Source organism: Cyprinodon tularosa, unplaced genomic scaffold (genome assembly GCF_016077235.1).
Source record: "Cyprinodon tularosa strain WSP-4 unplaced genomic scaffold, ASM1607723v1 ctg191, whole genome shotgun sequence".
In the NCBI taxonomy this organism is placed as follows: domain Eukaryota; kingdom Metazoa; phylum Chordata; class Actinopteri; order Cyprinodontiformes; family Cyprinodontidae; genus Cyprinodon; species Cyprinodon tularosa.
Genome location: NW_024038682.1, coordinates 86,312 through 158,063, shown reverse-complemented (window position 1 = coordinate 158,063; position 71,752 = coordinate 86,312). Strand labels below are relative to the sequence as shown.

Genomic DNA, 71,752 nt, shown 5'->3' with positions numbered 1-71,752 from the left:
AGGGGGGGAAATGGTCTATGCGCACACGCGGCACCGCGATTGCGCAGCTTCGGGTTTGTCTTTAATGGCCAGAACAACTGTTCAGACCATAGATGTTGGCCTGCCTCGTCCAATACATGGGAAATATTAACAAGAAGAAGAAAACAACACTGCAACGGGGAGGCTGATTCCAGAGCAGCCGCAATGCCATCCACAGAGATGGAACTCGGTGCGTCATTGCGCACGGAAACAAAAAGAAATGGATTAATCCAAAGAAGAAAAATAGGACTCAGATGACTGACTCAGACCAGGGAAAATCAAATACAGCTTATTTATCTATTAACCCAGTATGACGTGAGGTGCTCTACTGAGCATCACAGCCATCATGAGGAACAGAGAGATGAACTTTACCTGAGCTAGAAGCTTTGTTTGTGATGGTAAACAATAAATCCTCTCTGGGAGCTTCTAGCTGGATTTACATCAATCCTGCAAAACAATATATGTCCCTTAATTCAATCAAAATCAAACTATTTACTCTTAATGCAGAAAGTTAAAAGGTTTTTTTAGATCATCACATGGCAACAATCAGTAAAGTTATACATTCAGACACAATAAATGTTGTTTTATACACTGAGAGAATTTAACATATCTGCTGGTGTCATATTTTTGTACTGATTCTCAACATTGCTTAAGGTGTAAAGAAATAAGTAGCCTAATTAATTAATCAGTTCTTTCATATGTTTATTGTTTTATTTTTCTGAACAATAACTGTAATATGTAAAATGATAAACTAAAGTAATTAAACAAAGATAAAGTTTTGCATACATTATTACTGCTTTTTTTTTTAGGAAAAAAAAAAAGATAAGGAGTCCAGAAAATGTCCAGGATGAGGCAACTTTATATTTAAGCCCCAAAGATGAACTTTTTTCTCTATAGAAAGTATTGTATAGATGCTCTGATGAAAGTTAATCAAATGTTTGGCAATCTCGGATAGAATAATCAAATGTGTTTTTAGGATCTGACCATTTAAGATTCAAAAAGTTAAAATCAGTTTGTGAGCTTTTCTGAGTTTAAATACTTTTATTCATTAGATGATCAAAAAATTTCAGATAAAGGTTTTTGCTAATTAACTCCAAAGCTTGATGATCTTGAGTAAAATGTTTTGTTTTTTTATCTTTTATTTCCCTTTAAAAATATATATATATATATAACTTTTTTGTATGCTTTCTTGTTCAATTTACATCAATCTTTTGATAAAACGATTTTATTTTCCTCTATCATTTTTCCACATAACAAATATGCATGTTTTCCTCAAAGAGAGGAGATAGAGGGAAAGTTCACCTTCATTCCCTCCTTGAGGGAGCTAAAAGCCACGCCTCCTATAAAGAGCTGCAGAGTTGCTGATTTAGACACATCACCTATTTTGTATTGAGCACCAAGGTGCATGCCCATTGAATGACAGCTCCCTCCAAACCAACATGCATGATGTTATTGAGCGCTGTAGGATCTCAGCATCTAATTATTCAGCTGTGGAGGCCAGGAGAGGGACTACAGCTTCTATGCTCACTGGTTCACAGTATTGCATTATGAACACTGATCTCAGACTCTGACGCACTCATGGAGGACTGATTATGCCATATATAATAAATGCTCGATAAATAAATGAGCATACAATTAATTGCCACCAAAAATACAATAAACAAATAAATGAAGTAGAAATTAAATTATACAGTGGCCGACTTGGAGTAGCCCCCCCCCACCCCCCACCCCTGGCTGAACTTCACCTGGGACCCAAAAATCTCTAAGTCCGCCACTGGCTACTTATAAAGCAATTCATCTTAAAAATGTGCTTGTCTGTTTCCATTAGCTATATGCTTATTCCAAAATACTAAAACATTTTTTCTCCAAATATTACATCTCTGCACTGAGAGAAAGGTGTAACCAGCACCAAATTATGTGATTATGTGTGCAAACCTTTAACATTATTAAAGAAAATGTAATAATTTTGATACCAACTAACAATATTATTGTCTAATTCTAAAAAACAAACAAACAAAAAAAAAGCTTGTCCCCAAAAAACCCCCTCAAAAATCCAATTTTTTTTTATTCTGTCTGGCATAAATCCGTTTAATGTGGGAAAAGTGGATTTATTTCTGCTTCAAAACTGGTTTACAAACCAAACGAATTAAGGGAAAGAATGCAGAATATTCTAAGCTGTGATATTCCAGGTAATTTAGTGTAACATTTTCCCCAACATTCAGCATCAGAAAATCTCTCAGCTTTAAATTTTGTCTTGAAGGATGTTTGAACTCCTTGCAGACTACAATGGGAAGCACAGTTTGTTTTTTGTTTTTTATTTGGCTGATGAAAAATCATGCAAATGAATATGACCTCATTTAGCTCCTTGTCATCAGTTTGACAAAGGGCCCCTTTGACACAGAACAAATATCCCAGCTAATTGATAAGGCTCCAGAGCGATGTATGGAGGTCATCGATTCCCTGCGTCCTCTAATTTAATCCAAATCCAGCCGTCATGTTGATTAAAAAATCCCCGCGTGCTGATAATGCTGTCAGATTTCTCCACAGCCTCCTGACCAAAGTGCTGACGGCTCCATCACTTCTTTCATTTTTGAACCAATAATGCATAGTGAGTGTGCGTCTTGCCATAAAAGCGTTTCACGGTCTAATCACTCAAGTCACCTCTGAGATGTCAGAGCGCTTACCAGAAACCCCCATTTTCACGGTTACACAAATAAATTGGCGTCTTTTTGCTTTGTTGGATTATAAATCAAGGGGCCCCTTAACATATTTACACCCCCGCGGTTTAATCAATCAGCAAAACGTCGAGCTCATTACGTAAATATGAACAGATTGTGCGATCTTTTACCGTAATCACACGCATTGCTGCTGCTTTCTCAGGGCCCTGTCACTTAACTAATGGACACCTACAGCGGCGCACAATAAATCCACATCTGTCCGACTTAAAACGCTGTTCTAAAGTAGAAAAATTTTGCATTTTTTTTATTATTCATTTATTTATTTATTTTTTAGCATCCAAGTGAAGTTTATTGAAGAGGCGTCAACGAGGATATATTTTCGGGCGTCATTTATTGTTGCTGGAAATATGCCTTACAGGTGTTCCAGCTATTATAATGAGAATGGTGCCAATCTGGGTGTCAGTGTAACCTTCAGCGCGCGATGATTTGCAGAAATATTTCACATTCGTCAAGAAGAGGAGAAAATAGCAATTAGTCTGGCTACTTTATCCTTTTGGCCTATCATTGGAGGAATTATGAGTTAAGATTCGGCTGGAGTTAAATTTCAAAGTTTTAAATATGTAAAAAGACAAAATAGACAAAAGAGCCATAGGATTGATGATATATTGCGATAACTAAAATATGCAAAAACAAACAGGAATGATTGGTGATGTGGAACCTTCATTTTACATGGCGTCCATTGCTCGTGTCTGCCCTCTGGTGGAGAAATCCTAGAAGACGCCCGTAAATTATCAGACATCCTCATTTTCATTATAGGCCTGCTGCTTCTTTTAAAACGTTGATGTGAGATTTAAATTACACATGGATTTACTTATTCGCTTTTAATGAAGTCGAAATATTCGTGGCTTTATTTCTTTTTTTTTGTTTTGTTTAATGATGGAGTTTTATTAACTGATGATTATATGAATTTGTGTTTATGAAAATGCCTATAGTTAAAGGGAAAATTGGCCACATACATGTGAAAGGGAGATATTTAGATAGCTTATTCATTTTAATGTCTGTAAATTTCCGAAAATACTTTAACTTGGAGATCTGCTTTTCTACACATATTATTAAAGACTCCCAAGACAAATGATTGGGTAAAATAATTTGAAAATGTCTTTATTGTATGTAGAGAGTGTTATCACAACAAACGAGGGAGTGTTTAACATATCATAATAAGAGTTCTCTGAAATTATGTAACAACTTTTAAGATGTAACATTATCAGCAATCTTTATGAGATGCTTGAGGTCTGTTCCCTGAAGGTTCTCTAAAACTTAAATACACTTTTCCATCTTGTAATGATTAGGAAATCTGTAGATGGTTCAATTTAATTCAATTAAAAAAGTATGTGTTTCAAACATAAGAGTAAAAAAGAAATTACAGACATATTTAAATATTTTAGGACAGAGAAGCTAAGATACACATATGTTGTAGTAATGGTAGTCCTGATATGTTCCAAAAGGAACAAAAAAAAAATATTGTTTTCAGATGGACCTATATTATCAGGCATCACAAAATAATTACACTTATTACACTCATTGTCAAAGATATTTCTATAAACATTAAAGCTTAAAAGCATCTGCTCATAAATCTAAGGGACCTCTATATAAATCCAAATTAAGATGAATAAATTTTGAATATAAAAAATAACTACTTTTTTTTTTTTTTTACCATCAATAGGATCTTTTTATTATTTTTCTAAATTTTGACTTTTTTGAGCTCCTTATTGAGCTTCTTGTCATAAATATATTCTTAGTCCTTAATAGTAAATATATATTAAACTATAACTCTCCCTTCTTTTTAAAAGAAAATTAAAAAAAATATGAATATGTTCAGATAACAATCTATTTGCTGCCTTTATTATGATTTGAGAAAGTGTGAATTGATCATGACATTTCCGAATTTTAGATTTTAACAACAGTGTGCATAAATGTTCATATAAGCTTACATTATGGATTCTGATAGCTGCTTTGTGTAGAGTAATCAATGGTTTTAGAGAGCTTTTGTTATTAATTCCCCACACCTATGAGTAATACAATAATTAGGGCAGAATCAGTGAGTTATAAAGAAGATAAAGTAATTTACTTTTCAAAATATATTTGGTCTTGGCCAGAAATGAGATGCCTCTAAATAATTTGTAAACATTTACTATTCAGTTTCCGAATGATTTTTATTTATGTTTTAACCATAATTAATAAAAGGAATGTATAATTGTTTGCACTTTCCAGAGTACTCGGATTTGTGCATTTTGTTTTTAATTTCCAAAAAAATAAAACTTTTTTTTGTCTTGTTCAAGTTTAATGATAGTTTATTATTATCAAACCATTTCAGTGATTTACTAACTACAGTCTCTAGATGGTCAGATTAAATATCTCCCATTTTCACAAACTGTCCATTTCTAATGAAATGGCTCCTTTTCCAGTTTAAGGCAAGCCCCATCGATTTCATTAACATTCTACATTTTAATCAAGATATCATGAATTATTGTATCAAAAGATTTCTTTAAATCTATACTCCTATAGTTAATTTCTTACTATCTGTGATATTGATCATGAGGTAAGTTACAACTGGTGATGTTGATCAGTTTGCATTAAATCCATATTGACTGATATTGAGTAATATGTTTTTATCTATGAATTTTCACTTTCCATATTTTATAAGATTGTAAGCATCCATTAGAGTTACCAGCTTGAATAACCTTCATCTTTGGGAAGCTTTAAAAAAAATTAAAGTATTTCCTCTGTCTTTGCAATTTTCCTTGAGGGAAAAAAGAAAAATATTCTCTAAAGGTTCCCTGAGAGTGAGTTGAGTTGCACTAATGTTAACGTGATGATAACTTCAGAAATGCTTTTTGTTTTTTTTCTGAGAGGGAGCAGCAGCTTTTATCATGTGACTTTGAAGGAACCTTATATGTTTTTGTGATATAAAGCCAAATTAAACATTTAAGGCTTTTAAAGAATCCATAAACAAATGCAGTGTATTTTATCCACATTGTCTTTTTGCAAGTTTTAAGAAAAGTTACCTAAAATTTCCCTGAAACAAACACCTATTCTTTTATGAAGATGCTACTTTAAGATGTTAACTTTTTATAACCTTTTAGAGAGGAATTATTAAATTCTATCAAAAAAGTCATTGTGGAGGTTTATCTTAAGGCTTATGTAAAAGTTAGAATTAATAAAGAAGTATGAAGTTGATATAAAGCAAAGCAATAAGAACCTTTGGAGAAAACTTTCTGCAACCTCCATAGTGTTTTTTGGTTGGAATTCTAAAGGAACATTACACAAGGGTCCATGCCATTACATGTAAAAACTAATTAAATATGCATTTGTATAAAAGCTTCAAAGCTTAATTTTAGCTTTGTTGTTTAACATCAAAGAACCATTAAGTAAATGTCCAACTCACTTCATTTAATCTAAATAGCACCAACCTACAACACGTCACTTTAAGGCAATTTAGAAAAACAAATTGCTTGAAACTTAAAGTATTAACGTAAAGTGTTCTATCTAAGGAATCCTAGAAAATGTTATTGAGTCATTGACTTTGCAGCAATATCTCACCCAGAGTCAGCATGCTGCAACAGGGAAAAGGAAAAGGTCCTTTTAAACAGAAAGTAACTTGCAGCAGAGGTCAGTGTGAGCCTTGTTCTACCGAGCCTGACTGGGAGTTTAAGAGGAGAGAGGCAAACACACAAAAGGAACAACAAGGCACTAATCCTAAAATACTTTGTATATGTCAGAGAAGGCAATAAATTAGCGCCATAGGTGGCTCTGTTGTAGAATGAACCAGGAAACAGATGAGCTCTGGGACAGTTTTCAAGTCAAAAGGATGAAAGAGAGTACATACATTATATATATTATGCAATTAAAGCAGAGCCAGTAGCTATAGAAGAGAAACAGGACCAAACACAGAAAAACAGGCCCAAACGCAGTCTTCTATAATGTAGGTTTTTGATGGCAGCAGCCCAGTTGAAGCCTCCCTCCAGGATAGTGTCACAGTTAAACAGAGCACCAGACCAGATGAGTTTAAAGCTAACAAATATAGCAAAATTGGAGAATAGAGATAGAAAGAAACAGAATAATGAAAAGTGGTGCTTGCGTCCTCCAGAAGCCTAAGCCTATAGCAGCATAAATAAGGATCCCTGAGCCAAAGAAGAAAGTTTTAACTCTAGCTCTAAAGTAGACAGGGTGTCTGCAAAATTGACTTAAACTGACAGGAGAGGAGCCTGATAATCAACTGTTGGAAACGTTTTCGATAAGGTTCCTTCCTCAATGGTTCAGCTGAACTTAAGCTTTTGACGATATTTTACATTATATCCTCAAAAGGTTCTCCAGAAATTTCAAAACTTCACATTTAAGAAGGCTTTAGGGAACTCTATCCCAGATATTTCCTGTAATAAAACTAATTTATATCTCTTCGAGACTCTTCATAAGATGACCGCTTTAGTTCTATCTATGTAACCTTCAGGAAGCCTTTAGCAAAATCGTTCATCTTCAAAAATTTAATATAACCATATTTTTGATGCACTTTGCGTTAAGATGCGCATTCTATGCGCATTCCCCATGGTTTTGGTGGAAGCGCTCGATATGCGGGGCGGGACAGCTGGAGCTGAGAGGGGCGGATCCCTGCAGTGAGGAAGCGCATGATAAAACTGGGGGAAAAGTTTGCAGCTTTGCAGCTTTTGCTCTTAGGCTCTTCCTGAAAGTGAAACACCTTCCACAGCAGCCGACATTGCTCTCTGACACCGTAACTCTGAACATGGCCTCCACAGAGCTCGGTAAGTTTCTATTTTTTCTGCTTGTTTCATTGAACTTTCTGTGCCACATGCGCCAGCTAGCTAAGCTGCTAGCATCGCCTCGCATGGAGTAATTTCTTTCCTTCACAAGAGCTTAAAATGAAGTTTCTTCTCTGTCATTGCAGCTCTTTTAAGTGTATCAGATAAAACCGGGCTGGTGGAGTTCGCCAGACGGCTGGTGGATGCGGGGCTTTCCCTGGTGGCCTCAGGAGGCACATCCAAAGCGCTGCGTAATGCAGGGCTGGCTGTCAGGTTGGAAAGCTGTCCTCAGATTGCATCTGGTTCCTGTGTGCCTCTCTAAGCTGTGTTTGTCTCTGCTGTGTGTCAGGGATGTGTCTGAGCTGACTGGACACCCGGAGATGCTGGGAGGCAGAGTGAAGACTCTGCATCCTGCTGTTCATGGAGGCATCCTGGCCAGAAAAAGCGTCTCTGACGCTGCAGACATGGAGAAGCTGGGATACAGCCTGGTCAGGTAAGGATGGAACATCTCCAGCATCTAAACACGCATTCTCTCATTATTATAGGTATTTTTATTAGCTAGAGCTTTAACATTGCAGGGGTGACTTTATCAGAGACACCTCTGGCTGGAAAGCTCATCAGTTCCAGAGCAGAATATGCATCTACTATGAGTGAGCACGTGCTTTGTATTAAGCATTGGATAACTGATGACTGCTGATCATCTTGTGACTCCTGTTTGCTCAGGACCCAAGGAACTGATTCAATCACATCCAGTCCTCCTCTGTGCTGACTGCTGATTGATTTACCAGAGAACAAATGCATTCCTGAACTTCTGCAAAGACTTTGATTAAATGAAGACTAATCATGAAACTGAAAACTACTACTGGCATTGCAGAGAATTATCTATTTGATCAAAACATTATTTAAGAGTAATAGAAAACTTTAATTTCAGGATTATTATGAAACATTATTAAGTCCATAAGTTCTTATTACTGTGTAGAAAGCACAGAAAGGAACTGCTCCCATGACCTCATTAACTTTAATATCTAGGTCCACAAGACCTTAAATTGAAACTGATCTAAATATTTAAATTAAATAAAACACTTTTTTTTTTTCATTTATAATTTTTTTCAGTCATAGCCAGTAATCCAAATAAGACCATTTTCATAGCTCCAATGATGTGACATGTCCATAGCTACCCTGAATGTGGATTTTAATTCATACAGCAATAGCTGGTAAATAATTTTTTTGTAAGTTGTTAAACTTATTTTCTGTATTTTTTAGAGTGGTGGTTTGCAACCTTTACCCCTTTGTGAAGACTGTCTCAAGCCCTGATGTTACTGTGGAGGATGCTGTTGAGCAGATTGACATCGGTACGTTGACCTTAAAAGAAAGTCTCTTAAAAATTATATATATATATATATATATATATACTAATATTAATTTTCAAATAATATCCAAAAAAAACATTAGATGACGAATTCCTCATTCTTGGCGTTTCTTTAGGTGGTGTAACTCTGCTGCGAGCCGCAGCTAAGAACCATGCCCGGGTCACCATTGTGTGCGATCCTGCTGACTATTCCCAAGTTGCCAAGGAGATTGAAACCTCAGAAGACAAAGATACGAGCTTGGAAACTCGCCGAACTTTGGCCCTTAAAGTGAGGCTTTTCTTTTCCTTTTCCTTCAGTATTTTATTTTGCTGTATTTAACATGGAGGACTGGGACTTATTCATCGGATCTCACTGAAAGAATGTGTTAAGTTCCTATCATATATTATCTAGCCTGTACTTCACTACACAGGTTTTGTAATTACAGCAGAGATCCACACAGCTTCCTACTCTTGTAGAAAGTAAAACTGCTCATTTATGTTTATATTAAGGCTGCAACTAACCATTATTTGCTAATCGATTCATCTGTCCATTATTTTTTTCGATTAATCAGATACCAAACAGTTCCTTTAAAAAAGTATTTGATACAATCTAAACTACATTGTTGGTATAATTGCAGCTCCAAGTGAGTCTCTTGGTCATCTCAAGGCATGTTTTAGAGTCTTTATACTCCAGGTTATGATTAATCGATTACTAGATTAGCTGAAGATTATCAAAATAAAAGATTAATTATTTTAGCGCTGCTTTTAACAACAATAGTGGTTAAAAGAGCAAAGCTCATCCTTTTTTCTTTTTTTTTGACGAAACAACTAATTGTTTAAACTGTAGCTGTTCATGCAGCCTTGGTTGCAGCCATGCATGTTCATCTAAGGCTGAAAAAAGCAGTTTTTTTGTTTTTCAAAGGCTTTGCATGATTCATAACATTTTTGTTGCAGATTATTTAATAATTGCAATAATTCAGTAAAAATAATAATTTTTCAAAGATTGTCTATTTGACCGTTTTGGTTTCCATTAATTGTTTAAGGGTTTATGAACCGTTCGGTTTGGTTAGCAGTGGTCTTTCCTCAGATTAGCTAATTCAGTTGGGAAACATAATCTGGTTTTCTGTGAGTATTTGTAAGAGGCGATGTTCAAAGCAGGACAAAGTCCAAAGTAAAACATTTTTATCTCTTGTTGAAATGACTTGCAGCTTTAGGACTTCAGGCCCCATGAACTTTAACCTTTACTGGTTACCCTATTTTTATGTTGTTGTTTTTTTTTTTAACAAATTCTTGTACTTGTGAGTTATAGGTTATGTTCACAAAGCAGCCTGAAGTGACCCAAAAGTTTTTGTTTTTTTTTTCCCATGTGCGACCTGTATCTGATCTTTTCATGGCAGTCTAAACAACACAGATCTGATTTCACTATATGGTTCTGAATCCGATCTGATCTTTTTAAATGTTACCTATGTCTAAACAGCCAGTTTGCATTCAGCAGACCTGTACGCCATTAATACTCGATAAAGGTCACTTTTTTGGATCGTGTTATGCAGGAGCAGGGAAAACTCTAATCAAATCACAAATCAAGACCCTGCATCACACTGATAACCTCATGCTTGCACTAAATTGTGAATCTTTAAAATAGAACTCAACTCAGTGTTTCTAGTGCATTTTGCACCACATCTATTTATTTTTGCACTGCCCTGAACCTTCCATATCACAATAACATTTGTTTAAGTCTAAGAAAAAAACGACAACCAGAAGATAATGCGGAGAACAGACTTTATTTTCAACCTTCTTGAAAAGCCTGTAGATGCTCTGGCTAAAGTTGAGGAAGAAATGAAAGATCGCAAGTTTCCCTCTAGCACTACATCCATGTTTACCTCCGTAAACACAGAGCATGCTCTCCTCTGACGTCATTGCATCCTCTACTGTACATGCAGAACACTTATGTTGTGTAAATGCATTTCACACAGGAGATCACATACAAGTCGCATATGTTTGGAAATGTGAACGACGCAACATTATCTGAATCCACAAAATAAATCTGAATTGAGCATCAAGGCCTGCAGTGTGAACTTAGCCAAACTAATTCTGTATGCTTTTGTTTCTGTGAAATTCCTCTTCAGGCCTTTACACATACGGCGCAGTACGACGAGGCCATATCGGACTACTTCCGTGGGCAGTACAGCCGCGGGGTGTCCCAGCTGCCCCTCCGCTATGGCATGAACCCCCACCAAGCACCCGCCCAGATCTACACACTGCGCTCTGAGCTCCCACTCAAGGGTACAAAAGCCTCAGCAAACTAAAATAGCTTAATTAGCTCTTTAAAATTTGAATTACAGGAACACCTAGATTTATTTAAGCAATTATTTACCATTGTTGAGATTTTCTTTCTATAAGTTCAAGAGAGGACTAATTTATTTGTTAAACATGGAAACTATGAAGAAAGTATGCTGCTTTCATCTGGGAATAAATTTTAAAATGAGGATATAAGAGAGTAAGGTCATAAGAATCATTCATATTTATCTCTAGCTTTCCTGTTCCTTTCAGACAATTTTTAACAGGAATTTAATTTTGATGACTATTATATAAACATACAAATGTTTGCAAAATACACAATTGTTTCTGTGATTGGGAAGAGGTTGAGAACAGATATAAAGCTTTTTGTATTCATTTACTTTTTTTTTTACAAAACTGAAAAAAATCTAGGTTCTGGTGTTTGTTGCCTAAAGATGGACTAAGTCCAAAGCTTTAATGCTTTGAAAGAACTGGGGGACAAATCAAATTAAGCCATTTTAATCAATTAATGTATCTCTAAATAATATTTTAATACTATTATTGTTGTTATGATAGAATGATTACTTAAATAGCTGCATCATTTACAGGTATAGTTCACCGTCTGCAGATTTTGCCTGAATGACAAATGTTGAATTTTACCAGCATATTTCTCCCAACTGAAGGTGATAATGTTTTGCAGTGGCCCTGTCACTCAGGACTTTAATCCCATAATCTGTTCAGGGAAATGAGGATTAGGGTGTTATTGAGGATTTTTGGCTTCAAATATGTAGTACTCATTATTAAAGATATTGAATTATTAGAGGAAACGGGTAAAAACTGTGCTGCCAATATGATAGTTTGCTATCAGAAACAAAACTTTGATCTTGACTTTATAATTTCAGTGGTGAACGGCTCTCCAGGCTTCATCAACCTGTGTGACGCTCTGAACGCCTGGCAGCTGGTCAGAGAGCTGAAGGGAGCCCTTGGCATGGCTGCTGCCACCTCCTTCAAGCACGTCAGCCCTGCTGGTAAGTTGACATTACTAGGGCTGAAACAATTAGATTAATCATGATTAATCAATTATTTAAATAATCACCAATTAATTTGGTAATCGTTTAATTGTTAAAAGGGGTATAGAGATTCTAAAACATGCCTTTAGCTGACAGGGACCAACCTTGATCAGCAATTATAGAAAAATTGGGGGGAAAAAAGTAAAGATTTTGCATTTAAGATAAAAAATCTTTTACTTCTGTCAATATGCTCTATCTAGAACTGCTTAAGGAGAAACGTTTCAGTTCCACCTGGTTTAATTTCATAAAAAGTCCTTCTTAAGGAAATCTGGCTATCCGATCATTATTAATCGATTTATCGAAAAAATATTCAAAAGATTAATCGATTTTTGCATAATAATCATTAGTTGCAGTCCTAGACGTCACCTTCTGTCTCCTTATCTGTTAGATGAGGGATTTGTGCCGTTTTATCTGAATGTTTTTCTGCTTCTTCGCTGCAGGAGCTGCAGTTGGAGTTCCTCTGAGTGAGGAGATGGCCAAAGTGTGCATGGTCCATGACATGCTGAAGGATCTCACCCCTCTGGCCACGGCATACGCACGAGCAAGAGGTTAAACTGAGTTTATTAATCATTTTTATGCCTGAAATGTGTTGATATTGACAGGAATAAACTCCTTGTGCATCTCCAGGCTCAGACAGAATGTCCTCTTTTGGGGATTTTATTGCTCTGTCAGATGTTTGTGACGTTCCAACAGCCAAGATTATATCCAGAGAGGTAAATTAAAATTTTAAACACGAGAAATTATTTTGAATAGAGTGTTGGTTTTAGAACTGATGTTTATTTTTTTTTTCCAGGTGTCTGATGGAATCATAGCACCCGGTTATGAGGAGGAGGCGCTCAAAATTCTATCGAAGAAGAAGAACGGCAACTACTGCGTGCTTCGGGTAAACCTTAGCGATTTTCACTGAAGTGGAGGATGCTCCAGTTTAGTGAATCTTTCCACATTTTTTATGGGATCTCTTTGTCAAACAACTTAAGAAAAATTTTTCCTCTTAAAAGTTTTTTCTTTCTTCCAGATGGATCCGGATTACGAGCCGGATGATGCTGAGGTGAGAGTGCTGTTTGGTCTCTACCTCAAACAGAAGAGGAACGGAGCTCTCATCAATAAGGAGTTCTTCAAGAATGTTGTTTCCAAGGGCTCGGTGAGTCGCAGCCTGAGACGCTCCATACCTGCGCAGCCTGAAATATCAAAGCTAAGCTTTTTGTTATTTTAACATTTAGCTTTCTGAGGAAGCTGTGAGGGACCTCATTGTGGCCACCGTCGCTGTCAAGTACACCCAGTCCAACTCGGTTTGCTACGCCAAAGATGGACAGGTGAGTCCAGGCCGAACTAATGAGGAGAAAATGGACTGAACTGATCAGTCTGAATTTTCCTCTTCTCTTTTTTGAGTGCAGGTTATTGGCATTGGCGCCGGTCAGCAGTCTCGTATCCACTGCACGCGGCTGGCGGGCGACAAGGCGGACAACTGGTGGCTCAGACACCACCCACGTGTCCTCGACATGAAGTTCCGCAGCGGTGTGAAGCGAGCTGACATGGCCAACGCCGTCGACCAGTATGTCAGTGACACCATTGGAGAGGTGAGGAGACTGCCACAATGATTCTAGTCTTAAAATAAGAGTATTTACCCTTAATTTAAGTAGGTAAATAAGATGTTCTGCCAGTGGAATGAGTTATTTTACCCTAAAAATAAGGTAATGAGACATTATGCACTTGAAATAAGGAACTGCAGTCATTTTTTTATCTTAAACATAAATTGTCTTATTCCATTAGAAATGTGTCTCCCTTATCTGCTCCATTCCAGAAAAATGGACTTGCTTAGATTTCTTTTATTTTTTTTTGCATTGTTTTAACTATGCTTGCATTTCCTTTGAGGTGTCTGGGTCTGCAGGCAGAGCAGCTTCCAGGAGTTCTAGAAGTCAAAGGGGTCAAATTAAGTAGACATTCAGCTTCTTTAAGGTTGTACTTATATTTTGTGCTTGCAGGGCCCAGATTTGGCTGTTTGGAAGTCCATGTACGATGAGGTCCCGGAGCCTCTGTCACTTACTGAAAAGAAGAACTGGATCAGCACCCTGCAGGCCGTGGCCATCAGCTCTGATGCATTCTTTCCCTTCAGAGACAACATAGATCGAGCTAAACGGGTAAAATGCACAAACATGCACTGAATAACCAGCTGCCTTTTTTTATCTGTGCACGTATGAATTTCTGCAGTTTGCTGGCCAGCAACCTCACGTGATTCTTCTCTTGTCTGTATGTAGAGTGGAGCTGAGTACATCGCTGCTCCAGCGGGCTCTGCTGCTGATGAGATTGTAATTAATGCCTGCAATGAGCTGGGAATCACTCTGGTGCACACCAACCTGCGACTTTTCCATCACTGAGCAGCACTACAAGTAACATCTCTGATTCTGAGACATTCCTTTTGTTACAATTAAAGAACTGTAGAAATCACTACTGGTTTGTTTTAGAAGTGGGTGAGCCATAAAGTAGCTGTGAATGTTAAATGTAGGTCATTGAAATGCAAATAAACTGCTGAATAGTTCTGTTTTTCCTTCTTGTCGTCTGTTATGTTAGTAAAATAGTTGGTTTTGAAGGCTGGGTCCGTTTTAATGTTGGCTATTATTTTAATTGGCCCATTTTTTTTCTAATGTTTATATACTTGAAATTTTAGTAGGACTTAAGGAGTGGTGATTGTAATCACTACAAACAAAAATGCTAAATACAGTGTATCAGAGTTCAGCTTTGATTGGTTTTCTGTGAAGCATTTGAGAGGCCTATTGCTCCAGCCTGGCAAACTCCAAAAAAATGCTTGGCCACTATAGCATGTTAACAAAGTGTGGTTATTTTTATCTGTAAACGATAAAACCTTTAGCTGCATTTAGTCCGGTTAACTGTATGTTTTTCAAATACACTATACTATTGTTTAGGAGCAGGATTTCAGGCATGGAAGGAATGCTCTTCTATGGCAAATTTAAAAGGAATTTGTAGATGTTTATCCAAAAGATTTGGACAGTCCCAAATCATATGCACGGTTGTCCTCTAGGGGTCTCCAAGAAGCTACTGAAAGTCAGTTTAACCACTCATTAAAGGGTCTGAGAACAAAAGCCCAATGAAACAGTTACCCCTCTTGTTTTTCTATGCAGGATTTATTTTTGTTTTATTTTGTTTTTGCAGAATTAAATTATGTCCCTTTTTGGATCAGAATTCTCTAATAACTTCATCTGTTCATAAATGTGATGGACTTTATTTGTACAAGCTGCATTAAGCAAAGACTAGTTTGTCAGTAGGTTAAAAACCTTCATGAGTTGTTTTGTTCCCGTTTTTCTTTGCTCAAAATAATGAGTCTTTGAAACTAAATGAGTACCTCTGGTCACTCTCAAATTTATGCTATTTTACCATTTAAGCCAGAAACTTTGGAGTGAATAAACATTAAGCTATTGCCTGCAGGCTGGTAAGCTATTAGCTTGTTGTGCATTTGCTCTGCAATACATCAAAATTTCAGGTGTTTTGGAAGGTCATTGTTTATTTGCATTAAAGTTCTGTTTTTGTAACAGTAGGAAAATGCACTGCTCAAAAAAAATGTAAGAAACACTTTGTAATCAGAATATAGCAATAAGTTAATGAAACTTCTGCGATATTGATTTGGTCAGGTAAGTAGCAGTGGGGGTTGTTAATCAGTTTCAGCTGCATCCCTCCAGGAAGGCACATCAATACGTGGCATTGCCAGAAGGTTTGCTTTGTCTCCCAGCACAATCTCAAGAACATGGAGATTCCAGGAGACAGGCAGTTACAGGTGCTGGTCATAAAATTAGAATATCATGAAAAAGTAGATTGATTTCAGTAATTCCATTTAAAAAGTGAAACTTGTATATTATATTCATACATTACATACAAACTCATATATTTCAGATGTTTATTTTGTTTAATTTTGATGATTACAAATGAAAATCTCAAATTCATCATATCAGAAAATTAGAATATTACTGAAGACCAATAAAAACAAAGGATTTATAGAAATGTTGGCCAACTGAAAAGTATGAACATGAAAAGTATGAGCATGTACAGCACTCAGTATTTAGTTGGGCCTCCTTTGGCCTGTATTACTGCAGCAATGCGGCGTGGCATGGAGTCGATCAGTCTGTGGCACTGCTCAGGTGTTATGATAGCCCAGGTTGCTCTAATAGTGGCTTTTAGCTCTTCTGAATTGTTGGGTCTGGTGTATTGCATCTTCTTCTTCACAATACCCCATAGATTTTCTATGGGGTTAAGGTCAGGAGAGTTTGCTGGCCAATTAAGAACAGGGATACCATGGTCCTTCAACCAGGTACTGGTAGCTTTGGCACTGTGTGCAGGTGCCAAGTCCTGTTGGAAAATGAAATCTGCATCTCCAAAAAGTTGGTCAGCTGCAGGAAGCATGAAGTGCTCTAAAACTTCCTGGTATGTGGCTGCGTTGACCCTGGACCTCAGAAAACACAATGGACCAACACCAGCAGATGACATGGCACCCCAAACCATCACTGACTGTGGAAACTTTACACTGGACTTCAAGCAACGTGGATGAAGTGCCTCTCTTCTTTTCCTCCAGACTCTGGGACCTTGATTTCCAAAGGAAATGCAAAATTTACTTTCATCAGAGAACATGACTTTGGACCACTCACCAGCAGTCCAGTCCTGTTTCTCTTTAGCCCAGGCAAGACGCTTCTGACGCTGTCTGTGGTTCAAGAGTGGCTTGACACAAGGAATGCGACAGCAGAAACCCATGTCTTTCATACGTCTGTGTGTGGTGGTTCTTGAAGCACTCACTCCAGCTGCAGTCCACTCTTTGGGCCGGATTTATCAAAGGTTTGCGTGTATTAAAACGTGAGCTATTTCACTGCGCACGCTAAAAAATGTACAAACTGATCTATCAACAGTGCGCTAAAAGGATTTGGTCTTTAAAACGTGCTAAATAGCGCCTCTTATCCATTTAGTACTTTTTCTGCAATGAATATGCAATATGGGGCGTTTACACGCTAAAGTGCGTCTTGTGGGAGGAGAACATGTAAATATATTAATTTAGCACTCGCAAAGTGATTTATTAAACCTGAAAGCAATTTTGCTAACGGTATCTGACTCTATATTTAACACGTTTCAAAAGAAGGTGCAAATGGTCTGTATGCGTAATTGCGCACACATGGCAGCGGTTATTGTCGCAAGAAGGAGACATCGAAATGAAGCAAGGAGACGCAGAGAACGCATTTTTTCACTCCGTGTGAATATTTTTGGAATGAACGAGGAAACGATCATCAAAACATATCGTTTATCCAGCATTGCCATTTTGGTGCTGTTGGGGGAACTCCGAATGGATTTGGAGCCAGCCACAAGGAGGACCCACGCAATACCAGATATCACAAAACTCCTTGCAACATTCCACTTTTTTGCATCTGGGATCTCCCAATCTCGTTTTTCAGAAGTGCTGTCCGACGTTCTAAATGCCATGTCGCCCTGACGCCCTACCGGAGAACCCCGACACCCTGCGCCTGTGGAGCAACATGCCAATGCAGTCATCTTATCCACAGTCACTTCTTGTGAGCCATTTGGTATGTGCATTTTTCTACAGGCCGATAAAAAACACCTGTTTTTTTTGTGTTTGTGTGTTTTTTTCTTACTGCGGTGAAGTAGAAATTCAGCCACATACCAGGGAATAAAGGTTGCCAAAGTTTATATATATATATATATTTCTTTTTTTGGAGGGGGTGGTGTCACTGTAAGATTAAAATTTCTTAATGCACTAGTTTGCACAAACTACAAACTACTTTGCCGCAAACCACAAAACGCGCAAAACCATCATTTAAATAGGGCGTCTCCAACAGTTTTGCGCCTGCCACCAGTTACGCAATCGCTCTTGTTAAATCACCCGCAAACCATGGTTCAGCCCCTCGCGCAAAATTCCACTTTGCGAGCGCAAATTACTGCACGCAAAATTGGATCTTGATAAATCCGGCCCTTTGTGAATCTCCCCCACATTTTTGAATGGGTTTTGTTTCACAATCCTCTCCAGGGTGCGGTTATCTCTCTTGCTTGTACACTTTTTTCGACCACATCTTTTCCTTCCCTTCGCCTCTCTATTAATGTGCTTGGACACTGAGCTCTGTGAACAGCCAGCCTCTTTAGCGATGACCTTTTGTGTCTTGCCCTCCTTGTGCAAGGTGTCGATGGTCGTCTTTTGGACAACTGTCAAGTCAGCAGTCTTCGCCATGATTGTGTAGCCTATAGAACTAGACTGAAAGACCATTTAAAGGCTTTTGCAGGTGGTTTGAGTTAATTAGCTGATTAGAGTGTGGCACCAGGGGCCATCAATTTTGAACCTTTTCACAATATTCTAATTTTCTGATATGATGAATTTGAGATTTTCATTTGTTGTCATTTGTAATCATCAAAATTAAACAAAATAAACATCTGAAATATATGAGTTTGTATGTAATGTATGAATATAATATACAAGTTTCACTTTTTAAATGGAATTACTGAAATCAATCTACTTTTTCATGATATTCTAATTTTATGACCAGCACCTGTACTCCAGGAGAGCAGGACAGGGCTGTAGAAAGTCTACAACCTATCAGCAGGATCGGTATCTGCTCCTTTGTGCAAGGAGGAGCAGGAGGAGCACTGCCAGAGCCCTACAAAATGACCTCCAGCAGGCCACTGGTGTGAATGTCTCTGACCAAACAATCAGAAACAGACTTCACAAGGGTGGCCTGAGGGCCCGACGTCCTCTAGTGGGCCCTGTGCTCACTGCCCGGCACTGTGGAGCTCGAGAACACCAAAATTGGCAGGTCCGCCACTGGCGCCCTGTGCTTTTCACAGATGAGAACCAGTTCACCCCGAGCACATGTGACAGACGTGAAAGGGTCTGGAGAACCGTGGAGAACGTTATGCTGCCTGTAACATCATTCAGCATGAGTGCTTTGGTGGTGGGTCAATGATTGTTTGGGAAGGAATATCTATGGAGGGACACACAGACCTATGCAGGCTAGAAAACAGCGCCCTGACTGCCATTAGGTATCGGGATGAAATCCTTGCACCCACTGTCAGACCCTATGCTGGTGCAGTGGGTCCTGGGTTCCTCCTGGTGCACGACAATGCCTGGCCTCATGTAGCGAGAGTATGCAGGCAGTTCCTGGAGGATGAAGGAATTGATACTATTGATTGGCCCCCACGCTCTCCTGACCTAAATCCAATAGGACACCTCTGGGACATTATGTTTCGATCCATCCGACGGCGCCAGGTTGCACCTCAGACTGTCCAGGAACTCAGTGATGCCCTGGTCCAGATCTGGGTGGAGATACCCCAGGACGCCATCCGTCCTCTCATTAGGAGCATGACCCGATGTTTTCAGGCAAGCATACACGCAAGTTGGGGCCATACAAATGACTGAATACTATTTTGAGTTGCTGCAATGAAATTTCAGCAAAATGGACTAGCCTGCCGCATAATTTTTTTTCACTGTAATTTTTGGGGTGTTTTTGAATTCAGCCATCTGTAGGTTGATAATTTTCATTTCTATCAAATAATGTGGCATCCTTTTGTTCCTAACACATCACCCAGTCCATAACAGTATAAATAAACAGCATGATTTTTTTTTCCCCCATTGAGATCTGGTGGGTTTTCAAAGTGTTTAATTTTTTTTGAGCAGCATATTTTAAAAAACTTGTTTAAACCTTGATTATTGTTTGGTGATTGGGGAAAAAAATCTAACCAGTGTTCCTACTGTATAGGTTTCAGAGTTCAGTTAAAAAAAATAAACTGCAGTATATTCACAATTTAGAATCTCTTCAGCTTTATTAAAATAAGGTCATTCTTTTGTCAAAGGCAAAAACAACATTGGTTCTGACGAAAAGGTACAAAAATAGAACAGTTCACATTCACATACTAGTCTTAACATTCCTAAATCTTGATTAATAGACGTTTTCAGCGTTTGTCAATCTCACAGTGCAACCTTATGGCCTTAGAGGAAGGGCTACAACCAGATGTTCATGGGTAAAAAACAAAAAGCATTAAATTGAGTTCTTGGACACAGTACTTATTTTCTGACGTTTTATAAGGAACTGACTCAAAAAATCTCATAGAAAGACAAGTAGCCACTATAACCTATTCATTTGGCCTGTATTTGGTATTAAGGAACATTCAGTTGAGTCTAATCATAGTATATTAAAGGATGCATTAATCGGGTGTTTTTAACAGTGAACCGACTGGTTTGAAAAAGAGATCTGGATAGACCAGACTGCAGGGCTGTAAATTATAAGAACAGAGGAGAAAAAAAAAGTGATAATGCAGTCACACTAAAAGCATGGCTTCTACAAGGTGAGACAGTGCAGGAACCGAGGCGGTGAGGGAGCGAAAGTAGGACGAGACAACCGATCAAGCAGTTATTTCTGAGAATTTTGAGGAGCAATTCCATCCGCTAGCAGCTCAGGTCGGAGGCACTCAATGGGGCAATGGATGTTCTGGAAAATAAAGAGTAACAGCATTTAAATGCAAAGAGTCCATCAACACCAAGGTGATAAGTTTGATCAAGAAAAACAAAAACAAAAAAAGCCGTCTACTCACTTTTCGGAGTGTGTTTTCTCCATATCCAACAGACTGAAACAACCTGGTATCAACATCAGAAACTGGTTTGCGGCAATTTTCACACCTCCATCCCTGTGAGAAACAAACTCAGTTAACCATTGAGTAGGACTATTGAGCTTTAATGTGAAAAAATAAAGGTCAGTTTGATATCTAACCTTTTGTCCCCCGTAGCAAGTACAGGTGCAAATGGCACCTAAGTATTCCCTCTGCCACTGGTTGCCCACCTGGTAAGATTTGCCCTCATCGTAGCACATAGATGAATCTGTGAAGGTCCATGCACGTTAAAATTTGCTGCATTTCACAAAACACCCCAAAAAATTTCCCTGGTGTGAAACAAGCCTTACGTGGTTCACATTTGAACTCTCCTTTGCTGTTTCCCAGGCAGGTGCAGCTCATCAGTTGTCCATTCTCAGACTGACGGTCCCACTGTTCTCCAATGCGGTAGTTGACACCGTTGTCATGACACCACTCTATAAGAAAACACCCCAAAAAAATATTTAAAAAAGCAAGTAATAATAAACATGTGGTTACATTTAAGCATGAGTGTCCAGAAAACCTACTGGAGGAATCACATCTGAAGTGGCCGCCACCCAGGCACCTGCACCACAGCTTGAATCCAGTCTCTGACATGCGCTCCCATTCACCACCAATGTCATGGTAGGTGGCGGTGAAGGAGTCGTAACATGGGTCTTCTCTGGTACTTGGAACCCCAGTTGATACTAATAGAAGATTAGGATTACATTTATGAGGTTAAGAATTCACAAGTCAATATTAAATCTGTTAGCTGATCAAAACGTTTTTTTCAAAATTTTGAAACTGAATATTCAAGCAAGCAACCAAAAATGTGAAATCTACAGTTTAATCTTCTTTCATTTTTTTCCAGTGCAGATGTGCTGCTTGAAAATGGCTTCATTTTAAAAAATAATAACGAAACTAATAAAACAAAAGTATATTTCTGTTTCATTTCTAAAACTAGTGATTCCCCTAATTGTGACTAAATGAGCAGCACAGACAAGATGGGTTACACAGTTTATAGTCCTATTGAAACCTTTCATGGATTTAACATTTTTGGTTAAATACAGAGGTGTCAAATGTATTCATGTATATTACCCAAGTAGAAGAACAAATCCTACTGTTTAAAAACACTTTTGTAGAAGTTAGAGTATGGATGTAAGCTTTCTGCTCAAGTTAAAGTTTAAAAGTGCCATTTTAAAACTAAATAAAGTATAAAAGCAATGCAGGAAAAGTTTAAAAGATGGATGCTTTAAACTGTATACTGGTTACTGCACTAACCTGTTAAAGAAACATTTTTCTACAACTGTGGATGTTACCTAACTTATACTTAATTTTCCTAATTTTATAGCTAATGGGAACAGTGTCAAATTTAACTTTATATCATCTTGAAAAACTACTTATTTTGGTATGTGGTGAACAACAAGTTGGTGCAGTACCGAGTCCAACCACAAAGAAATTAGTCTGAAATTAATTACTTTGACAGTTTTTATTTTTTTAATGAGAGAAAACTAAGAAGTCTGTTAAAAAAGAAATGTAAGGAGTAGAAGTAAAAAAATGTATAAACAATAGTCCCTCCAGTAAAGAATAGATAGCAAAGATTTCTACTTAAGTAAGGTAATGAAGTATTTGTGCTCTTTTTACTTGACACCTCAGGTTAAATAAAACCTAAAGGTGAACATCTTAAACAGAGAGACTCCGTGTTGATGTCCTGAAACTTTAGCTGGCAAATAAAATAAATTATATAACTTATTAGATGCAAAATTCCAGCTAAACATCAGGAGCTGAAGAGTTTTAATTTATCAGAACTTGTGAGGAAAAAAAAATTACCGTTACATTTTTTAAATGCTCAATCATCTGTTTCTGTTGCTTATCTTTTCTAAACTAATGACCGATAATGTACCTAAAAAGTTTCTTTTTTAAATTTCTGTGTAAGTTTTATCTTTAAAGTGTTCATGCTGTGATGAATGAGGTCCATAACATTTGCTATGGTTTTATGTCTTAATTCATTATGTGTAACTGTATATATCTACCTTTGTTGCCGGGGGTGATGACCTGCTCCAGGACCTTATGCTTGAGTGCTCCTAGCAGTGCCTCCACCAATACATTGTAGTCTTCTCCTGGGGTGAGTCCTATCAGGGTGGCAGTGGTGGCTGTGCCTGGCAGCCGGACCTTTAAATTGGAAAACATTTAAAATTAGTTATTGCTCCTGCAATACACAGCTTTAACTAAAGCTTTGGGTGTCTCTTCTTACCTGGAACATCTCATTTCTATTGGTGAGGGGATTACAGGACAGCAGGTAGGCATTGCTCTGCCTGTAAGGCTTCCAGGAGATGCTGGTTTCAGTCTGGGCTTCCTCAGGGAACCCTGTCTTGTTAAAAAGCGAGGCTCCGATTGGAAATGTGAGTTTCAGAACAGGCTTTCTACGGCCCTCTGCATCAGGGAGGGGGACAAAGACCAGGGGCTCACGGTATTGCTCATTGGGAGACTGTGGGTTGCCTCCATTATTAAACTCTGTGTACTCAATATGCTGGCTTTGACCCCCAACCACATCCTGGTCGGGTCCTGTCAAATGGACTCTGTTGTCATCAATTTCAGGCACATCCAGATTGCCAAGAACCCCGGGGCCGTAGGGCTGCGGCAGAGGCTGGGGAAGCAGCGAGTCTGGCTCTGGGCAGGAGAGACCGGGTTAGGGCAAGCAGGTTAGAGGAGGCTGGGCTGCAGCAAAAGTTCTCTAAGCTTTCTCTAAGTTTATCTCAGCTACACTGGAAGCAGCACATACACAGCTTTGCACTAAAACTCAAACTAAATGTGTCACAATGTACTATTACAAACACATGCAGATATTTTGAATGACATTTATGAAGACATTCAAAATCTAAAAAAAGGCTTTATGGTTTTAGGAGCCAACAGCTACTTAATCAAAGGCTTTCTAGAGCAAAAAAAATGCATTTGAGGAACTGAAAGCAGCGGCTCAGATTACACATTTTAAAACACATTCACCTGCAACCGTTTTAAAATTTATGTCCAAATTTCTAATTACTTACGAGTCCTAATCCTTCCCACTAAAGGTTGGCTTTGCTGCGTGTTTTGCATGGCGATGATCTTGATGATGTACTCTGTGGCTGGCCTCAGACCTGAACCGAGGAAAAACATCAATCATTAAGAAGTCATTCATTAGTGTATGATTACATGAGAAGAAAAGGTATTCAAATAAAGGGTGAATATTTTAAAAAGTTTTTGATAATTGTATTATTCAAAGAGGAGAGGTTAGACATACCAACTATGGTGGCGTAATTTTGGCCAGCATGAGGTTGTGGGATGAGCTCCTTTGGGGCTCTTCCATTCTCTTCGTAGGTGACGTAGTAACCTGTGATTTGTGTGGGAGGTGGCTGCCAGGTGAAGGAGATGGTGTTGGGGGTTAAAGATGTAAACTGGAGGTCGGTGGGAGCCTGAACTGCAGGCATAGCTGTGAAAAAAATAAATAATTTTGTTTGAATTCTCCTTAATATAGATACATATACCATTTAAATGTCTTGAAGCAACAATTTAATTTAGTGGAAATGAGACCCAGCATACAGGTGGGTTTAAATCACATTCAAGCCCCAAACAACATGAAATATACTTGTTTTGTACCTGTTTCGGCCCTGAGAGAATACTTAGGGCTTCTTGTGTTTCCATTCAGGGTTTAAATCACATTCAAGCCCCAAACAACATGAAATATACTTGTTTTGTACCTGTTTCGGCCCTGAGAGAATACTTAGGGCTTCTTGTGTTTCCATTCAGTGCGTACATGTTGATGAAGTAAGTAGTTCCTGGCTGCAGACCTGAAAAACACATAAATGCACACTGTGAAGCAAGAACTGTACACATAGATGACCTCAGAGGAAAAGCCTAAACCAGTCCAGTTGTTTAAGGGTTGACGTCTACCAGTAAAAGTGTAGCTGGTTCTGTCTCCAGGGATGGTCCTTGTGATGGTGTCACGAGAACCACTCATGGGCGTAGCTTCAAGGAGGAAGCCAGTGATTGTCTCCATCTTCGTGCGCCACGTCAGAGTGAAAGAGGTATCTGTCACATCAGAGATGCGTACACGGCGAGGAGCACTAACCTCTGCAATAATCAAAGAACAAGCAGATCAGTGAGCTGATAGGTTTCTGACAGTGGAGGACATGTTCTTGAGCCAAAGAAGTCAAATATACAAGATATTTGACCTGGAGCTCTAATGGGCTCTATGCCCAACTCCACTACTGTACTTCCTCAATGTCAGCCGGCTCCTTTGTTTCCTGTCTTTCATTACAGGAAAGGTTGATTAATCCAGGTGTGTCTGACCTTAGTAACCATGATGATAATGGCCAGATGCATCTGGATTAATCAGTCTTCCAGTAATGAAAGACAAGAAACAAAGGTGCCGGCTGAAGTTAAGGAAGTAGTGGAGTTGGGCAGAGAGCCCATTCAGAACAAGTCATTTCAAGATACTTTTTTTTTTTAAATAGCTTAATATTCAAATCAGATAAATCTAGATTTAGTACAAATTATGTAATTAATTTAATACAATTAAATTATCAGATTCAGATCGAATAACTCATTGTAAAACAGTGGAGCTTAGTCCAGTCATTTAAAGCTAGAAAAAGTAATATCTATCTAACATGACTGATATGTGAACTTCGTACTAGTCTCTCTTCCTGAGCAGGAATATTAAATCAAATCAATTGAACTTTATTGATCTCACATGGGAGAAATTTACCTATGCATTTAACCCATCCCCTTGGGGAGCAGTACGTTGCCACTGTGCGGCGCCAGGGGTGCATTCTGGGATTTACGGATATTGCTCAGGATGTGGGGATCAAATGTGGGGATCAAATAGGGTGCTTACAACCTTATATATATATATATATATATATATATATATATATATATATATATATATATATATATATATATATATATATATATATATATTTTTTTTTTTTTTTTTTTTTTTCCATTGTGCTTTGCCTGAGGAGCAGTCTGGGGTTAAGGGTCTGGCTCAAGGAGCCTGCATGACAACCTGTGGGGTTCAAACTCAGAACCTCATGATTCCAAGCTAAACGCGCTAACCACTATGCCACCACCTCCCCAAATAACAGTGTATATAGTTACAGTGGGTAGGAACCACTCATTTCTAACCGTTAGAAACTTGCTGTGCTTGAATCTGGGGTATGAGAGCTCGGTTAAAAACACACTAGACTAACATCTTGTAAGAAGATGAAAATGTGGATGGATGGTGGCAGGAGTTTCTCTACCAGTAGATCCATTCAAGGCCTAAGATCATAAGGATAAGGGGACAACGCCAAGAAAAAAAAAAAAGAAATTGATGGCTCTTTTAAAATCCCAAATGGCACAGATAAAATGAAATAAAATTATTTCAAAGAAGTAGACATAATGTGGCAAGCACATTATGTCTACATGTTTGGTAGCTAAGACGGCACAGACCTTCCAGTGTGGTTGCTTCTCCTTCTAATGGTCTGCTTGTGACAGCGTTCTTCAAGGCATAGACTTGTATCTGATAGGTCGTTGCAACCTAGATCAAGGAGACATAATACTGATATTTACCTACTGAATAAAATATATTTATTTAAGTATTTATATATTTGTGGGATGATCGTTTACCATAAGCCCTGGTACAACTACACGGGTGGTATCTGGGTTCAGGGTCATTTCTTTTTGGGGGGTGTTAATGTTCTTGGGACGGATGACCACTCGATAGCCGGTCAAGCCAGCATTTGGAGCCTGCCATGAAACCGTGAAGAAAGATGGGCCCACCTCTGAGACCTCCATGTTGGTTGGTGTGGGGATTGCTAAAAGAGTCACCATTAGCAAACATTAAATCCACATCTAAACGAGTTGTCAATAAACCTATGTTTTCTACATTTCTACCTGTCTCTTGGGTTCCCATTAACGGTGTGCTGGGAGTCCGGCCATTAAAAGCGATGACTTTTATGGTGTACTCAGTCCCTGGACGTAGACCTCTCAGTACAGCGCTGTCCTGGTCAGCTCTGGGGGCGGGACGCAGTTCTCTCTCACCCTCCTCTGAACTGGAGTACAGGACGCGGTAAGATGTTACCGTGCCACCAGGGCTTTCCCATGTGATGCGCATAGTGTTGTCGCTGATGTCAGAGAATGTTAGACCCTTGGGACCGTCCACAGCTGCAATAAAGGAGGACATATTCCTTTCAGCTGTCAAAAGGCTTGTAAGTGCATCATCATTTCTAGACCATAAGGAGATCTCACAGCAAAGCTTTAGGCTTTAACTCAGTTTATTCTTTTTTTATAAGAAGTGGAAGCTTTCATGAAGACATGAACACCACGGCTCCACTGTCTTCCAAAACAGTTTTAAATACTTTTAAAAATACAGTTTTCCTAATTAGTCTTTCAAAAAGTATGCATTCATTTATCTTTACACAGACTGCATCCCTGAGAAATGCTGTTTTATTATATTACTGTAGTGAATAAAAATAGCAAGTCTTTTTTTTTTCTTGGTCTCTACTTGTGTAAAGAAATTATAAATATTATCATTGATAGAATTATTCTGAAGGAATATTTTCAAATGTCTAAAAAGGTCCAGTCTATCAAGTTTCTTTCTCAATTATCTTTTTGTTTGCATCACTCACATATAGGTGCATCTATTGCATATAGATATCATTGCAGAGAAGTTATCATACTTGTAATGTTCACAAAAATTTAACAAATAAAGGCTAAAAATAACAAAAACCTTTGGATAATCGTTTGAGGCCTAAAATGCTTTTAACTCATTACTCTATGGTTGTTTTTATTAATTTCTTTTTACATGTGGCTGATTACAGACATGGCAGGAATACTTGAGAAACTGATCAGTTTGGTAACCATAGTGAAGCAAGTAACTCTGTTTTGTTATATATTTGGAGAAACTAACCAGTCCTAGTATTCTCCACCACAGGGGGAGAGGGTTGTCCATCACTGCCCAAGGCATAAACACTAACGACATACTCAACAGTGGGGTTGAGACCATTGAATGTCTTTTCTGTTGTTTCTGCAATGGAAAACAAGAATGTCAGTGTTTAAGGAAGAAAACAAACAAACCCTAAAATATTTATGTTGAACATAAAAGCCTAGCATAGCTTACGGGGAGCCACTACTTCAGAGTAGGAAGGTCCAAAACCATTCTTAGGGACAACAGTGACCCTGTAGCCTCTGACTGAGCCCTGAGCGGGAGACCAGCGCACTTTAATGCCATTGTCGGTTACATCTGTGATCCTCATATTGTTGGGGGCCTCAGTATCTAAAGAAGGCGGGAAATTACGGCAACTTTTAGATCGATTCCAACAACCAGATAGCAATCTCTTCACAAAGTGTTATTATTTTTTTATACCAGTCTTGTGTGTTATGTAGACCGGTCTGTTGGAGGCGGGGCTGTCCCCTCGTCCAGTAACAGCATAAACTGTGATGGTGTATTCGGTGCCAGGCTGCAGTCCAGTGATGGTGGCATGGGTCTCGGTGCCTGGTATTGTAATCTCTTGGGGATATTCACCACCTAGAAGCAGATAAATCAAATGTGTGAAAAATTTAACTTTGGTGAAGCCTGGAAAAAAATTTGTGACATCCTGACTACACACTTGTGCCTCTGTAGGTGATCCTGTAGTTCTTTACTTCAATAGAGGGGGCATCCCAGCGGATGGTGATGCTGGTAGGTGTAGAAGACGTTACCTGAAGGTCTGTAGGTGCATCTGAGACTGAAAATCATAAAACACAAAAACAAGTGAAGGAATGACACCAATTATAATTCAGGTTTAATGGGTCAAGCCTCAGATTCTCACTGAATGGAAAGAGATGAAATAAGAGACTGGTGCAGGAACTCACAGGTAGCTTGTGTTCCAGTCAGAGGCTGGCTCTCCTTATTGTCGCTGACAGCATACACATAAATCATGTACTCGGCCTCAGGTTCGAGTCCGGTAAGAGTGAAATGGTTTCTGGTTGGGGGGAGCCGCTCATCCTTGGCTCGTCCACCGCTTGTCTTTTGGTAGTGGATTCTGTAACCAGTGATAGGGGATTTTGGAGCCTGCCAGTGAACAGTGAAGGAGTTGGTCCGAATGTTGGTAAACTGCAGATCAGTGGGCGAGTCCAGAGCTGGAAAAAGTTTTTTATTTAAATTTTTTAATAAGCGAAAAACTCACAATTTAAAAACCAACATAAAAATATGGAAGGAAATTGAAAACATTAAAAGTATATCATAAAAACATGTGCTGATAAACTAGAATTTAACAATGTTTTATCGCCTGATTACTCTACTTGTTAACACAACTGCTTATTGGTTGCAATATTTAATGCTTCTATCCATCAATCTTCTGCTGCTTGTGTGCCAGGGTCATGGGGGGTTAGTGCCTATCTCCAGCAGGATATACCCTAGACAGGTCACCAATCCAACACAACACACACTGCATGAAAAGTGGGATTTTCGTCAATATGCGGCACTGTAGATTGTCGTGGAACTTCAGGTTAGCGGCAGTTTACGACAATTTGCAGGCTTCGCCGAAAACTCCCGTAAATTGTCAGAAATTGATGTGGACTTTCTTAGGCAGTGTTCCCCCCATGATTCCCCCCCATGGAATTCTAGGGGAGGCTTTAACATGTAAATGAACATGCTGTGAGCTATACAAATGCAAACCAGGGTTGCAGGGGGGGTTTTACTCCAAGTGACATTTTTCTAAAAGGTAAGAAAATCTCTGATACAAAGAGATCAGGCTCAGTATAGCCTCTTACATTTTAGCTTCAATTGATTTATTTAATTAAAGTATAGAGACCAAAACAGATCTTTAGCTGACAGAGCAATACATTTAGAGCAGTAATTATAAAAAAAAAAAATTGCATTTAAGATAAAAAATAAAATGTCTGTCAATATGCTCAATTCACAATAACTTAAGTGGAAAAGTTTCAAGAAACGAGTCTGAGATGATTCACTTTATAACATGGCGCATTATCCTGTTGGAAGTAGCCATCAGAAGATTGGTACACTGTGGTCATAAGGTCCGGCCAGGTCAAGATCCGCAATTGCAATCGCACCAAACAGGAAAAAGAACATCGACAAATTCCGGTTCGTCAAATTAAAATATAGCAGCAACAGATCGGTGACTAGAAATTATAGCACAATTCTTATATAAAAAAAAAAAAAAAAAACTAACACCGTTTATTTAAATGATTGGATCCAAACTATTGGTTATTCACCAACGAGGAAGCAGATTTCTCATCTCCATCAAAATATTTATTTTATACCGAGGGACTTAAACTTTAATCAAATCCATTCAAAAGAAACTTCTTATTACAGGAATGAAAAGAGATGCTGAGTTTGGGAGAAGAGAACAAGTTCATTCAAAAAAAGCAGTTTTGAATTATCCTTATCCCCGTTACAAAAATCTACAAAAATATAAATATATATTTGGGCAGAAACTGAACATATGCTGGATGATGGTGGGATTTTTTTAATATGTCATATTAAATTAAGCGCTCACAGGGTTCATACAGGAATGAGTGACTCTAATTTAATGCTATTTAAATGCTATTAGAAATGATTTTAATGCCATCAACAAGAACCATGTACACAAGTAATTAGTGTACATGAAATATGAAGGAGCCTAAGCACAGTTCCATGACTCCTGTATGTATGTTAACACACACACACACATATATACGTATATATATATCCTCTAGCTTTTTCTACGCCTGGAGCGATATAATATATCTGACGAAATTGTTTTTATAAGCATTTTTTATTAAAGAATTATAAATACTTCGATAAACATATTTAAATAATTTTAGTGCCAATTAAGGCCTTGATTTAAAAAAAATGAATGATTTTTTAATTATTTTTATTGATCCGCGGAAACCCTGGTTCATCTCGCGCATGTGCTCTACGATCTCCAAGAAACTCGGTGTGCAGCCACAGTGGAGGATGTATGCTTTGCTTTGTGCAGGCGGTCTGGAGCGTCTGGATTTCGGGGTAAAACTCCTCTTGGACGCGATGGCGACTCTGCATCGAACAAGACGAACTCAAAGAAGAGATGCTAGCGGTATATATATGTTCGATAACAGTAGCCTTGCAAGAACAAGCTTTATTAAAGTGTATTTTTTGTGATTCACAGGAAGCAGTACGCCGTCTTCACAACTCGGAGACTAATTGCAGGCGCTATGAACCGGAGCAAGGGTAAGATTTAAAGAATATGCTTTCATTCTGCGGTAAAAGGCAATGGATACGGATAGATACCGATCATAGCATAGCATCATTTTGTTTTCACAGACTACTGTCGCCTCACAATGAGGCGGTGACCTCCTATTTGCTCGGAGCCATATCAGCAAGTCCAGATTTGCACGATGTTGATAAAGACGACATTGTGTGTAAGTGACTTGTTTTAATGTTTTCTCCTTCCTTGTTACTGTGACTTGCGTTTGATTTTTTATTCATACCACTCTCATTTAATTGTTTTCCAGCTGCCTGTAAGACGTATTTTCAGACGGTACGCAGGAGCTTCAGATATACGCAGCAAGCCAACACGCTGCGTGCGGAGGCAATCTGCTCGGAGTCGGGCCAGAAGAAAGAGGGTAAGACTTTATTTGGTGACTATTATTCAGGTGCATTAATAGATGTGTTGTGTCCATACGCAGTGCGCTGATTCATTGTTTTTTTTTTCAGCTGCTGAAAGCGAGGCAGAATGTGCTAGCAGATGAGGAAGTGGAACTCTGGATGGATTGTACGGTCACCGCCATTTCGTAGGCCGGATCTCACTGAACTCTGTGTTAAGCTGCAGTCCCCGTTAGAAGCGATGACGAAGTACAGAGCCACGCACAGTAGGCGTCTGCACATCGGACCTGCCTCGGAGGGAATGCTGCCAGTTACCTCCAACCCCGAGGAAGCAAACGGACCGTTCACGGACTTTTAATTTTTAGAAACGCAAGTGTTTGGATACGCGTTGTATATAGTTGTGTGTGTTTTAATAAAGCTTTTTCTTTGCATAAACAGCTTCCTGGCAAATGTTCATTTCCTGTATAAATTCATTCATGTCCTTGATGGTAGCATAATAATTGTGTAGTAGTGTAGGATAACATAAATACACACCATATGAATGAATAAATATATGAATAAATATATATATATATATATATATATATATATATATATATATATATATATATATATATATATATATATATATATATATATATATATATATACACTATATTGCCAAAAGTATTTGCTCACCCATCCAAATTATTGGAATCAGGTGTTCCAATCACTTCCATGGCCACAGGTGTATAAATTCAAGCACCTAGGCATGCAGACTGTTTTTACAAACATTTGTGAAAGAATGGGTCGCTCTCAGGAGCTCAGTGAATTCCAGCGTGGAACTGTGATAGGATGCCACCTGTGCAACAAATCCAGTCGTGAAATTTCCTCGCTCCTAAATATTCCACAGTCAACTGTCAGCTGTATTATAAGAAAATGGAAGTGTTTGGGAACGACAGCAACTCAGCCACGAAGTGGTAGGCCACGTAAACTGACGGAGCGGGGTCAGCGGATGCTGACGCGCATAGTGCGAAGAGGTCGCCAACTTTCTGCAGAGTCAATCACTACAGACCTCCAAACTTCATGTAGCTCAAGAACAGTGCGCAGAGAGCTTCATGGAATGGGTTTCCATGGGCGAGCAGCTGCATCCAAGCCATACATCACCAAGTGCAATGCAAAGCGTCGGATGCGGTGGTGTAAAGCACGCCGCCACTGGACTCTAGAGCAGTGGAGACGCGTTCTCTGGAGTGACGAATCGCGCTTCTCCATCTGGCAATCTGATGGACGGGTCTGGGTTTGGCGGTTGCCAGGAGAACGGTACTTGTCTGACTGCATTGTGCCAAGTGTAAAGTTTGGTGGAGGGGGGATTATGGTGTGGGGTTGTTTTTCAGGAGCTGGGCTTGGCCCCTTAGTTCCAGTGAAAGGAACTCTGAATGCTTCAGCATACCAAGACATTTTGGACAATTCCATGCTCCCAACTTTGTGGGAACAGTTTGGAGCTGGCCCCTTCCTCTTCCAACATGACTGTGCACCAGTGCACAAAGCAAGGTCCATAAAGACATGGATGACAGAGTCTGGTGTGGATGAACTTGACTGGCCTGCACAGAGTCCTGACCTCAACCCGATAGAACACCTTTGGGATGAATTAGAGCGGAGACTGAGAGCCAGGCCTTCTCGTCCAACATCAGTGTGCGACCTCACAAATGCGCTTCTGGAAGAATGGTCAAAAATTCCCATAAACACACTCCTAAACCTTGTGGACAGCCTTCCCAGAAGAGTTGAAGCTGTTCTAGCTGCAAAGGGTGGACCGACGTCATATTGAACCCTATGGATTAGGAACGGGATGTCACTTAAGCTCATATGTGAGTCAAGGCAGGTGAGCAAATACTTTTGGCAATATAGTGTATATATATATATATATATATATATATATATATATATATATATATATATATATATGAATAAATATATATATGTAAATTTATATGTAAATATATATATATGCCAACCAATCACGAGCGACTTTACTTGTTTAAAAAGAAGTGGTTCCGTCCAATACTCAGTAAGAAAATTAAAGCCTGGCGTGGCCATGTGTGGTTTTGCTGCCAATCACGAGCGATTTCATTTGTTTGAGAATAGTGGTTTCAGCCAATACTGAGAAGGTTATTCAAGCCAGACCTGGCCAGCCGCGCGGGTTTGCTGCATTCATATGCTAATTAGGGCCATTAGTACAGCTGATCGCTCTCCACATATGTCAGAGATTTGTGGCACGACAAACGCAGACAAGCACGGGTTGCAAATTGTCGGAAACTGACGAAAATCAGGCAGATCTGCGGGAGTTTACGGGGGTTTACGGCGACGAAAATCTCACTTTTCATGCAGTGACAGAGAGGTACAGCCATACACCTCACAGCTTAATTTAGTCAATTTAGAGTCACCAATTCAACACATGCATGAAAAAATTGAACCCAGTGTCATGATCTTGGCGCTGATGTTTGGTCTGATTATTAATTTCATTCACCGGCTTATCTCCAACCAGTTCTCATTATCACTCATTTTATCCACTTGCTTCAGCCTCTGTTTAACCAGCCTTAAGACCAGTCATCAGTGCCATATTATTCGAGGCAGTGGTGAGAGTTCTTAAGTGTTAATGACTGCCTGATCCTGACCTGTTCTGCCTCTGGATCTCTGAGCCTGCCTTATCCCATCCTGATCTGTTTGCCTGAGCTGTTATCAGACTCCTGCCAGATTTCTACCTGTCTGTTAACCAAACCTGGAACTGTTTCCTGACTCTGTGCTAGATTTCCATTCGGGACCTCTTCAGACCTCTGATCTCCTGGCAGTGACTCCTAAGCGCATCCTCGACATCTGCTTTGGCTTTGCCCTCTGAATTATACTGCCTTCCTTCATCTGCTTGGTTGTGATCATCTGTCTGTCTTCCGACCTCAAAGACATCAGCGTCTGTTGGCAGCTGACTGGATAAAACCAACCTCATCCTTTGGGCTCGGACCAAACTTTAAGGCCAGAGGTTCCTGCCTTAGAAGCCCACGCTTTTTATCAAAGTTCTGTTTCTAATAAACATTTTGAAAAATCGACCTGTCTGTCCGCCTCAAATACTGGGTCCTATTGTTAGAAGCAACTCAGGAATTTTTTGTTATAAGGCAAGAGTACTATAAACTGAGTTACCAATTTAATCCTGTTGTTTGTTGTTTGTTGTTTCTTGACAATTCTAATCTATTTATAAAGTATTTTTAATACAACAAATTAATTTATAATCTTCTGCATTGGGTTTAAAACCTCTGAGGCTCTTTCAAAGTTTTCCTTTGGACTTAGCTTTAAACTATGAACAAAATGTGAACAACAAAGGAGAAAAGACAATATTTGAAAGGTTTTGTGTAAAGGGGGAAATAAAATCCCACCACAATATCTATATAATCCTTCAGCTAAAGGCAACGTTTAAGTAGTAAAGGTAAACATACATTTTCTGAAACACTGGAGAACTAATGATTGTGACCACTAATACCACTGACAGCACTACAAGTGCTAATCTACAAAAAAAACACAGGGAAGAGTTTAAGCTTGACCTTTGACCTCGTTCTCCAACCTTTACTGATAAGATCAGCATGCTACTCACTTGTTTTCTGAGTCCCTGTAGCAGGTTCACTTTCCCGTTCACCGTAGACGCAGACAACAATGACACGATACTCTGTGTTGGGCTGCAGGTCTATATAGAAAAGATGCAATATCAGAGTTGCTTTATGCTGAAAAGGGATACATGTGTAATTTGGCCTCGCTAACAGATGTTTTAACGTCTCGCTTACTTTGCAACAAGTAGGTATTGGTGGCACCACCAACATTAACTTCCTTGATATCATTGTCAGTGTCCACGGGGTGGTAGCGAATTACGAAGCGAGATATTTCACTGGGAGTGGCGATGTTGGGGATGGTCCATGTGACACGGATGTAGTCGGGACCCGCACTTCCAAACTGTAAGTTTGTTGGAGCTGGCACAGCTGAAATAATCATAGATTGAAAGTAAAAAATGTTTTAGCTAGTTATCAGTATATATGCCAAGAAATTTACACACAAATAAAAAAAATGATAAGTATGATAAATCAACACCCCAGCCCTCCTCTCTGATTGAGTGGAAAAAATAAAATCACCAGCTTGTGTTTGCTTTGTGTATGTGGTCGGCTTGCTCTCGCCCCTCTTTGTAACAGCGATAATACTGATGTCATAGTCCACGCCGGGCTCCAAACCTTGAATCGTGTAATAACCTGCAGATGCCTCCACCATATCTTCAAAGATGGGCAAGCTCTCGCCTGAGGCTACTACCATTATTCGGTAAGCTACGATGTTGGTAATGTTTAGAGGGATCCAGCGGAGGCCAATGGTGGTGTCAGTAATGTCCACAAAGTCAATATGAGTTGGGGTGGGGTTTTCTGAAAAGGGGTTGCACCAATTTACACAGGCAGAATTAGAAAGAAAGGAAAAAATAACTAGCAAATTGTCATTCCAATTAAAGCATTCCAAGAAGTATGGTGAAACATAAGCCATGCCAGAAGACATTACAAAATAAAAATAAAAGGACTAAAAAAAAGAATTGCAGGCAATTAATAAAGTTATCGGCCATGCCAGTAGGTTTAAGCCAATTACTGTTATCTTCTTGCACTTTACAGCTAAATGTGTGATCATGTTAGTAACAGATTGGTATAGGAGTTACACTCACTAAGGGTTTCATCAGAAATATGTGCTTCAATGCTATACATCTAATGTCATATGGTAAATTATGATTAAAGCATGTCACATAACTGTTTTTTATTGCCTTTGTCGCATGTAGATTAAAGCCCTCTTTAGGAAATCCATATCAGGATAAATTAACCTGCATGTTTTGATCAACTAATTCTCTGTATGGAACAGAAACCAATCAATATACACATGGCACATATAACATGGCACAAGATAACAATTTTTGATTAATTTTGCATTTGCACTTTTAATTTGTCTTGTTTTTCATAGATTAACAAAAAAAAATTACTTTGTGTTTACCTACTTAACACTTCTGGATAAAGGTTGGTGTACATGCAAGGTAACTGAATAGAAAATGATTTAAAAGCAACTAGATACCAACAAATACTTTGGAAAACCTAAATATAGTCTAAAACTCATAAAGAACTTAGGGCTCCACAATCCACCACAGACGGGTTAAAAAAAAAAACCGTAAAAAGGACTCAATACGCCTCCTTGAACAGAACATATAGCTTTTAAATAATTGTTAACTGGGAAGCTGAATTTTCTTCTCCCTCCAACCTCAATTCAATTCAATCTATTTATATGGCGCCAGTTCACAACACGTCATCTCAAGGCACATTACAATTCAACCAGATCATAGAGTCAAATTGATTCAAAGTTTTCTATCTAAGGAAAACCAGTCGATTGCATCGAGTCATTGACTCAAATCCAATCTTAAACCTCGGTTTAAGTGTAAGATTATTTTCCTCAGATGTTCTTCTTTAAATCCTTTCCACCAGCTTTGTTTTGTTCTTAACCTGTAGTGCTTTCAAATACTTTTTAAAGAGTTGATTTGAAACCTTTGCACAAAGATAAACCAATTAAGCTTTGGTTCCTTTAAAAACCAGATCTCGACCAGCTAACAACTAGCCAGACACCTCCATCTGGCACCTACCTGGGGTAACAATGGTGGACGCCGGTACGCTCTCCACTTCTCCCTTGACTGTGAACACACTGACGTTGTACTCCACACCCATATTGAGGTTTTCTAGAAGGCAGGTATTCTTGTCTGGACTGACAACCTCTTCTAAAAAGTTCCCTCTTTGTCCACTGGTGGGCGTGCTTGTCACTCTGTAGCCGGAGATCCCTGCAGAGGGTACAGGAGTAACAGATGGGTTTTAAAAGTTTGAAGGTAGACCTAAACCAAGGTCTAGACTTAGCTTTAGATTTAGCCCCCAGGTTGGCAGTGGGTGAGGTGCACAGTCAATATTTACCTTGTCTCCTGGAGGCTACCCAGTAGACGGTTAAACCTCCTGTGTCTGGGTTGGACACTACTCTGAGATCGGTTGGAGGAGACAAAGCTGCACAAGAGAAAAGAAGACGATGACGTTAATTTTATGCAGCTGTTAGGTCTTGTAAAAACTCCTGCCAAATTGTTTATATAGTGCTCCGCTTGCTCATATAAGCATTACATCACTCTGGTTATAAACACTTAGACAGAGATTAATCTTAAGGAGTCCTGATTTGAATTATTTCCCTCCAAACAAATGTAACCTAGACCCACTAGTGACAACGTTGCGGGTGATGGGGTTTCCACGGTTACGTCCATTGAAAATGGGCTGAACACTGTAGGTGTACTGATTTCCTGGGATCAGACCGCTGATGTCAATACGCCCAGAGTCAGAGGTCTCCTCTCTAGGAGACTCGCCTTCCTCACTCGGGAGAACAGAAAGCTAAAGGAAGCAAAGAAGAAAAGAATGCACTGTGATCAGTAGATAATTTTAAAACAGATTACACTTCTTTGGTTATCTGGGCAAAATGGTGATAAACTACCTTGTAGCTGAATCTGCGGACAGGTATCCAGGCGATAATGATGGAGGTGTCTGTGACCTCTGTGCTAAAAGGAGGAGCATTTCCCATTCTAGGAGCTGAAACAAAAAGCAAGGTTGGATTTAAAACCTCTGCAAATAAAAAAAAACACATTCTAGCAAATAAATGCATTTCTGCTGACCTGTAGTGAAATATTTAGTGATGCCCTCGCTGAGCACAGCGTTCTGCTCAGAGAACAGCTCTGCTGTGTATTGTGTGTCCGGGCGCAGATTCTTCAAAAGGTACTGCGTGACACTTCCTGGGATCCTCTTCTCAACAGGGCTGGAACCATCGATGCTCAGCAGGAGGCGAAAGCCAGTAACGACGGCACGGGGAGCCTCCCAGATGACCAATGCGCTATCGTGTCCAATGTCGGTGAAACGTAAATCTGTGGGAGCATCAGGTTCTACAAGAGGATAGATTATATAAACAGCATGAGATGATCGATAGTTATTTGATAATCTGTAGGATTTCCTAAGGTCTGAATTTAGAATATTCCTTTTTTTAAGCACCACCTACTGGTCGATTTTTCTCCCACAAGAGGCTCGCTCTCAGTATCACCTCTGATGGCATACACGTAGAAGCGATACAATGTGCCGGGCTGCAGGTGGTTGATTTCGATGTATGCGTTGGGGAAAAGCGGCACCTGAAGGCGCTGCAGCTCAGTGCCATCCTGGCCCATCGGTGAGAAGACCACCCTGTAACCGGTGACCTCAGTGGGCGGACCTTCCCAAGTGAGACTGATCCTGGTGTCTGCAACCTCACTGAACTGTAGGTCAGTCGGAGCTTGGACCTTCTCTGTAAAGAGCAAAAGATTTGAGCATTAAAGGTTGCATAAAGGAAGAATCCTCCATTAATGGTGTAATTGACTGAGTTGGCAGCTGGTGATCTTGGACCCAAATTAGTTGTCCTTTGTTTTTTATGAGTACACCTTTTGTTTTAGGGAAAACAGGGATTGGTTAAAAAAAACAAAAAACAACAACAACAACACAAAAAAAAACCTGTTTATAAAATGAAAATGAAACCTACGCAAAACTTGTTTTCAAAATTTCAAACGTCAAAGATATGTCCAATAAAAGCTTTAGCAATACTCAAGTAGAATATTTGCAAATGTTGGCTTGGATAAGATGGAAAATACAAAGTAAATACCAAAGTAGAAGGAGGAAATAAAGTAATATTAACTTCCTAAAACATCTGCTTTTCATTTTTCTAAAATATTTTAACTGTTAGATTTCCCCAGCCCAGCCAAAAGAAAGTAGACAAATTGTGATCTTCTATAAACCATGCACTTTAGATTTATGAGGCGTCTGTGCTTTAGGGTCTTGGCTCCACAAGCATTTTTTCCTTCAAGTGTTTAGACTTTATCTCAGAATGTTTCGCAGCTCCCCCATAAATTACATGCTGGTCAGGTTACGTATTTAAGAAAAATATGTAGCTTATCCTAGATGTTATATCGTATAAATGATCCTATAATAGGCTGTCTTAATAACCTTATAAGAATTGTTTGTATAAATCTAATCTGTTAATCTATGACTTAAAATCAAAAATTAATCAAAGCTCAAGTTTGTTATCTTGCAACTTATTGCAAGGCATCCACATATTTTTGGTTACCTCGTCTTGGAGATCCGGCAGTGTTAACCCGGACAAAAACAGGCTCACTCTCCAGGTTATCCTCCACAGCATAGATGCTGATGTTGTAGAGGACACCAGGGCTGAGGTCCTCCAGCGTTACTGAAGTCTCTGAGTCAGGGAGGATGAGCTCGGTGCTGCTGCCTTCCTCTGATGGAATGTAAACTAAACGGTAACCTGTAAGCACACACATTGAGGTGTCTTGACTGAGATCCATGTTCCAGATGTTTAAGTAAAAGCAAATGTACCCTGACAGAATGTTGGTTCTTACCAGTAATAGGAGCCTGGGGTCTGCTCCAGCTGATGCGGATGGAAGTTTCTGTGACGTCATTCACAGGATGCAGAGTGGGGGCATCAGGAGCTGACCGAAGAAAGAAAAGAAAATTACCTCAATTATGCAACTTTTTTTCTCATTTAAAGTTTATATTTATTCAAAGAGCAGGAGATTTGTTTCCAACCAGTGGTCTGTGAGGTGGTCAGGATGAGGTTTGGCTCTCTGTTTCCTTCAGGCACCTCATACACACTGACGTTATATCTACGACCAGGCTCAAGATCGGTGAGGGTGACAGACGTGGTGGTGCGGGGAATATCTGAAGAAGAAAAAGCTAAGTTCAACTAAACACCTTATTAGTAACGATACAGAATGTGTAGAATTTACTGCAATGTTATTTTATTTCACATCAGAAAAACTTTCACCAGCAGTGATTTCTCCACATTAATTGTAATGTTTACTTGATGCATCTTTATGAACACAGCAAACAAAAATATTTTCAATCTTCTATACCATAATCTCTCATTATGAAGTAGTCAAACTTCAAACAGTCTCACCAAGGTACTTTGGTTTAGCCCCGTCCTCAATGAGCTCATACTCTAACTTGAAGCCAGAGATGGTAGAAGAAGCCGAGGTCCATGATACCACAAAGCTGTTGGAGGTGATCTCTGTTATTGACTCAGACATGTCCACCACCGGCGGAGGCTGGGTGGTCTCTCCTTCCCATGTCTGCACTGTTTGAGTTAAGATGAGTAAAAAGAAAAAACATTATTTGACTGATTGCTCTTGATCTTTGTTTGGCATTTAAAGAATATTGAACCCCATGTTACTTACAGGAGTCAGAGGCAGTTGTGAAATCAAAGCGTGTGACCTCTTGCTGTCCAAAGTGCAAAATGCTGATGAGTTGACCCTCGTAGGTCACACCTGGACGCAGCCCACTGATGGTGTAGGAGGTGAGGTGGCCGGGAATGTTGACCTCGTTCCAAGGTTTTTGACTGTTTTTCTTCAAGATGGAGTAAAGAGACAAAGAGTTTGAGGCTTTTATGTCTGTTTATGATAGGGGATATTCAGGTTCGGACTGTTGAAAGTCTTTCAATGAGCAGAGAAGTAAGGATAAACTCTTTAAATTAAGCTTTCTATCACTATGTGAGCCCTTCAAACTATATGAAACATTAAATAAATCCTCAAAAGGGGACTCGCATTATGTTGATTTCAGATTCACAGGACAAACACACATGCAAAGGGAAAAGATGCATGCTGGAACAATGTATTCGGTCTGTCACTGAGAGTTCATGGACTCTCTTGCTCAAACCTTGGACTAAACCAACACAGAGTTCCCATCCCATTTACAACCGTTAGCCAACAAAGAAAGTAAAATAATATAATTACTGGGAAAACCTCCTTGACACTTACAAGTCTCCATTTTAGGATGTATCCAGCAATGTGCGTAGACGATGGAACATTCCACTGAATGGGGTGGGAGTCTGGATGGTTCCCTGCTTCTGTTATACGGACCTGGACGGGTCTAGAACCACCTGAGGAGAAAGGGTAGCACATGGTTGAAGAAACATGATAGAAAGCCCAAAATAAAAATGTGGTTTAGCATAAGAAGAAATCTTGAGAATAACATGACAGTGTGACCTGCAGGGAGGGTAAGTGGAGAGCAGAGGACTTTTTGATGAGTTATAACTAAACGATTCAGCATTTTGAAACAGAATCAAACCACCAGACTATGCTAAACCGGCTCAACACCTACTGACATCTAACATTCTGACATGACACCTTTGTGCTATATTCATCACATTTCTTTGGCTCCCGTTTTCTTTCAAACCCATTGCACCAGCCCAAAGTTTGTCCACTCAGCACAAATTGTCCTCTATTAAGGTCAACATTTGCTCCTCAACTCAGTTCAAGGTACCAAATTAGGCAACTTCTGCGTAAACAGGCTCAGGAAGTGACAGGCGCCAATTTTTCCCAGCTTGCCCAGTTAAAAAAAAATCACTTTCCATCAGTAGGATAGCAAACATTACTTAGCAACAGGTGGAAGAGGAAAAATCCTAAACTATAATTTTAAGGGGGAGGTAATGTGAAAGAGTAAAACTTTTTGTTCAACAATATCTAAAACAAAATGAAAACTTTAGACCCAGCATTTATGCACTCGGTTTTATAATTAATGGGGCCAGTTGCATAATGTGGAAGATGTGATTGTGTCGTAAATCATGATGTCATGCTGTTTTGTGGAACAGCATGACATCAAGAATTCTGCAAGACTAGAATTCCTAAGAAATCTTTTTCTTAAAACTGTTGGGGAATAATATAATAATAATAATAACGAATACAGCTTTAAGGCCTTAGGTTACATTTGTACATTTTGGCAAGTTCTCAACATAGGAAACCCACATTCAACCTAAGGATTTACATATATGACATCTAGTGGTTAATTTACAAATTTCAAAAACAGGCTGCACTGTTTATTGTTTTATGCAGGAAAAATGTATCAAAGTTACGGATAGAAATTTCTGTCAGTATTCAACCAGACAAAAATAAAGTAAAACCCATTATCATTTTCTATGCATTAATTGTCCTTTCAAATAATATATTTAGCTGTGTGCTAATATTTGTTGTATGAATTGGGATTCATGCACAATGCATAACTGGATATCCCAAGACTTTTCTTTTTTATTTATTTATTGGACTTTCTTTAGACAATAAAGCTACCAAAAAACAATCCAGCTATGTTCCAAAATACATTACATATCCCTATGTTTTATGACAAAAATTAATAAAATTAAGGGCTGGAGGCTATCTGATGGTTATTCTCTTACCTGGGTAGGACTGCAGAGGTTCACAACCCATTTCTCTTCTTCCATTACCATAGCAAGTGCATCTGTAGTGGTAGCCACTGATTAATTTGTCCCACTGCTCTCCGATCTGATAGATGGTGTTGCTTTGTGGATCCTTACACTGATCTAGAGAAAAACAAGTTGTGACAAAGTCAAGCCAGTAGAACAGAAAAAGTTGAATGTTGGAAAGGTAGTGAGCCACAAACTAACCTATAGCATCGCACTTCCAGTAACCACGTCCCTGTCCAAAGCAGGTGCAATTCATCATGTGCCCCTCGTCATGGCGCTTAGAGAACTGCTGGTTGACCTCATAGGTCAAGCCATCAACAATGCAGTTATCTAAAAATCAGAAACAGAAGCAATACACCTGTTCACACACTAAACTGGAAACTGGAATATATTATCTTCTGAAGATGACTTTGAAGCATCTTTGTTTTTAAGTCTAAATGGTGCCATTTGTCTCACCTCGCAGCTGTGAATGGGGAATGCAGTTCCACTCCCCGCGGCCATTTCCGAGGCAAGTGCATTCCAACATGTGACCCAGGGTATCATGGCGTTTGTCCCACTTGTCTCCAACACGGTGCATCACTCCATCATTGGTGGTGCATACCTCCTCATGGGCTAATTAGGCAAAGACAGGAGTATTATAAAAAAAAATCATCAGTGTTTTCCCCCTTGCAATTACACTTCAAACTGATTCCTGATTTCAGTTAAGAGCCAAGTTAGAGTTGTGGAACCAATTCTTGGATTATCTCTGATGGAGTCTTTATCTGTAAATGGTGCTGAAATCGCTGTTTTCTAACACTTCCTTAAAGGGCAAATATTTTCTGAAACAATTTAATATATATTCATAGAACAAGAGAATAATCTCTTAGATTTTTTCCCGTTAAGCCTATCTACTTTACTGTAATCACATCTGAGGTGCAGTAAACTCTACGCACTAACCAGCCATGGGGCAAAATCCAAAACGCTGGTCCGCATCATAGTTGTAGGTGGTACCGCACCACCTCATTCCATCTCGGCGACCATCTGTGGTGCAGTCTGTGTAGTTTCGACCACTGTACAGGTACGGAAAGTGGCAGAGGGCACCATTGGAGTTCCCACCTTGTGTGACTACAATAGCTGCAATTTTGACACAATCAATTTGGTTATGTCTTAGCTCTGATTTGATTACCAATAACAGATAAAAATTAACACAATGATAAAGTTATAGTTGAGTTAACAACTTTTTTTTTTTGTCTCACCAATTTGTTCTGTACAGAATGAATACTGCCCATCTCTCTCATAATCTGATGTTGTGGAACACCACAGCTGCCCATCAGAGCGTCCATCTGACGTGCAAGAGTAGTACGTCTTTCCCATGAAGACAAACGGGAAGACACATGGCTGTCCATTAGAATTACCGCCATATGCCTGTTTCTTCACCTCTACACGATGAGTAGAAAGGATTTGTTAAGACACAGATGTAAAATGACCAATATCAAACTTGAATTTGCTTAAAAATGTCGTTTCTGAAATTCCATTTTCTATTTTACGATAATAAATGTACTTGACAGATTTTTTCTGCACTCACCCCACTCCTGACAGCTGACTCCATTGCCCAGACATGTACACAACATCTGTTTGCTTCCCTGGGTCGTGATCCAGCGATGTCCATCCAGGTATGAGTGACCAGAGTTTGTGCGGCAATTTCCCACAGAGGTTGGTACATGATGATGCAGGAGAGTCTGGGTAACAACATCACCACTGCCTGTTAACAGTCCGAAAAAAGAATAAATATCAGGGATTGAAGCTTTTTGTGTTTAGGAGACTATTTAGACAGAACTCACCTCGGCCTACACTTTGTGCTTGGCAACTTGATTCTCCCCTCCCGTTTCCTAAACACATGCACTGCATGGGGTTTCCTCTGCTGTCAGTCTTTGTCCAGGTGTCTCCAATGCGATAGGACCTCTTGGTCTTAGGGTCGTTGCAACGATCTAGTTGTGAAATAAGTGAAATGAGCAGCCACCGAAAATCTAGCCGTGTCTTTGTTTGTGGATATTTATACTTACTTCTTGAGGTACAGCTGATACGTCCATTTCCTTCTCCTAAGCAGGTGCAGTCCAGCATCATCCAGCCTTGGTATGGCCTCTCCCAGGTCTCTCCGACCAGGAAAGATGAAGAAGCATAGCCATCGTAGCATCTTTCAGCTGCCAAGTTAAAAAGCAAAGCAGTGGTTAAACACAGATGCGGATCAAAACGTGTAAAACATTTCATCTTTCCAGGAGCAACACTCACCAACAGGTTTGCACGTCCATTCTCCCTTGTTGTTGCCAAGGCAAACACACTCTAGCATATATTCGCCATTCTCATGAGGCTTCTGCCAAGTTTCTCCAATTCTATAAGACCTCCCACTATCATGGCAACGATCTGTCAATAACAAAATTAATCAGATCACTGGATTTAAACATCAGAACAAATATTGTATCATTGAAATAATACATTTGAATTTGAATACATATCAGTTTGAGATGTAACACAGTCTTAAGCAACAACAATAAGCAAGAGACATGCATCGATTAACAAACCTTTTAGTAATTTTTGCCAGATTAATTAAACATTTTTGGCATTGACATGTAAGATGGAAGCACATCAATGCAAGCATAACCTACATGCAATAGTGCAGCTGATTTTGCCAGAGCCAATGCAGGTGCAGTCCCACATCAACCCGTCCTTTGGTCTCTCGTAGCTGTCTCCAACTCGGTATGTCCGGGCATTGTCCTTATCATAACAGGTCTCTTGTGCTAAGATGAAAAGAGTTAAACAGAATAAAGGTCAAGAGTCATTGTGAGACCTCATTCACATGCAGAATAGACTGCTTAGATCTAAAATCTTAAACTGTTTATCATGGTCTCTTTTCTTATCATTGTTTTCAAAAAATGAAAATGTTAATGCTGGCTTACAGACATGCACTAAGGATTATGACTGACCATCTGGCTTTGTTTTACACTCAACGCCTGCTGCTTCTTTGCAGGTGCAAACCAATATACTTCCAAGGTAGGGTTTCTCCCACTGTTGGTTTAGCCTGTAGGATTGACCATTGTCCTCACAACGGGCTAAAAAGTAATAAAGCCCAGAGAAAGATAATTATCACTTAAAGAAAAAGTTTATTTCCCGAAACAAAGGCTTATTTTGTTATCATAGGAACATATTTCCCATAACAATTCCAGTTTTATTTTAAAGCTTCATAGACTTGAGATGCAAAACTTATGGGGGAAAAAGTAAGAAAGAAAAAAACCGTTTGCTTACCTGGAGTAAGAGCAGCTGCGTCACGCAAGTCGGGATACACCTGATACTGACCCGTTTGTCTTTTCTCCTTCTTCGGGGCGCAGTGGACTGCGCTGCTGACGCACAAAGCAACCAGCAACCCTGTCAGTGGGCCACCAGTCATTTTGGGGATGGACACGGATTCTAAACCTTAATTCAATTTGAAAGAACTTAAATGCAAGAAAACAAATAAAACAAGAAAGGAAGGTAGAGTTAAAGCTTGGAGAGATCTGATAACAGCTCTGTGCGGCTGCTGCTCCAGGTGGTTCTGACTGCCGTTCTGCAGCTTCTGCACCAGACAGAGAGCAGGGATGCGCACTGGTTTTATACCCGAACACGCAGCTCCAGTGGGAGGGCTTTTACTACTGAGTAACACCTAACAGACCCCCTCACTTTCAATGTATGAAATAACTAAACCGCTAATAAGAAATACAATTTAAATACAAAATGTAGTCACATCTGGGATGATGGAATTTGACCTAATGTGGATTTTTACCTCCTAAAATCAGTTATTTCCTGACACTTTATTTCCAACTTTTATGGATTTCAGGTTTAGCTCCTAGTGACAGGGATCTTGCAATAGGCCTTGCAATAAAAGACCATAAATATGGCACATTCCTTATTAAACCTTTTTTTTTTTGCAGAACATTTTACATATTTACTAATACAATTTTATTTGGTGTCATTGTGATATTGAAATGCCTCAGTGATTAAGATATTAATGGGATTCTTCATAGAGACAGCACTATAGAGAGTTATAGCTAAATTAAACATTTTTCTAAATATTTTATTTTTAATTTACCTTGATTACATGGCCTTCAGTAAAATTAGCTCAAACGTTCATTTCAGTTACAACAAAATTTCCAACCAACATGAATTCACATAATTCACTGGCCTTATACCAGTTAACTTTGCTGGACCAGCCTACATATGCAAAAAATCTCTGGAAAAATCACTCTGGTGAGTATAGAAATAACTGAAAAGGCTTTTATTGGGCAAAGTGTGAAGACTCAATTATTATAAGGTGGGAAAGAGAAGCGGGAGAAACGAATGGCTACCTGGGAATACAGTTAAATGTCTTTCCATCCATCCATCCATCCATCCATCCATCCATCCATCCATCCAACCAAGCTTTATAGTGAGTTAACTTAGTGATAAAGGGCTGTGCTGAAATATATAAAACTGACAGATTAGTTACGCCTTGAATAAGAATAGATGAAAATAAAGCTATTTCTGAATACCCTTTGTAGAAATAAACCAGTAAATTAAAATCCTCAATGGTCATTTAACTCAGCACTTGAATAATTGTGATGGTGTAGTTTAGTGTTTTGCAGGATATTTAAGTCGAAGTTTGCTGGGGAAGTGAAACCACTTCTAACCGTTAAATCCAATAGAGTCATGCTTTATTTCTGTCTAGTTTGAGAAAAAAAGGTGAATCTATAATTTCTTCCCAGTGATTTGCCGAGTGATTCATTTTTTACAATTAAAATAAGGTGTAACAGAAAATCTAGTGCTCTGAAAATGATGATATAAACATGGACATTTCTACATCCAAACCCTCCAAGTCCTGCTAAACATTGCCTTCCAAAGCACTTCTTGTCCTATCATTTATCGTTTACCTTGATTCAACTCTAAGCCTGAGGTATGGCCTCAAGAGTTTTCTTTTTCTACAAGAAAAACGTCTAATTAAGGAACCAAAAGCAAATGACATCAACATGTGCACAAACAGTTCTTTACTGTTTTCGTTCTTTCTAAACAACCTTGTTTAATTCATTATGTTGTTTTCCCCTAATATTTTCCATCTCTTTGGTTAAGCCCGGAGTACTAGACAAAAATAATCAACAACACTTTGTTAAGGTTTCTTAACCTTTACACTTACAGTAAGAAAAAAAAACTTTCAGTAAAGGTCTTGTTGTGATCTGTATGCACTCAATTTTTCCAAACATGATGGATGTAGCCTGGAAAGAAACTAAATTGAGCTTTAACAGATCCTCTCACAATATTTAGGAAACCAGCTTTGCCAGGTAGAAAAAGCATGAAATCAAATTTTGAAGAAAACGGAAGAAATGTAAAAAGAAAGCAAATACCCTGTTGGTCTAAGTGAGTGAAACTGAGTCACACTTTTTTCCCATGTGGTGAGCTTTTAAGTCATATTCATTTATAAAACAGTTCTAAACTGTGCAGCGTCCGAATACCTCAGACTTTTCAGTATTATGTAACTGTTGCTTCCCGATCCAGGCTCCCTGAATGTTCACTTATGCAGTGTTGATGGGAAATCTGTGCACGGAAAAAAAGAAAATATATAAAAACCATCTTGAATTCTTACTAAAATTGTATATTTAGGTTTAGGGGTTTTATGATGTAATGTCTTTGCGAGTTTAGTGAACCTGAGTTCAGTTTATGAGCTGTACCGGTGGAAGCTTCTGGAAGGCAGCCTGGCTTTCGTCAAGTGTTTTAACTCACCTCTTCTCTCCCTGTCTCTTTTTTTCCTGCATAACATTCATATTTTTAAGGAGGGTTTATCTCTTTGCTGGACACTTCTACAGTGATTTGTAGAAGTTAGCTGGACTCTACTATCCTAGGGCATCCATTATGGAAGGAACTTCTATTTATCAAAGTTTTCACAAAACTAAGTATTTCTCTCAGAAGACCACTTTGTTCAAAGCTTGTTGCATTAAAGGGAATAAAGGATTAGCTTGAGCAATAGCTTAGATCAAATCCGTAAACTAAGCAATTTTTAAGACATGCATTTAAAACTTTGTTTATTGAAAAGTTTAGCTTTCCTTCAGCAGTTATGTGTGTTGAAATTAAAATGAAACCGTAGAAACAATAAAGGGATTTTTATAGAGAACATGGGATCATTTGCTCCTAAGCTATCTCATTGCTCTTGGTATGCCACCGTAATATGTATAAATATTTTGATTGCTGAGTAGTAAAAGAGAGAACGTAACATCCTTAACCATTAAACTAATTATTTTAATGAAAAAGGGTATAATACCACTTAATGAGCTGCCTTATTTAGAATATCTTTACTCTAACTTGCAAGCAGATGTGTCCGTTTGTCTCTAATTTAAAGTTCAGCAAAAGCTTCAGAGATTCAGCAGATGGAACTGGTTGTTTTTAAAGTTTGGTTCCCCGCCCTATGCTCACTAAACTGTGGTTTGGCACTTCAGAAAGTGAGAGCCAGATGGCCTTAGCAGGATTGGAAAAACGGGGGTTGGTATCTAGTTCAGACGGGTTTAATGGGGTTTGAAAATAAGGTAATAATGGTTTGGAGAAGAAACGTTGGAAGTTGAGGTGATAGAGTTATGCAATTTAAGGGAGGAGAGGAAGATAAGCATCATCTTTCCCAAACACAGATGGCTGTTCAACTGTTTGTTACCAAGATTCATCCATTTATTTCATAAAAAATGAGCGGCACATTTGCAGAAAGAATGTAGTATATATACTAATAAAAAAACACACCATTTATGCAGAGGTTCATGCCCCAGACAGTCACAAGGTTAACACTAAAGTAACAGTTGAGTAACTCAGTTTTAGTTTGTCAGCATTTCTCAATGTTCGGCATCATGAATCAGTCTGAATTTTCTGTACAGGATGCGTAGCCTGTGTGCTCGGAGAAGTCACCCTTGCAAGGATGAACACTCTGCTGATGCATTATTCAAAGATTCCACAACACAGTGCTACAGAGTAGCGTTGCTGTGGAAACCAGATTGGGTGGGACCCTTTAATCGAGTGACATCAAAGTCGGGAAAGTGATGGGCACCAATGGTGGATCTTCCTCCACTAAATTATATACTGAGTCATGCAGGACACTCACACACCCATGTTATCAGCTACCCACAGAGTCTAGAGGAGCAAGATGATGCTAAAATGGCCTCCCACGCTATCAGTGCAGAAAGTAGGGACTGCTATGTCCACAGTCCTCGTTGTACTCATGCTAAAATCTATTCAACAACTTTTAGAAATCATTAAATGCGATCAGAATTCTACAAACTGATGTTAAATTCAGCACTTTAACCAGCTGGCTGAAACAGAATCTTTGGTGCTATTTGTTATATAGTTTATTTAAGAGCTTATATTAGACTTAGATTTAGACTCAACTTTATTCATCCCTTGGGATTACTTCTTCATGGAAATTCTGGTTCCAGTAGCTTATATAGAGTACAAAGGGCAGAGTTAAAGCAGGATGCCATTAATAGGGATGGGAATCGAAAACCGGTTCCTGTTCAGAACCGGTTCCGTATTTTTCGATTCCATGGCATCGTTTGGCAGCTCGCTGAATGATTCTTTTTTCGATTCCCGCAGCACCAGAGCCGAGAGCGCCAGCTCTGGGGAGCACGACTTACGTCACGTTTTTTACGTAAGTTACGCAACTTACGCAAGTTACGCAAGTTACGCAAGTTGGAAGAACTATTCGAGGAGGAAGACAACGTGCTGCGGTCACTTTGTGAATCAAAGCCCCGTCTTTCCTTAGCCCAGAGGGTAGATCAGGAAATCCAGCTCTATAAAAGCTTGCCCTCCATCCCCTGCAGGGATAGCGCCACACTGTGGTGGTGGAACAAGCAAGATACGCTGCCCTTGCTATCTGGACTGGCTGAAAACTACCTCTGTGTGCAGGCTTCCTCCACCCCATCTGAGAGGGTGTTCTCCACGGCTGGAGACACCATAAGCGCTGAAAGATCCCGTATCCTTCCAGAAAAAGCAGATATGCTCATCTTTCTGCAAAAGAACTGTTAATTTTCCCTACTACTGTTTTATAATTAGTATTTTTTGTTATTTAAAATAGGTTATTATCCCATCATTTGTTATTAGACATGGTTGGTTATTAAGTTTGTTCTTGTATTCATTTTTCATTTAAACACAGATGTTACTCCAGTTTCACATTTCCTGTGGACATCTTGATCTTTTTGAGTTTGTAAGATTGTGCAATAGTTAAGTAAACAAAGTTGATTCTGATAATCAAACTGTTTGTTCTCCTTTTTCCCCCAAATTGGAATCGAAAAAAGAATCGATTAAGAATCGAATCGTTTCATAGAATCGAAAAGGGAATCGGAATCGTGAAAATCTTTTCAATTCCCAACCCTAGCCATTAAAGATAAAAATACAACAAACCATATAAAAAGAGTGTATATTGTACAAAAGAGCATAAAAAGGTTGTCAAGTCCTGGAATATGTTTCCTTTAGGCATAAACACGTCTGCACAGTTGAGAGCTAAGGAAAGACTACACAGTAGTTGACATGGATTATTGCACTTGCACTGCAGAAATATACTGACCATATGAATAAGAGAAAATTATACAGACTACACAGTAGTTGACTTGGATTATTGCACTTGTACTGCAGTATTGCAATATCAGCAATACAGCACAGCCAGCGATAAAAGGAAAGTAGAAAAGTAGCCATTCCCATGAGCTATTGCTCATGCTTTTTTATGTTAGTTTTGTTTTTACCTACAGCAACCATATAGAAAAATGACAAATAATTTTGGTGTACATTTAACAGGCTTCATCAGAGTTGTTTTTTAGAATTATGCTTTACTTTAGCATGTAAAACCTGCGTTCATTGACTCACATAGAAGCATTGTGCATAGGGTGAGACTATAACAAGCTAAAATATATTTCTATATGCACACAGTGTTTAGGAATTATCATGTATTTTAGAGCAGTACCAAGAAGTTAAAACGTTCTTCTTTTTTTTACCTCATAAAAAAAAAATATTAATGAAACATTTTTATCACTAAATGGCAAGTTTCATCTCTAATTTTAGCCCCTTTAACCTTTTTTAGGCCGCTTTGAAAACCTAAATTTCAGGCCAATAGTGTTATTGGAATCCAGGACAAGACCTTTATACCTTTGTAACATAAAAAAAACAGATATTCTGATTGTAAAAATGAATGTAAATGTAATAACAAGAAATGCCAACTTGCCTGAATATATTAAGAAAAATAACAAAAGTGGTTCTATAAGAAATCCATGAAAAACACTCTAAGAGTGAAAGAAACATATATATTTTTTTGTACAACATAACCATAGAGGCATTAATGCTGATACTGGCACTACCTTACTTTTTTTTCTTGACTTGTTAACCTTTTTTCTTTACTTAATTTACAGAACGTAATATATAATTCAAGGGCTCAATTGTTCAAATGCCAAATAAGATGTACAGCCATGAAGCAGGATCTTTGCTGAATGGCTGGATGTAGATCTTGTGCTTCTAGACCTCACTGAGGGACAGGGGGGGACTCCATTTGTAAAGGGTATGCTAGTGACCAAAAACGGTAACTTGCCCTTTAAAGGGTTAAAATGTTTAATCAGCATGTATCTCTTGCTAAACACCCATGAAGTAGACTATTTGTTTGACATTGACTGCTTACAACCTAACCGACATTAAATTACTCTTGGTGCAGCAGAAAAGCAGCAATCAGATGAACTTTTCTTGCGACTGTGTCATGAGCAATATTATTGATGCAAGTGTTCTTTAAACACTGATGGGAGTCCACCCTTCATGACCCTCCTGACCTTTCACCAGTCTGATCCAACAGTAACACCTCTTCTTCTTGGCTTTGTGAATACAGAAATACGCCCTCTTCCTTTCCAGACAGATGTGTTCCTCCAGGTCAGTCACAGTTTACACCTCTAGCAGTCAAACCTGCCATAAGCTGTTCTGCAAGCTCCAAGATGACGCTCTGCCGTTACTTTCTCTCCCTGTCAGAGCCATGGAAACCATGTCTGTGTTTTTACATCCTCACGTCAAGTGTGAATGAGCTTGACCCTCACTACATCAACACACACATGTTTACATATCTGCAGTCAGACAGTGTGTTTGTGTTGAAATGACAGAAAAAAACAGTTTGGATTGATTGTGTGGAACAGAATGCTTTTAACCTGTGTGCTCAAACACAGTCGGCGGTTCGGACAAAGTGAGCCAGTTCAAAATAAGTTGTTTTTCTCAAACTGAGCCGGCAGGTTTAATTGAACCAATCATACAGCAGAAGAAGCAACAACATCTCTTGTTTACTCTGCAGGTGAGAAAAAGCCACTTGTTTGTGTCAAAGAAGGAGATTTGCATCCATCCACAGACGTTGGAACCTAGTTGACATTGTCTAGGTTAAAACTCTTTTAATTATTTTGGCAGATGGCTGCTCACACTGAGCCCGGTTCTGCTAGAGGTTTCTTCCTGTTAAAAGCGAGTTTTTCCTTTCCACTGTCGCTACAAGCATGCATAGTGTGAGGGAATGCCTTTAAGTCAATGAGTTGATGCAATCAACTGGTTTTGCTTAGATAGAAAACTCTGAATCAATTTGACTGTATGATCTGGTGAACTGTAAAGTGCCTTGAGATGACATGTGTTGTGAGTTGATGGTATACAAATAACCTGAATTAAACTAAATTATTAACTAATTTCTAAATATTAAGATATTAAGTGAAGTTTCATAAATGTTGTATCTGAACACCGGTTGAAAGATTATGCTTCCACCTAATAAGGAAAAAGTTCCCGAACACACTTACAGTAAGCTCGGATGCCAAAGAGGGGCAGAATCAGTCATCAATGGCCTCCTAGTCCCTTCATGATTGTGTGTGTGTGAGTCTCCAAGTGTGCACAGAGAGTGGGGCTCTTTTAGTTGCCCTTTTGTATAACCCCCTCCTCAGGACCAACCTCCTCTCTCCAAGTACAAGCTGTCCAGAGAAGGATCTGTGATTTTTTTGGCCTTCAGGAAAAGCTCCTAACCACTAAAGTGATCTGTGTAGACGGATCATTTTCATTCAGCTTGGCGCTGAAACTGCTCTGCTGAGAAAATTTGGAACCTTTTTCTTGGAATTCTTGAGGAGACTTACAGGAAATGTTTCTTAGATATGCTGTTTTTTCCAAGACCGGAGTACAATGAATGTCTTACATCACGTAGAAAGCCAGAGTTCCTCTTACTCGTCCTGTGAGCTCCATGACACCAAACAAATACAAAAAACAGATGAAAGGAGAAAGCTAATTATTTGTCCTGTGTTTTTCTGATTACCTACCCTTTAACTGTCCTCATTGTTGATGCATTGAGATTAACTTTATGACACAGCAATAGTCTGCACGTAACCAGCACTGCTTCCCACATAGGATACAGCTTCACCCTGATGAAGCAAATGCATTTTCCAAGGTTGTGAGAGGAAATGTCATTAAATGTGTGTTTTCCTAGCTGTAAGTATCACTGTTACTCACAGTTCCAGTCTAGACGGCATGGAGGTGCCAGGTCACCTGAGGCTTTTTAGAGAAGGTAAGGGCTTTGCTGCCTCACCTCAGGTGAAGTCAGCCCCTGTGGTGGGAAACTATTATTTCCAGGTGTGACCTTGATGGGAAAAGAAGAAGTAAATGGACTGCTTCATGACTCAACTTGCAGGAAAAAAAGAGGTCAACACAATGGCAGAAACAGAGAGGTTGGGAACAGACTGCTCCTACTCACACATAGACAGCCATATCAGCAAAAGCAACCATCCCCAGAAATCCCAAATACCTTTAAACACATAGCTTTTGGTATTCATCGACATTCCTTTAATAGGCTCACTGTTTTAAAGCTACTGGTTTTCATATACGTGCTTACTGTGCTTGTATGAGTAAAGAAAGGCTTGGGAATGACGGTGTGGATGAGCAGTGTGTTGTAGATTCAGAGTGAAGCATGGCTCACAGTTCACATCCAGGCAATAACTGCGCCAGCGGCTAACAGGATGGACATGGTGGCACCTCTTCGAATTTAATAAGGTCATGATGATGAGTGAGTTCTAAACCTGCATCCACAGATAGGCATGTAGAGAAGAAAATATTTAACATTTCTGTTTAAAGGAAATTATTTTGACCTCCCACAAACTGAGTTTTATTTTGCATCATTGCATGTCTATTTTAGCTTGGAATCTTTTTGGGTTTGCACAGTTCTTTGTTAAAAGAAAAAAGGTTGTGATGTGCAATGAATGTTGTTCTCTTTTACAGGATATCAACAAAAAATGTAAAAGTAAATAAACTTTTAACATTATTAAAATAATTGTGTTAAAACATGTTTTACAAGAGTTTACAGAGATGTTCAGGAGGCTGTTTAACTGGTATTCATCAATCAACACAAAACAGTAGAAAATATACAGTCTAGGAGGCTGAACATGTTGAGTCTGGGTGGTTTGACCTTTTAGGTCAGAGTGTAGTTCAGAGGTCAATGAATATAACCATTTCAAAATCCCTGAAAACAGGAAGCTAAGACATAAGTTTTAGAGTAAAGTTCAGCGCTCTCCATGTGTATAAAAACACCCTGGAAAACATCCATCTGAAACCTGGAAGTTAATAACTTTTTATGGTAATATTATAATTTCTTCCTTAAACATTCAGTTGTCCTTAACCTTCTAAACAACTGCATGTCTTTTTGTAGGGGTTTCTTGATTCAATATAAATAGGTGAAATCGGTCCAATATCAGCCAAAAAACAATTATCAGATTTTATCGACATGCATCTAAAATCTCTGATATAAGCAGATTAAGAAGAATTATTTATCTGATAGCATTATTTAGGCAACATTTCTATCCAGCAGGTCTTGTATCTTGCACACAGAGCCAATGTGATCACAGCAGCAGCTTGTAGCAGAACTTTTCATGCTCAGGTCTGATTTATCAACTGTTTTGTTTAATTGTATTCCTATTCTACCTAAAATTCTCTGTTTAAACGACATCACTAGATCCAGCCTTTTCTAAAATTCCACTCAAGGAAATAGGCAATGGAAGTGTGGGTTAATATCGGCTAATACTCAAAGCTGGAATGTCGATTTCATATAAAAAAAAAATATTTTTTTTTTTATTCTCCTTTCAAAAAAAAAAAAGTGCTGTAAAAACTCAGAATAACATATCTTCCACATATGTCTTTACTTTTTTTTTAGGTTAATCAAAGTTTAGGAATTTAATATGATATTTAAAAAGTGTCTGCCTCTAGTGGTCATTTGCTGAAAGGTGAGAAACGTCACCGGCTTATCATGGTCCTTGGAGACTGAAGGAATTAATAATCTGATATTAAACAACACAAGTCTCATGGAAGACGGTGTTTATTTCAGCAACACAGCATCAGTCCACATTCTGGTTACTCACTCTGAGCCTGGTTTTGCTGGAGTTTCCTTCCTGCTAAAAGGTAGGTTTATCCTCTCCACTGTCGCTCCATGCATGCTCAGTATGAGGGATTGCTGCAGAGAAAAAATGGAAACTAATATCTACTGCTGCTACATGCTCATAATCAATCTGACTGTAGGATTTGGTTGAAATGTTTCTGTAAAGTGTCTTGAGATAACATGTTGTGAATTGGTGCTACAATAAATGAATAAACTGAATTGAACTGATTAAAGTAGATTGATTTTATGGTTGAATGTCGGTTGGCTAAACTGACCTAAGTGCTTTGAGGTTTATCAATATTCAAGTACCATTGTTATTATACCATGCAGTATAAATTCAAAATAGGGACTAGAACAGGATTTAGATGCTTATATCTAAGCAGACTGATAATTAACTTAATATTTGAAAAAAATGTGTTTATGCAGTGTCGCAATGTAAAGATTCAGGAAATAGTTCATGTATTCAATAAAAAATAAATAATAATATATATATATATATATATATATATATATATATATATATATATATATATATATATATATATATATATATATATATATATATATATATATATATATATATATATATATATAAAACAAAAAAGTACCAGGAAGTAGGAGCAATGCATTGAAGCAGCATTAGCACAGAATGATCTGCTGTGGGTGAGGATATTACACTTCAAGTTTTACCCCTTGTTTTGTATTCCCGTTTGGAGCAACCCCCACCATTCCCAGTCTCCTCTTTCATCCTTGCAACCTTTTTTGGACTTACCCGTCTCCCTGTTCTCCATTTGGCTTCATGTGAGCCTGGCAGTAGTCTTCTTTTTTTAAACCATTTGCCCCAGTGTTGTTTTCAGAAGGAAACGGCAGACTGTTTTACTGGCAGGGCTGCTGACTTTAACCACAACAAAACAATCTTACTGCTTGTTTTTAATTTGCAAGAGAACATTTAGTGATTTACTGGAGAGAAACACAAGAAATATAAAGTCTGCATATTTTTTTACAGCAAGTCCTGGTCCAGGTGGGCTCTAACTTATACATAAGGAGAGGCAATTTGACAGAATCTTAACAAAGCAGTGAGAGGATGACTCATGGTCTGTGGAGGGACTGACAGAACTTCTCACGTAATTTCCAAGCAGAAACTTTCCTGCATGGAGAAACGACTTGGAACAGCCTGCTATAACTGTCCTGCAGCAAGAGGAGTTAAAGGCAATTTAAAAACCAAACTTTGAAAGAGCATTGGCTGAACATAAGGCCAGATAATTTAGTGGGATCCACTCAGAGATTCCATTAGGTACACTAATGTTGTGTGTGTTATGCATCTGCCCATTGCTGCACATGCTTTCATTTTTATGAATTACGGATAAATTAGAAACAATCACCGTGCCATGCAGTGTTCAGCAGGTGAGGATATCACTCACATGTTTTAATGACTCTTTTCATGATCACACAGTTTGTTCTCCCCTGCAGCCATCCGACGTATGGCAACAAGCCAACCCTCAGACAGTTACTTATTTAAAAGGGTGAGCTGGAACCTCACCGTGTGTGCACATGTTGCTCATGTTTATAGATCTGTTGTTTATATGACATAATGGGAAAGGGATATATGAAAGATAAAATGAAGGTGAACAAAAAGAAAGTTTCACCATAAGCATTTATTTATTATTGCTTTAAATTGAGAGTCAAGGAAAGAGTTACATGTGCTCACAGGACGTTAGGATGAAATGAGGCTCATCCAAACTCTGCAGAAGTGATTACAGTGCAATCTATGAATGACGTCTGTGGCTGCTGAGGCCACAGCTTTGCGGGAAGGTATTGTGTAAGATTGTGTTTGTTGTGGAGATGTTGTGGCCCAGGTTGGAGCCAAAAAGAAGATCGGGACGCCACCAAGGTTAAGTCACTCAGGAAACTGTCTAAAAAAAGACACAGAAAAGGAAGCTGAACTTTGAATTTATAGATTTCTTTTTAATGCACTTTAGATGGTTTTTTTTATATTTATGTTGTATAAAATGTCTGAGGAAAACATGAATTTAGGATTTAATCACGTGTTTTAATTTTTTTAAGCTTTGTGAAAATAAATTTGGAAATTTTTAATGGTGTGAACAACAAACTGCATCTTCATTGAGGGTTTAAAGCGAACTCGGTTCATCGTCTCTGCACACTCATAACATCCGATATTTATTCTGTGAGGAAGGAGACTGTTTATATGTTTCACATTTCTATGTGAGCATAGTGAAATGTGTGTGGAAAAACAAAAAAAACAAAAAAACCCAGACAGATTATAATTTCAAAGAGCTTTGATGTGACAGTGAATATTCCAGTGAAAAGCAAGTAGTGGAGTGTTTTTAGCAAAATTTAGAGTTGTTAAATGTAATGCTTCAGAAGAAAAACAATCAGAGTGGGTTAGGGTTAAACAGATAGTTTATCTTCATCTCTTCAGTTCTCTACATTTAAACAAAAAAGGCAAATAAAAATCTTTATAACTTTCAGTCAATTCACATTCACGGTAAACAAAGATACCAATATATCAGGGTTGCATAAATGTTTAAGATTTTCCTTAAAAAATAAATACCTCTGTCTTTTTTTATTTATTTTTTTCTTTTATTAAGTTTTAAACATACCATACAACTTTTAAAAATAAAAGTTCAATAGGCTTAAAGATTTGGGGGTATTTATTTTCTTAAAGCTGACATGTAACATGGGACCTCCGACTGAAAAGCATTCTTTCACCTAAAATCATAGCAGAAAGGTCCCCCAGAGACATTTGTGTGCTAGTAAGTTTAAAAATCTTATTGACTTAAATAACCAAAACCCAGACAGTTATGCTCTGCTGACGAGACAAATGAAAACAGCCCCTCTCTTTTGTGGTCCAGCTCAGAACGACCCTCTTCCCTGTGCAAACGCTGCCCGTCTGACTGCGAACACACACCCACTCACTTCCACCACAGAGGGCTGACTTCATCATTCCAGCACCACTAAGTAACATTAAATAGAGAAGAGGAAATCATGCCTCTTGATTTAACTAGCACAGCACTACTATTATGTATTTAGAGGCAGAACAGGCACAGGCAGTGCTCACTTCCACAGCAAGCATCCAATATGGTGGTAAAAAATAAATAATCAATGTCTATCTGCAAAACTGTATCAAAACTCCTGCATCATGATAATAAATGAATCTTTATGGGATGTTTTAACAGCACTGGATGGTCTTTGTGTACTTTTTCAGTATTTTCTATCAGTTCTATGTCTGAACCATCTTTAAACAAACACTTTGATGGTGGTGAGCCATTCCTCAGTATGTTTGGCTTCTGAAGATTAGTTTCTGTGAAATTCCTGTAGTTGTTTGCACTTAAGCCTGTCCTCTAGATTGAGATCATATGGCTTTATTACGTAACACAGAGAAGAGATGGTGTGCAATAAGAGTCGACAGGTTCAAAGCCTCCCTGTGTGGGAAAACTCAAAGTCGTGACCCTACTCAGTTTGATAAAGAAAACTGTCATGTTAGAACTGTGTTGTCTTCATGGATAACAAATAACTCACCGAGTAAATGACTTCAAAACAGATTCATATACTATAGACCAGGAGTTTGCAACCTTTAAAATGTTAAAAGTTGTTTAGAGATGCAAATATTGAAGCTTTGTTGATTGATTATGACCTTATACATAAAACAAAACATATTATTTGCTTTATAAAATATCTGCTATAGCAAATATGTCTCCATTTTACAATTTTATTTGTATTTTTAGCTTTAAAAGGAGGAACAAAGGCGGAGTAAAAATATTCATAAAAATGGAGCACAGGGAAAAAAAACATTCTTTTCTAGCTATTGACAGGAAAAAAACCTAAAACCCTATTTGTTGGTATCCTAATGTCACTGTTAAATCAACAGCTTTGTTAAATCAACTTACCAAAGCTTCTAAGACTGGTATGCATTTCTTTATATCACTTTTTCCACTATTAAGAATGTTGTGCAGGTTGCAAAAAGCCACTTGTGGCTCCAGAAAAGCAGATTGCACACCCTTGATATAGACCTTCAGTTGCACATCCTGCAAAAAAAAGAAGAAAACTTGAAAACGCAAAACCATTCTGAATTTTGCATTGTCTACAATCTTCTAAATTCTGAGTTTAAACAATTGTTCTATCCTTTGCTATTCTAAAAGTAACCACTTATTTGTTTTAATATTTTATTGCAGCAGGTAGTATTTATTTCATATTGTTGGAAGAAGTAACTGGCAGAAAACACTGTGATCCACAGCTGGTCTATGCCAAATGATATAGGAGTGCTAACAGTTTATTTCTTGGCAGAAAAGACGTGCTGAGCAGCCAGGGCTCTGTGCAGGTTAAGGACACTGACTGATGAGGGTAGATTTGCACATATGAAGTATAATCTCTAAAGCAATACTCCACAGCTGCCTATTATCAAAATATCTACGATGTTTGCATTCATTTTGAGCGGCCACATTCAATGAGTTGTGAAGAAAATCTCACAGCAGAGTTGAAGAGAGCAGAAGAGAGGGTTTTGAGTCTGCATAAAGGAAAAAAAATCACAGATGGAAGAGTTTTCATCAATCCATTAAAATACCCTTCCAGGTGTTCAGAGTGCAAAATGTGTTAAAATTAAGCAAAACAGGGAATTTAAACTAGTGGTACAGAAATAAAAAAGGTTTGATAATAACTCTTTTTTGCTACAGACTTTCACCAGGCTGCACTACATTATTTACTTAAGCAAAGTTATACAGGTAATAGATTTATTTTATGATCAGAATCTGAGCATCATTGTAAGGAATAAACTGAAGTAGATTTCAGCTTACTGGACAAGGAAACCCCACAAAACCCACATGTTACTGTACTTGGTTGTTTTCCTTCACTCACATCTGAGAGTCTGTAGGACATTTAGGATGGTTTGGTGTGACTTTCTGTTCAGGGTAAATAGAGGATTAATAGTCATCATCTGTTTCTAAAGTTGGTTAAATTAATACCACAATAAAAACTACATTGAGTCCCTGGTTGTGGGTAAGATAACAAGTAGGCTCAGCAGATCCATATTTACTACTGTCCTTGCCTATACTGCTAGTAAAGTTCTATAAAAAGTCAAACAAATAATGCATGGTCTAACACAATAATTGTGCTGGGATTCCCTAAGCGTAAGCTTTTGAGATTCTTGTTGAACCTTGTGTGCAAATACAAGATAATCCTTGCTCTGAGTGTTAATATGCACATGTTAAGATTAAATTTCAATTAAATTTAATTTAGTTTATTTCAAAAGCACCAATTCACAACACTTGTTGTCTCAAGGCTCTTTACAGAGACAATTCAAGTACCGGTAGATCATACAGTCAGATTGGTTCAAAGTTTTCTATCGAAGAAAAAAAAACCTCACACTGGTTACCTGCCTGTCGAACAAATCAACTTCAGAGAACACTGTGTTATAGAGAGATGGTGGCTTGGAACTCACTCTGGCAATTCTTTATTTTAGAGATGTACAATGTTAGCTTTTCCAAAAGGCTTAGACTTTATGTATTTACTTTTGAATGACTGTAACATTTACTGAATTAAATAATTCATAATGAGCACTAGTAAGTGAAATGTTTTGTAATTTACATAATGTGCGTATGTTATACATGTATATGAAGTTGTATTATGTGTGTTTGTGTGTGTGTGTGTCTGTGTGTGTGTTCTTCTGTATTTGGCTTCATTTTTGCACAGCTCAGATGTAATATCTGTTAAAAAAGTTAAGACCCCAGGAAGAATAGCTACTGCTTTTGCTCAGTAGCTAATGGAGATCTAAATAAACAAAAGAACAAAAAAACACTGAGCATGGTTGTTGCAACAACTTAGAGGAAAAACTCCCTTTTTAACACTAGAACCAAACCTGGTTCAGTGTTGGAGGCCTTTTGTCAAATAGAAATATTGCCATAGATTATAACTGATGTATAAAGTTCAACTCAGATTGGAAAAAGTTCATGTTTTTCTACCTTTCTGACTTCAGAAAAGTGGCTGAGAGAAATGAACCTTTCTGTTACATTAATACTGCTGTCATGTTATTTCTAGTTTGACGTTTTGATTAACTTCGACAAAGACAAAAGCGTAAAGGATTAATGAAAATTCAATTGGGAAAAATGTGGTGGATGATTTAAAAAAAAGCCCAACAACGTATGATCTGTGAGCCTAAAACATTTGCTACCTAATTTTCACTGCCTGTATCCTGTCTGTGAGGAATTTTAAACAAATCACTATTGCAATAATCCCCTAATCCTGTTATTTATGTAGCTGCCCACATTTAGCAGCTTTTTAAGCTCAAAGAAGTGAAAACACCACATAAAAAGATCCAACTTCGCATTCCATCTGCTGAGAAGGGGCTGATGGTGTGTGTTTGGCCTTGGCCTCCAGTGAGTGATCTGTCCTCATGAACCACATTTAAAAAACATAAGCATTTATTAAAGCCGTGGTTATGTTTAAAGCTGTCTTCTTGATCATACTCACTTGAAAGTAGTTGGCCAGTAACAGCAGAAAAGAGGGAAGTTATAATTTAAGAAGAAGGACTGCAAAGAAATATGATTCATATAAGGGTGGATCTACATAGTCAGGGAAAATATTGCTGCATCTGGACATTTGGAGGAAACATATTTATAGTATTTCAAAATGAATTCAAAACTCTCTATAAATACATATATATATATATATATATATATATATATATATATATATATATATATATATATATATATATATATATATATATATATATATATATGTATTTATAGAGAGTTTTGAATTCATTTTGAAATACTATAAATATGTTTCCTCCAAATGTCCAGATGCAGCAATATTTTCCCAACAACACAGAAGCAGGGAACGCTACCTCCACCTTTGTGCAAGGGGGGACAAGAGGAGCACTGGCAGAGCCCTGCAAAATAACCTCCAGCTGGCAAAAAATGTTAATGTGTCGACACAAACCGACTCCATGAGGATGGTATGAGGGCCGAATGTCCACAGATGGGGGCTGTGTTCACAACCCTATACTGTGCAGGGCACTTGGCATTTGTCAGAGAACATCACGATTGGCAAATTTGCCACCGGTGCCCTGTGCTCTTCACAGATAAAAGCAGGTCTACACATAGCACATATGACAGATGTGAAAGAGTCCATTTGCTCGCCTGAGGCAGCATGACTGTGACTGGGTATCGAGACGAGATCCTAAGACCCCTTGTGAGACCATATGCTGGTGCAGTTGGCCCATGCATCTCCTCCTAATGCAGGACAATGCTAGACCTCATGTGGCGAGGGTGTGTCAGTAGCTCCTGCAAGATGAAGGCACTGATGCTATGGAGTGGCCCGTCCGTTCCCCATACCCGAGTCCCATTCAGCACCTCTGAGACATCATGTCTCAATCCATCCACGAATGTCATGTTGCCTCACAGACTGTCCAGAAGTCTGCGGATGCTTTAGTCCAGGTCTGGGAGGAAATCCCTCAGAAGACCATCCTCCACCTCATTAGGAGCATGCCCAGGTGCTTATACAGGCATGTGGTTGCAAAATAATACCTAGCCTCATCTGACCTGTTTAAAGGATGTTATATCAAAGTTGGATCAGCCTGTAGTCTGTTTTTCCACTTTATCTTTTGGGTGTGACTTTAAATACAGGCATCTATTGTGTCATAAATTACAGTGTCATCTGAGTACTTCTTTAGATGCCAGAAGTGTGTCTTGCACTGGAAGTCAGTGTTGTACAGGGTAAAAAGGAATGGACTGAATGAAGCTGACTGTGCTCAATACATGGGTGTAACTTTGTGATGAAAGTTGGTGGAGACACTCTAAGGGTGGTGGGGGATGGACCTACAGTTTTTCTACACAAACAGTTTACATTAGGGTATGAATTTTTCAAAATTGAGCTCAAACATATACATATTGAACGCTTTCCTATTGTTGAAAACACAAAAGAACCGAAATGCACTGATATTTATATTTATGGGTTGTTAGACATTAATGCATAAAAAAAGGATGAATAACAGCCAATTCAAACGCCAACAGCAATATATCAAGCCTCCCTAGTATGTACACAATTTCAGTTTCCTCCATCCATCAATCAATCCAAAAAATGTAAAATTGATGGATGGATGGATGGATGTTTCCCTCTCAGCTACATCAGTGATTATCCTCCCTCAAAATCAGCAAAATCTACTTCAGAAATTTGTCCCACATATTGCTGAGAGCCACAGTCTATTTATTGAAATTATTGGTGGGGACATGTCCACACCAGTCCTTCAGAAAGTTATGCATGTGGCTCAATATGACGACTATTGATTTTGAATTAAATTCTACCTATATAGAATTAAAATTCCTAGTGAGCACTTTTAGATATCATTTTATTAGTTTCATTTATAGCTGCATTAATAAGTATCTTAATAGTAGGCCTACTGTAAAAACTTTCCCTTAAAGTTTATATCAAATTGTTTCCTGTTCAAACTCTGTATGACCTGTTGGAACCTATTTTATTCCAAGCTTTAATTCGCCTCCTTTTCCAAAACAAGTTGGGGAACCACAAACCACTCAGAAGGCCCGTGCCTTCTGGGAGGATTGGTCAGAAACATTATGTAACTGTAGGCCCCTGGCGAGTGATATGTCTATTCTAGCTGTCTGCTTGTAAAGACTGGAAAGACTGGAGGAGGAACATGTGCTTCGTGTTCTGTCCAAAAATGCTTACTGGAATACAAGCTGAGATCATTTAATATAAAAAAGTAAGAGGGATAAAAGCTGTTAGACCCTCCTATTAGGGGAAGCTCTATAAAACAACAATTGTAAATAGCTTGTCCATAAAAAAAATTATAAAAAGGTGGCCAACCTCTTTTTTTTCTGTTTTAGAGAAAGGATCCTAACACCCCCATCATTAGGGGCCTTTGAAAGACAAAGCCACAGAAACAGTTTATTGTTCTTAACTTGTTTGTTAATCAGTTTAACATCAGCCCTTCTTTGGTAGGACTCTGGTGGAAATCACCACTGTAAAAATGGAAATATAGGTAAGACATCTTTTCTTTAAATAAGTGTATTTTCCCTTGATTTGTAAGTAATTCATTTTGCTGTCGACATTTAAGCTTGAAATATGGATAAACCAACTCCATTATCTTAAATTTAAAATATCTAATTATCTTACTTTAAGGGCAAAAAAAAACAGATTCTACTGGCAGATCATCTTATTTCCCTGCTCAAATTACGGGCAATTATACGTCACCAAATCTTTCAGATTGTCAGGATAGCCCCAGATTTCCTCTAATTGAGTCTTGAATTGTTTTTTTCCCCCACCATTATTTTTTTAACCTTTGTTTAACCAGAAAAATCAGTTAACAGCTAATTAAATAGTATTTGGAATTGTTTTTGATTTAATTCACCCTTTAAAAATGAAAGTTTCATCTGAGTTCCACCACATTATAATGTTACCTCCACCGTGTTTCACTAAAGGCATTGTTATTTAGAAGTAAGTTAATGTTTTAGGGCTGGGGAGTTCAACGTTTTTGCCATGGGGGCCAAAAATATGATGTAAAATGGCTTTAGAGGGAAAAAATACACAGCCAGAAAATTTATATTTTTGGAGGGGTTTTTTAGAAGTCATGCGTCATGCGTCAATAAAATTATAATAACCATTTCTTTTAAATTAAGTTGGCAGACTAAATTCATAATCATCTTGAATAGGGGATAATGGGCACCCAAAAATTTAATACATTTAGTTGGAACTAGATTTAGTTTTGATATAAATATTGATTTTTGTTTTTTTCAAAGGTGCACAGCCAGACTCAGCTTGAATCTAATAGAGGATCTCTGGAGGGAACTTAACATTACCTGCTAAGAGTTTGTTGTAATGTCAGATGATTGCACCTTCTTATTTCCTTAACATGAAAAGTAAAATATTTCTCATGGAATCATATCTTATATAACATAAACTTGTCATTTTAACAATCTACACACACTTAACACTGAAACATTTCACCTTCTATATCTTAAATGACTCACACATGGGAGGCTGTCTACTGGGCATCCATTCCCCTAACATCAGCAGAATGAAAGGTCAGTATTAATGCTCAAACTTGCATTTTCTTTTTTTTTTATTGTGTAACACGTTTAGGTGTTTCATCTTTTTACTTTCCACTGAGAATTAATGCCACTGCAGAAAAAGAAAACCTCCAGCATGAACCCAATGCCTAAAACCAGAGATCAGAGGATAATGAAAATTATACCTTCATTAGCATTATTGTAAAACTTTGTAAATAATCAAGAATGCAAACATATCAATATTTAAAAGGTCTCCATGTGACTAAGAGTTGCAAAATACAGAACTACTTTAGGCCCAGTTATTTTACACAATGCTAGAGACACTATTCTTAATAGAAAAAAAAACTTTGAAGTTTAACTTCCTCTACACATAAAAAAAAGGGGGGGGGGGGACATTGGGGTTTTAGAAGGTCCAAGAAAGTCTAAGAAACAGTGACATATGGACAGTATCATTATACATAAAGACTTCAGCAGTCCATACTAATATAGGAAAATGTAAACAAATAGGATTTGAGGAATTTTTTTTTTTTTCATACCACATCATACCCCTTTATTTATTAAGCACTTTTAAAATAACAAAACTAGATAACCAGTTCAAGAAATAAATAAAGGTACAACTCGAGTTTTATAGTGTAAAAGCTGCAGGATAGAAACTGTATAAGTGTGATGGTCTTGCTCTGGAAACCCCTCTGTCTGAGGGAAGGGGGAGGGAAAGTTTGTTTGCAGGATAACAGGAGTCCTTCATGATGAAGATTAAACCTGCATCGTGTTACATAGAGGTCACAGGTAGTGGGAAGGCTGTTCCTATAGCCCTGTGCAGCCTATACTTCCCTCTGCAGATCCATCCTCCCAGCAGTAGTGCAGCTGTCGTACCACACGGTGATTTGGGGGCAGAGAACGCTTCCCAGCATTAAAGGTTCCATTAGAATGAGCTCTATACAGATTACTGATAAACCTGATAGGCTTTCCTGACCAGACAGTTGGCACTTCAGGTGAGGTCACTAGATAAATGCACACCCTGGTACCTATAGCTGGATACCAACTCCACAGCTGCTCCTTTGACACACAGGTGATGAAGAGGATCCTTGTCCTTTCTGAAATCCACCGTCTCCTTAGTTTTCACATTTATTTAGAGGTTATTGTCTCTGCACCAGGTGTTCCAACTTCCTCTCTGTATTTAGCATCATTGTCGGTGATGTGTTCCACTACTGTTGTCTGCAAACATCAATATATAAGAGCTGGTGTGTCTTTGCTGTGCAGTCTTATGTCAGCAGAGTAAACAGGAGGGGGCTCAGCATGCAGCCCTGAGGCGAACCAGTAATGAGGCTGATAGAGAAGGTGTTATGATCCTAGAGTCTGAAGTCTGTTGGTCAGGAAGTAAAGAACCCAGGTCCCCAGTGTGGGACTCAGTCCAAGAGAAGAGAGCTTCCACACCAAGGTCTGTGGATGTGGTGTTTTAGGCCTCAAGTAACTATTAGAACTGTTTTTATACTTATATTAGAATAAAAAAAACAAAACAAGACTGCTAAAACTTTGAATTGACTACCATAAATTCAACCTCATTACAGAGACCTTTTTGGTCTATTTTCAGTGTTTCTTTCCAAGTAACTTTTACCATCTAGTGGTTGTTAAATAAATTACAGGAAAGTAATTTCAGGCATTTTGGTAGAGATGAAAAAGAAAACATATTGTTCTCAAAACAAAACTCTTTGAGTAAAGGGTGGTGAGACATTTATCCAGCAGAGATTGGAAGAAATGTCTCAACTTTACCCCATGTTGAGTCTTCTTGTCTATATTTTCTTTAACAGTTTTTTTTCTTCCTTTCTCTCCTGTCTATGGTTGAAATCTTGTTTTTGTTGTTAAAGAAAAACAAAAGAAGAAAAAATATATATTTATAAAATAATAAAATGAGCAAGGAATGATAATTTTTTGATTAAAAAAACAAAGATCAACAGGAGTAGACATTTAATTTCAATACATTTATTTTATATAAAAGAAAACAATGGTTGTAATATGAACAGTTATACACATGGGGGGCCATCACTGAAAAACTACAGTATCCAGCATGGCAGCTAGGCACTGAACAATGTTGGATGTCATTAAAACATCGACGTGTTCCTCCAAGTGTCGCTTTGGATCCTGAGAAAAGGGAACAAAAACGAACAACGATGAATTATGAAGATGTATTTAACCAAATGTCAGTTTTGCTTCAACCAGACTTTTGATTTAAACAAAAGGTAATTAACTAAAAACATTTCATTCCAAACCGACCAGATCAATGTCCACATTACCTGTTTTCCAACATTTTTAATAGCCAGCTGCTCCGGGGTCATCTTATCTTCCTCTTCAACAGCCTGAGGTGAAAAGATAAACATTTATCCAATTTTCTTTTATCATTTTAATTTAGCAGATCACTTAAACAGAAGAGCAAACAAAAAGGTAGAAATATGTCACAATATCAGATCAATGCACTGTAGTCAACAACTGAACTACATCATAACTACTGGGCTTAAGTGCTCATTACGAAAAGGTAATTACATTAGACCAAAAAACCCTACCATACTTCAAACTAACATGTTTAGTGTTTAAGTGCTTTTCTTGTGTTTTTAAATGGTAATCCAGCCTATAAGCACTCCATTAGTACAACACATCTCTACCTTATTGTAGTTTTTAGCCAGCTCCAGCATTTCTTTAACGATAGTCTCGTTGAGCTTGCAGTGCTCGCTGTAGTCCTGCAGGGTGAGGCCCTCCATCCAGCTCTTCTTATGCAAGTTTAACAGCATCTGAATAAAATTTAACGTCATTCACGATCCACTGAAAATGAATACATTAAAAACAGGTATGTAAAAATACAAGATTTCCAACCTTTTGCTCCAACTCGTTCTTTCTGTAATTGATGGTGATGGAGTAGTAGTGTCTGTTCAGCCCATGAATCAAAGCCTAACAAACGACAAGAGAGTACATCCAAATAAGGAAACACATTAATGTAGAAGATCACAAAAGGTCACATAAAAAACTGAAGGAAAAAATAGTCAAAGTAATAATATTATAGTTTAAAGCTCATTTTAAATTATAAATAAGCTCAGTTTCTGTCTTGCTCTGTATTTATCACTGCCCAGCTTTTTTTATGTGAATGTAGAGGTTACCTGGATTGATGGTTTGTTCAGATGACCCAGGTTGGAGGTGGTTTGCCTTGGTTCATGACCCAGCACCATCATGTTGGCATTAATCAGTCTGAACGCATCAATAACTACCTGAGGGACACAATGGCAGAAAAACGAAGTGTATACCAAATCATTCAAACTTGAGATGAAGCGCTGAAAGTCTTTGTCCCCACCTTTCCTTTCACACTCTGAATGGGATCCACGACCACAGCTACAGCCCGCTCAGACAGCGCCTCGAAGCTCTGCTGTGTGTTGATGTCCACACCCGACAGCCAGCAGCCAAATCCAGGGTGACTGTGGTACCATCCTACAACCATCTCTGGTCTGAAAAAAAAGAAACAAAAAACAGACAGGTAGAAGCTGATCGTTTCAATACAAAAACAACCTTTTAATGTTTGACTTTCTATGAAAGAAATACACATTATGCTTTATATAAATACCTTTAATCTTTATTAATAAGTCAAGACAACATGGTTTTCTTCTCAGAAAAATCAAATGTGTGACTGTCGATCCTTACCTGCCTGTCTGCTTCAACATGTCCAACATCTTAGCCTGGAAGACGGGGTCCACGGCTTCTACGCTCACTCCCTGTAAAACAGTCATTAGGTCACTTGTGAAAACGAGCAATACCAAGACCAAGGGTTTAAAACTACGTCTTTATAAAAAAAAAAAAAAAACAGCCTGGGGTGCAATCATGCTGCACGCTTCAGTGACTGTAATATCAGTGGATGAAATGAAGATTTGAGGAAACAAATGCAAAAATAGGAAACACTGTGTTTATCGGCAGACTCATAACCTAGGAGCCTCTTTTTCAAATCAGACTTTAAGATCAGTTATTCATTACTTCAGCATAATTTTTTAATGTATAATGTTTTACTTTTTATGAGTAATTTATTGAATGTTATTATTCTATTTTTCACTATAGTAAAAATGTGATAAGGTAGGTCTACGCACCTCTGGTTCTATTCAAACAACCTTCATTCTGTATGCATCTAAAATGTGTTTGCTCATCTAAGAAGAGTTCAGTGCTTGAATAAATGCTAATGTGAAGCTGCTAATTAGGGAGCTCCAGCCCCCACGCATCTCCAAGTGCCACTATCTTGACATTCATTTCACAGCTAAGTGACTGGATAAAGCATAAACAGTAACGTTAACTTTATAAAAAGACCACAAGCTTTCAAAAGCTTTTTTGTCTAAAAAGCAGCAAAACGAAACATGAAATGTAGCGTCCAAAAGCTGCCCAATAACCACCGGGATTTTATTCATCAGTGACAAAACATTTTTAGTTGACACATGATTTAAAAAAAAAAAACAAATAAATGAAATAAACGAAAATCTTATATTTTCTTTTCTTTAAATTTAAAAAATTGTAGAGATGGTCCTTTTCTGCAGGTCGCAGGAGAAGCTATCTATGTGCTCAGCTAAGCACGCACATCCGTTTTAATACATACAAACAAAATGACACATGCATTCCTGAGGGAGTACGTACTGTTCCTGACTGGGGCATGGCAAACACATCGATCACTCGAACCGTGTAATCATCAACAAATTCTCCCAGCATCAATCCCATGACTTCCATAGGCACACCAGCACGCCCATGCTTTAACATCTGATGAGGAGAGAAACAGAGAGAAATGTTAAAATGGAGGGTTACTGTTACATCCCAGCTTTAGCTCTCATGATGCATTTTTACCTTAAGCAGGGCCAGGGAGGAGATGTACACCTGTTCTGCTGTGTCTACAGCGGGGGCATCTGTTGGCGGACCCTAATGAGGCAAAGCAGGAATCATCAGTTACACCAATCATAAGCTAAAGGATTACAAATTACCAGGTTTAATCGATTACGTGGGATTTGTGTGATAGAAAATAAAAAATAAAAGACAGAGAAGATGAGTCACGCTAGTCTGAGGATATGCAAATAAAATGAAAGAAAATTTCAGATTACTGTAAAACAGTTTTATAAGACCCGCTTAAATATATTAACCTTTAATTGAACCCACTGTACTTATATTTGTCAAATCCAAGTATTTTGTTTTACTTTTCCCTTGTATACGAGTAAATCTGAATTGTACCTGGCCAAGCCCTGGCATTCCACCTCCAAGCCTCAGCAGCCGGTCCATATTGAGATCTGTGAAAACATTCCCCATTTATTCATTATTAAGCAGTTCTTATCTGAATAAAAGACAACAGGTTTTAAAGATACTTTAATTGCTTATGTGTAAAATAAAATAACTTGATAATGATCTATTTACATTCTCCTCTGCCTGTTTGGGACTAATCTGATCACTTCATCACAACCTGACTTTGGATATTTTGGGGTGGGAGTTACATTTTAAAATCTAATTTAAGATGTTTAGAACAGCAGAGAAAAATATTTATATAT

At 38.4% G+C, this 71,752-nt stretch overlaps 3 protein-coding genes across 4 annotated transcripts in view; 1 reads left to right on the top strand and 2 right to left on the bottom strand.

The window, feature by feature from the left end:
* The first annotated feature begins 7,351 nt into the window (after positions 1-7,351).
* atic (5-aminoimidazole-4-carboxamide ribonucleotide formyltransferase/IMP cyclohydrolase) lies at positions 7,352-14,746 on the top strand. The gene is made up of 15 exons (XM_038283262.1): positions 7,352-7,513; positions 7,657-7,783; positions 7,860-8,003; positions 8,774-8,862; positions 8,996-9,147; positions 10,985-11,141; positions 12,038-12,163; positions 12,646-12,753; positions 12,833-12,918; positions 12,999-13,088; positions 13,221-13,346; positions 13,426-13,518; positions 13,600-13,782; positions 14,188-14,343; positions 14,461-14,746. Exons 1-15 carry the CDS (start codon positions 7,495-7,497, stop codon positions 14,578-14,580), a joined length of 1,776 nt encoding a protein of 591 aa, XP_038139190.1. The 5' UTR covers positions 7,352-7,494; the 3' UTR covers positions 14,581-14,746.
* A 5,251-nt stretch (positions 14,747-19,997) lies between these two features.
* fn1b (fibronectin 1b) lies at positions 19,998-46,346 on the bottom strand. 2 transcript variants are annotated; one of them, XM_038283213.1, is made up of 46 exons: positions 46,026-46,346; positions 45,707-45,832; positions 45,389-45,520; positions 45,015-45,146; positions 44,789-44,926; positions 44,567-44,713; positions 44,311-44,487; positions 43,982-44,164; positions 43,683-43,859; positions 43,203-43,358; positions 42,948-43,076; positions 42,720-42,863; positions 41,308-41,429; positions 40,729-40,897; positions 40,452-40,628; positions 40,082-40,213; positions 39,895-39,984; positions 39,606-39,800; positions 38,514-38,792; positions 38,137-38,400; positions 37,959-38,053; positions 37,690-37,858; positions 37,400-37,486; positions 37,081-37,272; positions 35,558-35,836; positions 35,216-35,407; positions 35,029-35,118; positions 28,700-28,966; positions 28,456-28,572; positions 28,212-28,373; positions 27,966-28,121; positions 27,756-27,872; positions 26,741-27,010; positions 26,474-26,661; positions 26,297-26,384; positions 24,755-24,934; positions 24,562-24,651; positions 24,105-24,293; positions 23,872-23,961; positions 23,079-23,494; positions 22,858-22,996; positions 21,373-21,531; positions 21,157-21,282; positions 20,968-21,074; positions 20,792-20,884; positions 19,998-20,688 (listed from the first exon to the last, which is right to left on the bottom strand). In XM_038283213.1, the coding sequence occupies exons 1-46, from the start codon at positions 46,165-46,167 to the stop codon at positions 20,611-20,613; spliced, it is 7,347 nt and encodes a 2,448-aa protein (XP_038139141.1). In that variant the 5' UTR covers positions 46,168-46,346; the 3' UTR covers positions 19,998-20,610. The 2 variants fall into 2 exon arrangements, with proteins under 2 accessions (XP_038139141.1, XP_038139142.1); XM_038283214.1 differs by lacking the exon at positions 35,558-35,836.
* Positions 46,347-68,166: 21,820 nt separating this feature from the next.
* Positions 68,167-71,752, bottom strand: part of psmd14 (proteasome 26S subunit, non-ATPase 14) — a 4,162-nt gene continuing 576 nt past the window's right edge. Inside the window, exons 2-11 of the mRNA XM_038283189.1 lie at positions 71,442-71,497; positions 71,064-71,135; positions 70,860-70,979; positions 69,888-69,958; positions 69,544-69,694; positions 69,353-69,460; positions 69,072-69,146; positions 68,864-68,989; positions 68,498-68,560; positions 68,167-68,345 (exon numbers count right to left, since the gene is read on the bottom strand). Coding sequence (XP_038139117.1) covers positions 68,247-68,345; positions 68,498-68,560; positions 68,864-68,989; positions 69,072-69,146; positions 69,353-69,460; positions 69,544-69,694; positions 69,888-69,958; positions 70,860-70,979; positions 71,064-71,135; positions 71,442-71,489 — 933 coding nt within the window. The 5' untranslated portion in view covers positions 71,490-71,497 and the 3' untranslated portion in view covers positions 68,167-68,246. The remainder of the gene's footprint in view (positions 68,346-68,497; positions 68,561-68,863; positions 68,990-69,071; positions 69,147-69,352; positions 69,461-69,543; positions 69,695-69,887; positions 69,959-70,859; positions 70,980-71,063; positions 71,136-71,441; positions 71,498-71,752) is intronic.

Excerpts from the sequence above, each read along its gene's own strand:
- atic (XM_038283262.1), top strand. Across the intron at positions 8,004-8,773 it reads CTGGGATACAGCCTGGTCAG|AGTGGTGGTTTGCAACCTTT; the intron begins GTAAGGATGGAA and ends TGTATTTTTTAG. Across the intron at positions 13,347-13,425 it reads ATGTTGTTTCCAAGGGCTCG|CTTTCTGAGGAAGCTGTGAG; the intron begins GTGAGTCGCAGC and ends TTTAACATTTAG.
- fn1b (XM_038283213.1), bottom strand. The coding sequence starts at position 46,167 with ATGACTGGTGGCCCACTGACAGGGTTGCTGGTTGCTTTGTGCGTCAGC. Across the intron at positions 44,714-44,788 it reads TATCAGCTGTACCTCAAGAA|ATCGTTGCAACGACCCTAAG; the intron begins GTAAGTATAAAT and ends TTTCACAACTAG. Across the intron at positions 28,967-35,028 it reads TACAGGGACTCAGAAAACAA|CTCTGGACTCGCCCACTGAT; the intron begins GTGAGTAGCATG and ends AACTTTTTCCAG.